This window comes from Malania oleifera, chromosome 5 (genome assembly GCF_029873635.1).
Source record: "Malania oleifera isolate guangnan ecotype guangnan chromosome 5, ASM2987363v1, whole genome shotgun sequence".
Classification (NCBI taxonomy): domain Eukaryota; kingdom Viridiplantae; phylum Streptophyta; class Magnoliopsida; order Santalales; family Ximeniaceae; genus Malania; species Malania oleifera.
This window is the reverse complement of record NC_080421.1, coordinates 85,629,548-85,701,636: the sequence shown is the minus strand read 5'-3', so window position 1 is coordinate 85,701,636 and position 72,089 is coordinate 85,629,548. Positions and strand designations below refer to the sequence as shown.

Here is a 72,089-nt window from a genome sequence, read left to right as displayed (position 1 = left end):
AAGTTGGCAAAAGAGTTATGCCGACACCCGTCGGCGAGAGTTGGAGTTTGAAGTGGGGGATAATATATTTTTAAAAGTTTCTCCAATTAAAATAATCATGAGGTTTGGGAAGAAGGGTAAGCCCCCTGTATATTGGATCATTCGAGATGTTAAAGAAGATTGGTCCAATTGCGTAAAAAATAGCCCTACCTCCTGCACTGTAGAGAATTCATGGTGTATTTCACGTTTCAATTATGAAAAAGTAAGTTCCTGACCCTTCTTATGTGATAAGTTATGAGTCGTTGGAAGTTAATGATAATCTATCATATGAAGAAGTATCAATTCATATTTTAAATAGGAAGGATCAAGAATTACGTACAAAGAAGATTCCATTGGTGAAAGTGCTCTGGCGTAATCATGTCATTGAGGAAGCATCACAAGAACTAGAAGCAGAAATACATCAGAAATACCCGCATCTTTTCAACGGTGGGATGACAGACTAAGAGTGCAACATTATACAAGGTACTCACTTTAATTAAAAATTTTATTTTACAAATTTCGTTGACGAAATTTTTATAAGGGGAGGAAGATGTAATGACCCAAAAAAATATTATGAGTAGAAGCGTGAATGTACAAAATATGTAGACATATATGGAGGTGCTTCTCTGTTAGGATCTTTGATTTCATATTTAATACCTAAGAAAGACTTTGTTTTAGTGAGTGCTCGGAGACCATTGTGGTTCAGTTGCTCTCTGGATGTCGATTTGGTCAAAAAAAAATTTCATAGGATAAACAGAGTAGACACTGTTTGTACACATATATAAGTACATATATATATATATATATATATAATAATTTTTTTTATTAAAAGCATATTCCCATTTTTAGTTTTTCACACACCATTTTAAATAAATCATAAAATAACAATACTTTATAATAATAATAATAATAATAATAATAATAATAATAATAATAATGGAATGAAAGGGACAAAACTCCTTCTCATCAATTTTGTTTATGTTTCCCCGTGACTCTCCCCACTCCCCCATCATTTCTTCTTCTTTCCTCCCTGTTTCCATGCTAATCCTACTCCCCTCCAATCAACCCCCATCCCCATTAATTTGATTGTCTTCTTCCACTCAAATTTCCCGCAGCCCCTTAACAATTTTACAGTCGCCCCCTCATGAGGAAAATTCAATTTTAAATTGGTCCCTCCCCATTGCCTATAAATAGAGAAGTCATCTCTACTGAAATCTCACAACTTTTACATGAAAAATATTTTCAAAGGGAAAAGTGAATGAAAGGATTAGTGGTAGAAAGAGAATTTTTATACTTAAAATTTTCACTCCTCCACTTTTTCTAATCTCATTAGTTAAAAGTTCGTTGTAACCATTTCACAAGGTTTAATCAGTGTAAGTAAATTTGATTATGTTAGGTTTTTATTAAATTTTACTCAAGTTTATTTTTATATATATATATGAATATATCAATGTTATTTAATAAAGTAGCGTTTATTTTTGGGTTAAGAAATGTTCCAATTCCCTCTGGTAGTTTACAACATTATTATTTTCTATTTAAGAAAAATATTTTTACCACGAATATCATGTGGCATGAGCTTGTTAAATTACAATTAAGATATGGTACAATTTTTATGATGCTGTTCATTTTAATAAATTATATATACAATTTTTATGATGTTGTTTTAATTGCATGAAATATATATATACAAGGATGTTCGTTTTAGTAAATTTGTTGATATCAAAGTAAATGGGCAAATGAGTCGGGGACGGCCCCAATCCTCGGGACTTTAGTTCGGGGCCTTATAGGTTTGGCAAATGAGTTTAGGACGGTCACTTCAATGAGTGCTTTAATATGGGCAAATTATATAATAGTTTGTATGTTTTTTTTTAAAAAAAAATACAACCTTATGGCGAAGAAAATTTAAAGGGATCAGAGTGCACTCACACAGGTTACAGAATAGTTTACAAAATAGTAAATTTCTCTTGAGTGTACATCTCGTCTCGGGTCCGGACTTAATAAGAAAAATCACACTTACAATTTACAATTTGATTTAGTTTGGTCAGCCAGCCAGTTAAGTCCAAGCTTCGAACCGCACAACCTTGTCATGGGAGTAAACATGACTTACAGTTAACAAACCTAAGTGAGGTTTTTACAGTATATGTATATAAATAATTATGTGAACGGGACTATTTTGTGCCTATATGATGATTTGAAGGAAACGCATAAAGGAAAGTATATATATATATATATATATATATATATATATAACTAAGTATTATGGTTATAGTTTTAAAGTTAACAAGTTCAGTTTAACAGTTAGAATGTATGGTTATAAAATTTTATTGATATAGTTAATGGTAAAAGTTTTATGCAGTAATTTTTAAATTTACTGTTATTTTAAATGCAGTTTTGAAGTTTCAATATTATATGTTATTTTTCAAAATTATAATACTGTAAAAGCTCATTTTGACAACACACTAACAATAATCTTATTTACTTATTGGACGTCGTCTCACCCCAATTATTATTTTATATTTCAGATAATTCTGAAAAGTTTACCAGAAATCTGACACAACAAGTGTATTGACGGGAATAGAAAGAACATATTAGAATAAAAATTAGGAGAATATTAGTTAGATTATGTTTGTATATTTTGAAGTTTTTTTTTTATGTAAATTTTAATATTTACGATTGTAATGCAATTAATTTGCACTCTAGTATAATAATATTGGAGGTTTATTCACTTACAGTTAACAGGCCTAATGGAGGTTTTTACAGTAATGTATATAAATAATTATGTGAACGAAGCTATTTTGTGCCTATATGATGATTTGAAGGAAACGCATAAGGGAAAATATATTTATATATATAATCAAGTATTATAATTATAAGTTTAACAGTTACAATGTATGGTTATAAAATTTTATTGTTATAGTTGATGGTAAAAGTTTTATGCAGTAATTTTTAAATTTACTGTTATTTTTAATACAATTTTGAAGTTTTAATATTACATGTTATTTTCTAAAATTATAATACTATGAAAGCTCATTTTAGCAACACGCTAATAATTATCTTATTTACTTACTGAATATTGTTTCACCCCAATCATTATTTTACATTTCAGATGATTCTGAAAAGTGTACTAGAAATCTGGCATAACAAGTGCACGAGTGGGAATAGAAAAAACATATTAGAATAAAAATTAGTATAATATTAGTTAGATTACGTTTGTATATTTTGAAGGTTTTTTTTTTTGTGATGTAAATAATAATATTTATAATTGTAATGCAGCTAATTTGCATTTTGATATAATAATATTGGAGGTTTATTCACTTCCGCTGTAAATCACCTTAGTCCTTGCCAGGTTCGGGGCTTGACATAAGTCATTAGACGAAGTTCACCCATTATCAGGCGATAAGATGAATAAGCATTGGACAAACATGTCAACTATTATATATTGGACTTTTAATTTCATAAAATGAATCTAAATTTATGATTGAATTTTAAATATTTTATAAACATCCTCAATTTTTAGGATTAAATATTTTAATTTTTTTTATTCTCGTTGGAACTCCTGCCATAGACGAGCCCTACCAAACCCTCTAATGTGGTACCAAACCCACCAAACAACTGCCTTCCCCCTGAAAAAGGTATAAATATTTGTAATGGTTATTATAAGAGAATTTTCAACTCAATTCAACAAACATAATGCAATAACACTACTAATTAAATAGGTCCTAGCATCTTGTCCCTTTTATCTCAAACTTTATCTCTATTTGTCTTACTTTCTTCTCCTCTTAGTTTCTTCTCTCAAATATCTCTCCTCACTTCTTCTAATCTAAATCTTTTCATCCCTCTCTTTTCTCCCTTCTCCTACAATATCAATATTTCTTACTATCCTTATTCTTACACTTTTGATGGAGTTAACATAATGAGTTCATTCACAATTAATCTATCATTTGCTGATCTAAATTCACACTATCATTTTAAAGGTGCTTTATTTTTATTTTTATTTTTTTTATCAAATAACGAGCAACATCAAATTCCGAAGGCAGAGGAAACTATCAATGGTTTAACATCGCAATACAAAGGAGATCTATTTTCCATTTTGTATTTTCTAAAATATGCCTACATGGATATTCACTGAATAGTAAAATAGGTGTAGTATTTTTAAGAAAAAAGATATAATAAATTTTATAAATAATCATTACATTGTTTTAAACTAAAAAATGTATATTTCACAACTAATTCACAATTTACTTTTTAACATCCTAAAATATTTGTATACAAATTACAAACTTTAACCAAAAAAAATTGTTATTAGTTAATTACATCCAGCAACTTTTAATAATTCATATTAAATAGAAAATAAACATTATAAATACCAAAAAAATATTTAAATTATTAAACCAATAATAAAAATATAAAAAAATAATTACTTTTATTAAATTAAATAGAATATATTACAAATATTTTGCATGATCTTACGACATCTGATAGGGTTGAGCATAGTTTGGTTAATTGAATCATACCCCTCAAACCATTAAACGAATCAAAGTTTTGGTTTGACAAAAAATGTGAACTGAAATCGAACTATCCCAAACAATTAACTGAAATTCAGTTAATCAATTTTTATTTCAATATCTGATAACTAATCGGGTCAAACTATTGGGTCCTATTTAAAATTTTAAAGTTACCACATATTGATTTTTTTTTCTTCCAATATAAATAACATGTAAATTTAAAATTCAAACATTAAAATTTGAGTATGAATAAAAAAGTCATAAATTTATAAACTTCAAATTAGCATCCCCTGTAAAAAAAAATAAATAAAATACTAACCAATTCAAGTTGTAAATTGTCATAAAAAAATTATTTAAATTAGAGAAACATTGTATAATATATAATTACATAATATATACTTTTTATTTTAAATATGTTGGTTCAATTCGATTAACCACAGTTATTAAATAAGTTGAATGAAAAAAAAATAAACTACTTTGATTTGAAACTTAACTAAAAAATAATGAACTATTTTTTTTTATTTAGTTTGGTTTGATTCGATTTTTCAATTTTGTTCAATCCTTCTTACCCAACCCTTGCTACTACATGCTTATTAATGTGAGTCACATTTCCTTTCAGCATAATGATATATTTTAAGAAGTGTTGCTCCAAATTTACTGGGCCAAAAAATGGTTGATCATTGGGAGTGGTGACATCATAGATCCACGTAATAGAAGCAAAGGCTAAGCATAAGCTTGTGGGTTGATGTGGAAGGCTAAGCATAAGCTTGTGGGTTGATGTGGCTTGTTTGTAGCTATAATCTTCATGAATTTGTAATAAAACGCATTTAAAATGAGTCTAAATTTAAGATACATTAATCTGCCTATTTCAAACCCAACTTGTTTAGGGACTGTTTGGTATCACCATCAAAAATTAGAGAAATGAAAACTAAAAACTAGAAATAAAAATTAAAAACTAGAAATCAGTAACCTGCTTGATTAACATTTACAAAATTAATACAAATTTAAAACTTAATTAAAAAATGCACATTTTCATCTTTAAATCAAAATATTTATAAAAATATGATTAAAATAATAAAATTACAAATAATACGCATTAAAATTTACTATAGTAAAAATAAAATTTATTATTGTTATTTTACTTAATTTTTCTACTTTCAAAATTTACTTTACAATAAAAATTTTATTTGACGTGACAACTGAAAAATAGAATAGTATTTTGTAATTGACTTAATTATTATTTTTTAAAATTTATGTATATTTTCATTTTAATTATATTTGAATTCATATGATCATTTAATTTTAACTCCGCCTGTGATGCACTTAATGTCCTAATTTTTTCACACACAATCGGTCCCAAGCCCGGGTTAGGGAGGTGGGTTGCGTTAGGTAGTTGACAATCAGCGTAAAATTTATCAGATCACTATGATATGAATTCTTACCGAATATTTGTTGGGGCGTCCCCTACGAGCGACACGTTGCACTTGAACCACCCAAGTGTAGCGAAAAGTGGGCAAGGGTGGGCTAGGTTGTAACGCCCCGAACCCTTAAACTCGGGTCCGGTGCGTTATACCTGATAGAATCTCTGATAATCCATAGTCCATAATATATGCAGCGGAAAATATAACCATAATCTCCATAACATAATACCAGAATTTACTAATTCTAACTACCAACCATAATAAATTACTCATCCACCAGTATTCAAATATATGCATGTCTCCAAAACATTATCCACTAATATCAGTATGTTTTACAACTATCCTTTCATAACTGAATTAAAACATAAAGATATAAAACATAAAATATACATATCAGAATTAACATAAAAATATACCATTTTTCTTATATCTTCCAAAAATGTTATAAAATCTCGAGCTCTCAAAGCTCGATTCTGAGAAATCCTGAAAAAAATAAATTCATATTCGGGTGAGACACATCTCAGTAAGGGAAGAAACAATATATTAAACTCAGCGTGTGGCCATCATAAGATTATACATATCATTTTATAATATTTGCAAATCATTAACATAATACTGAAAGTCATTTTCTGGTCCTAAACAAACACATGCACATGTTTAACCCACGAGATTACTTGAGGATAGGGGTGATTACCCGCCCATACAAGTAGCACCCTTCTGCTCTGATACATTTAACAACCCGAAGGTCACAATTTAAGCATATTAGAGCACTCACCTTACTCAGTAAGCCCTCAAGTGTTAGATTGATCTCGTACTCACGCATTCAACAATTGTTTACCGGCAAAGGCCCTAAGGATTGGGAATTCTACCCGCCCATACAAGTAGGCTCCCTCTGCCCTAGTGCGTTATGTAGCTACTGCTACATCTGAAGCTACTAGTGCACTCGCCTTACTCAGCAAGCCCTCAAGCGAAAGGTACGCCTCGCCCAATCGTAACATGTTCTACGTACATACATACTTCTATTATCATAATACATCATTCTTTTCTGTCATTATAAATTCATGCACATTCATTCATGTTCATAACTTAACTTTGCATTTCGTTTCACTTTAGGTGGCTCTTTCCCATTTACATCATTTACATTTGCCATTTCATCGTCATTTCATTGCATAACATTTCATTTCATTACTTCGTACTACAGTTGGTCTTTAGCCATCATCAGTAGTCTACGTAGAAACATGCTAAATCTGCTAACGCAGCTTCTTTTAGCTGTCATCAGTTAGTCTACACAGAAGTGTGCTAGATCTACTAATATGGTTCTCTTTCAGCTGTCTTACATTTACATGATTGCATTTAACATACACAGGCAACATTATCCATATCATATTTTATTCTCATTGTTTTACTTACTTAACCTACATCTCATACATTTAACATATAATTTACACAGATTCTCATGCCACACAATTTAGTAATAAAATTCATACACTGCCTGTAAAATAAGCCAACCAACATTTAGTGTTTATATACTGAAAATACCTTTCATTTCTTACTTAATTATTCTGAAAATATTTTTCCACTTTCATCAATTCATTTTCGCATATACATATCTAATAAACAACCCTAAATTCAAACGAAATATAATTTAAACAGTTGACATTTTACCTATACCGAAACATATACACGTACATATAACACAATTTATTTTTCCATTAAATTCATAAAAATTCTGATTTAAAATATATTTTTCCCCTTACCTGATTTCTTGAACTACGCCAACAAGGACTCTGAAAAATACCTGCGGCGCTCACCCGGACCCTGAAATTAAATTCCTAGTTCCAATAAATTATTCATGAATAAAATATTATTTAAATATTTCCTAGGTTCATAATTCCTAAATAAATAAATATACCCTTAAATTTAGCCAAATTGCTAAATTTCTCAAATCTCACTCTCGCTTTGGAGTAGGGTCTAGAAAACCCCAATTGAAAAATTACCTACGTCAAAATGGCAACAATGACGATTAGGACCCCGTGGTGGTGCCTGATTGTCGATTCAACAACAGATTTAACCAAAAATTGAGAAATTAGGGAAAAATTACCTTTCCCCAGGAGCAGTGCCTAAGCCGTTCCCACGACAAATCTGCTCTAGTAGAAATGTCGGTGGCGGAGCTAGGAACCCAACGACACTTTCCATTTTTCGATCGGCGCTCGTTAAGCTGACGAAACTGAGGAGAGAGAGGAGGAGGACGGAGGAGTGAAAGGGAGACTGTGAGAGAAGCTGAGAGAAGAAGCAGAAAGCTTCTGCATTTGTAGGAAGCCTCTGCTTCCTTCTTTTGTTTTGTTTTTTTTTTTTTTTTTTTTAAAAAAAACTTACTTTTAACTTAACCAATATATATGTATTAAAAGTTTAACTTTACTTAACATATATATATATATATATATATATATATAAATATATATATATATCTTTATTACATTTTTTTTTACTATTTATTTATTTAATTTAATAACATTTAATTAATTCGTTAATTAATTAATAATTATTATTATTTTTTATACTATTTATTTTTATTTGTTTATTTAATAAATTAATTTAATAGTGTTTAACCAATTAATTAATTAATTATTTAAAAAAAAAATTTCTCGGGTTATTACATAGGTCGTCGCCCCGAAGCGACGAGCCGTGTCGGCGCCTAGGTACGGTGTCAAATATGCGAGGGTTCCTGCCTCATTCTGGACGTGGACAGGTAAAGACGTTAGTTCAGGAAACTAGGATTAGATTAGTAACTTGGAATATAGGGACACTTACGGGTTAAAGCATGGAAATTGTGGATACAATGATTAGAAGAAGAATTAATATAATTCGCCTTCAAGAAAATAAGTGGGTGGGGGAGAAAGTTAGAAAAATCGATAAATCGGGATTTAAACTTTGGTACACTAGAAAATAAAAACATAAGAATGGAGTAGGCATTATTATAGACAAAAACTTAAAAGATAGCGTTGTGGATGTAACTAGAGTAAGGGATAGAATTATAAAAATCAAGATGGTATTAAGACAAGAGATAATAAATATCATTAGTGCTTATGCTCCTCAAGTTGGCTTAGCAAAAAATCTTAAGAGACAATTTTGGGAAGATATGAATAATATTATACAAGGCATAGCAGGGACGGAGAAAATATTTATAGGAGGAGATCTGAACGGACACGTTGAAAGAGATAATAAAAATTATGAGGGGATACATAGAGGATATGGACATGGAGACAAAAATGAGTCTAGGGAGATGATCTTAGACTTTGTTATGTCATATAATTTTAGTATAATGAATACTTGCTTTAAGAAGAGAAAATAACACTTAATAATCTTTAAAAGTGGACAAAATAGAAGTTAAATAGATTTTTTTTTAACTAGGAGGGTAAATCGTTTATCATGCAAAGATTGTAAAGTTATTCAAAGTAAAAGCCTAACCACACAACATAGAGTCTTAGTGTTAGATATATGTATTAAAAAATGGAAGAAAAAGGATAAAATAAATCAGGGTAGGAGAACTAGATGGTGGAACCTAAAAGGAAAAAATATAATAAAATTTGAAGATAAAATGATCAAAGATGGGGATTGGATCTTAGAGGATGGGATGGATACAAATACTCTTTGGAATAGATTAGCTAGCTCTATTAAAAAGATAGCAAAAGAGATTTTAGATGAATCAAGGGGAAGATTCTTGAATAGCAAAGAAAGTTGGTGGTGGGATAAAGATGTACAAAAAATCATAAAGACAAAAAGAATTTGGTATAAAACGTGGCAAAAATGTAGAAATAGAGATAACTTTGAAAAATATCAAGAGGCAAGAAACAATGCAAAAAGGGCCGTTAGTGAAGCTAAATATAGATCATTTAATAGTTTGTATGATAGATTGGGTACAAAATAAGGGGAAAGAGATATATTTAAACTTACTAAAGCTAGCGAAAGGAAAAGCAAGGACTTAAGAAATGTAAAATGCATAAAAAGTGAGGATGATATTGTCTTGGTTAAGGATGAAGATATTAAAGAAAGATGGCGAAGTTACTTTAATAGTTGTTTAACGAAAACCAAATAGAAGGCTTAAACTTAAAATTATCGAATGAGGAAAAGACTAAATGTGACGACCTTCTTATTTTCCTCAAATTTTTTTTATATATAATAATAATATCGACATCATACATTCCAGCTCAGCAGATCACAATCCACCTAGACCTGTGGTACCAAGGATACATCAGAACACAAAATGGAAGCCTAAGCAGCAAAAAACATATATTCACAATGTTGTAAATACAAACATCCATCATATTATTACAAATACCAGAGTCACTATACCACTTGTATTTTAGTATATACATCCCAAAAGAACAAAATCTGGGAACACTTCCCATAAAAATCTAACTTACCCTACAAAACTTACCCTTCAAAAAGGTAACACTAGATCAACGGGGCTTTTCACGCTCTCCTATCTAGGCTCCTGAAAAGTTTACAGAATTTAGAGGTGAGACATCTCTCAGTAAGGGAAATAAACTAATACTAGTGTGTGGCAATATGAGTAAACTGTGTTTTACATATCCCATACAGAACATATTCAGTAACTGTTTTGTCAAATATGGGAAAACATATACATATCAAATCATGACAAAGCATATTGCATTTTCATAAACATATCTCATCTCATATAGTAATAATAACATAAAAAAATTCCTAGTAGGTTAGTTGGATGTTGTCATGTATTACCCCCACATGATTGGGTTGTGTGGCTCGAAGGCGGGACTTGACAATGGTTGGCCAACCACTGCCAAGTCAAACATACAGTCTGTAAATCCGATGGGTCTGCCTGACCTGGTTCGTACACCAGGGGCGATCACACACACTTCTTAATAACCACATCGACCATCCAATCTCACACCACTCCGTACAGCGGCGTTAACACAAATATCATGATCACGAAGACCATGGACACATAGCAACGGTACCGTACAAGTGCTAGCCTATACCAAGCCAACCAGGTTCTAATATCATATAACATACACTAAAACTGTGATACATAGGTATCTCATATCATTTATTTTCACATTAATCATATTATTTTGCGTACAAATGTGTATCTTGAAAATCATCAGCCCATAAGCCGATATCACACATTTTATCATAGCTCGACCCGTACGCCGGTATCACACATTTTATCATAACTCAGCCAGTATCCCGACAAATCATAGCACAGCCTGTACGCTGGCAAATCACATCATAGCACGGCCCATACACCAGCAAACATACCATAAAATCTCGGCCCATATGTCGGTTTTCCATCATAAAAATCAGCATCATAATCACATTTCCAGAAAACAGTATCTCATAGCCATTTCTACTCATGCCACACTGAACAAGTTTTCCATATTCAACATACGATCATATTCAACATTATTTCCTAAATAAAAATCATATATCATATATAAATATATTTATTTTCCAGGAACCAAATGTTATATATATATACACACATACATTTTCTCAAAAAGAACTAGCTTAGTTTATCCTCTTACCTGGCCACTGAGAAAGCTCCCAAAACAATCTAGTCTAACCCCCGTAGGATTTCCTGACCAATACCCTGAAAATGAAAACTCCCAGTATTAAAGTTCAATATTTCTACGCGTATAACAATTCCTTCAACTGTCAAAAGTCCAAATATTGAGTAGAAAGTCTTACCCTGGATTTGGGATGGTTTTTAACTTGCTTCCACCAACGACCCGCTCCAGCAGATTTGGAGAAAACTTCCCCAGGAGCGTCGTGGTGACTTCAGATTGTCGATTCGGCGTAAATTTGGCCCGAAATCGACAAAAGAAAGAGAGAGAACTGAAGGAGAGAGAGAGAGAGAGAGAGAGAGAGAGAGAGAGAGAGAGAGAGAGAGAGGAGAGAGTTGGCTTCGTTTGTAAGTTAAAAATTGGATTTTTACATATATATATATATATATATATATATATATATACTGGATTCGTCGACGAGCCACGTCTTTCGTCGACGAATCCTTCATTAATTTCGTTGACGAAATTCATTCCTCGTCGACGAAATTCAGGTGGTTCAGAAACCTCTCTCGGTATTTCTTCGCCGACGAATCCCCTGTGTTCGTCAACGAAGCCCTGATGACCTCCCCTCAGTTATCCTTTCCAAAGTTCAATGTCGTCGACGAACGCTGTCGACTGCTTCCTTCTGTTTCCAGTTTCCATTTCCCTTTCTTTTATCATTATTTAAATACTATTATTTTCTGGGTCGTTACACTAAAAATATAAGATTTATTCACAAAATTAGAGTTAACGAAGTTAAGTTTGCACTAAAAAAGATGAAAAATGGGAAAGCCATGGGACCAGATAACATCCCAATTGAAGTTTGAAAATGCTTGGGTGATAACGGAATTATATGGTTAACTAATTTATTTAATACAATTGTAAAAACTAAGAAAATGTCAGATGAATGGAGGAAAAGTACTTTAATACCCATGTACAAAAATAAAGGAGATATTCAAAATTGTAATAACTATCGTGGAATTAAACTTATGAGTCATACGATAAAACTATAGGAAAGAGTAGTTGAACAAAGATTAAGGTTAGAAAAGAAGATCTCAGAAAATCAATTTGGTTTTATAGCCTGGGAGATCTACCACAGAAGCTATTTATCTTTTAATAAGATTAATGGAAAAGTTTAGAGAAAAGAAGAGGGACTTGCATATGATATTTATTGACCTTGAGAAAGCATATGATAGGATACCTAGGGAAGTTCTATGGTGGGTTTTAGAAAAAAAGGTATATGTTGTAGGTATACCGATGTCATTAAGGATATGTACGATAGAGTAATGACTAGTGTAAAGATTATAGATGGAGAAACTAGAGAATTTCCATACCATAGGTGTACATCAAGGATCTGCTTTGAGTCCTTATCTTTTTGCTTTAGTGATGGACCAATTGACTAAGAGTATTCAAAAGAATGTTCCATGGTGTATGTTATTTGCAGATGATATTGTATTAATTAACGAAACTAGGAATGGAATAGAGGCTGAGTTAGAATTATGGAGAGAAGATTTTGAATCTATAGGCTTTAGGATAAGTAGAAATAAAACAAAATATATGAAATGTAATTTTAGTAATGATATGAGGAATATTAGAGACAAAGTTAAACTTGATAATGAAGAAATAAATAGCACTTGTAGATTCCGATACCTTGGTTCTATTATGCAAGCTGAAGGAGAAATTGAAGATGATGTAATGCATAGAGTTAAAGCAGGTTGGGTAAAATGGAGAAGTGCTTCAAGTGTGCTATGTGATCGTAGAATACCATTAAAATTGAAAGGGAAGTTTTATAAGACAACTATAAGACCAGCTATACTATATGGATCGGAATGTTGGGCGACGAAGAAACATAATATCCAAAAAGTAAAAATTGTCGAGATGAGGATGCTTAGATGGATGAGTGGTATAACATTGAAAGATAAATTAAGAAATGAACATATTCGTGGTAAGTTAGGTGTAGCTCCTATAGAAGATAAGATGAAGGAGGGACGACTTAGATGGTATGGACACTTGCAACGTAGGCTTTATAGTGCACTTGTGAGGAATAATGACTTAGTTATTGTGAGAGGTAGTAGAAGGGGTAGGGGTAGACCTAAAATAACTTGGGAGGAGATAGTGAGTAAGGATTTTATATCCTTGAATCTACCAAAAGAAATGGTCAATGATCGCATAATTTGGAGCAAAATGATTCATATAGCCGACCCACTTAGTGGGACTAAGGCTTGGTTTTGTTTGTTAAGGAAATAATTTAATCTAAAACAACTATTTCTTGATATTAAAATTTTTGACAATAGGTTGCTAAAACAACTAAAAATCGTAAAATCTAGTTTTCACTTTTTTTGTAAACAACTGAAAATCGACAACAAAAATAGAAAACTAATAATATAAATAAATGCGTTTTTATAATCTATTTTTTCATTATGGAGAAACAAAAACAAAAAAGAAAAAAGAAAAACAGTAACAATACCAAACTAACCCTTATTCATTTACCTATTTAACCCACATTTGACTCGGTGCCCATGGCTCAAGTCCCCAAAATTCTTTCCCATTATTATGATTCGAGAAAACGATACTAGACGCCCTAACTGAGACCCTGCAATATCTTGCTTTAAAATTTTAATTCATATTTATTGAAATATTAAAAAAATTAGTAAATAATTTTTTTGTTTTTAAATAACTCATATATATTAAAATACTAAAGAAAATTTTACATCATATATTTATTAACAGGCATCCTTTTGTCACTCATTATTTACAGATCAATTAATTCATATTTTATTATCAATTTAAACATAATCCATTTATAAAAGCAGCCTATTAACTTATTTGACTATATCAGCCAATCATTGTCATTAAAAAAAAAAAACACCCAAAAGAAACCCACTGTCGGTGCAACAACCTTGCCAAGATCAAGTTTTAAAAAAGGAAACAAAATTATTATTATTATTATTATTATAGATATATGGTCAACCACTCACCTGCTCAGATCTTTGTCTGGCTTTTATTCAGATTATTAGTGCTTTCCCCTCCTATTTCTTCATTAATTTAAATTAGATAATTAATTAATGTAGCTACAAATTTGGAAACTTAATGATTGCATCTTTTATATATATATATATATATATTGGATAACTAGAACTCTAGACGTCGTCATGCCACTTTGGATAGTATGGTATGTTGCACGAACCTTCGCGCATAAGGGGGTGCTCATCAGCCATTAACGCACTCATAATAATTCATCGATGTAATGCGTCAAGAAGGAATCGAATCCATAATCTTCGGGTCATCAAAATTACAAATCGACCTCATCATTTGATCTGACGAGCCTTATATTCTTATTTTTACACTTTAAGGAATCAATCCAATTAGTAACGACAAGACCCCTATATATATAATTTATATATGGATAAGAACAAAAGAAAAAAAAAAACCTATATTGGCATGTATTTAATAATAAATATTTTATGAGTATATTAATTAAAATATTTTAATTATTTCAAGTGTTTTCTTCAATAGGTATATTTATATGTAAAACAACTAACTAGTTTCCTTATTCATTTGATATTTTAAATAAATATTAAATAATACTCATGGGCATAACATTACATTTTTACATGTTCTACTACCATTACTAAGATTTTCAATAGATACAGAAATTATTAACTATATAGACAACATAATAAATATTAATGCTTTAAATACTTCCATGCGTATCATTTTTTATGTAAATAAAATCAAAAAATAAAGCTAACGACCTCATAAATATTCTTTTCTTTTTTTTTTGGGGTAAAAGATATACGAATGCTCCATTACTCTCATCAAAATATATATAATTTTTAGAGTATTAAATTTTGTAATTTATATGTACACCGGCGAGTAACCACTAATTCTTACTCTTAATAAATGACTCACTAATGTATTAACATTTCAAAAATTATGCACAAATTTCGAAAGCATCAAATGTTACTTATAAATTAATGTTACTGATAAATTAATTCATAAACATGTTACCACTCAAAAAATAAAATAAAAGTAAAAAAATGAATGTTATGAAACTTATATGTTAATCGTGCTAAATAGTAAATTCTTAGGCATTTATTGTTTGTATTAAAAAAAGATAAAATTATTTTGATTTAAAGAGTAAGAATTTAATGCATATTTTATGACAATTAATATAATTTTAAAATAATTAATATAATTTTACAGCAAGGGTGAATCTAAATTTAAGTTTAGATTTTCTAAATATAAAACTAATATATTTATGCATAAATATATTATACAAAAATATATTTTTATTTTTATTTTTTAAACTATGGCCGCATACAAACGGGCCGCCGACAGAGGCTTGGCTCGGTGTGAAGATTAAGAGGGAAAGAGAGGCAATAAATAAAGCAATCCCTAGCTGGCAATAACTGTGCAGCGAAGCTACATGGCAGTGACAGTAGAGAGCGGCGAGGGAAGAGAGAATGGCAGCTTCCCATGGGGCATGATTTGTTCTCTGCATCCGCAGGAGTTATCTGCTTCGGAGCCAGCGCTGATGTAGGAACAAGTACGGACACTGCAGAAACAGATCTCTCAAGAACCGGTGAGCCTTTTCCTTCTTTCAACAGCGTTCTTGATGTGAATTTGGATTCTATTTTCTCCCACGGGTTCGTTTGAAATTGTGTGTTTGCGCTTCCGCCGGTGATTTTTGCATTTTTCCTGGATTTGGGTTTGATATTGTGGTTGTTTTAGCTGACATTTGCTGTGTATTTAATTATAGTGTATTTTGAGTTTGTTGATTCGATTTGAGGGGACGGCTTGCTTAATTTCATCTGAGTGTTGGATCAAATCGATCTGGGTATTTGCTTCCTGCTGTGGATCCCGAGTGGTTTGTGTTGATCTGAAAGGTCTCGCAATGTTTTGGAAAATGGCGAAGTGGAAAACTGTGACAATTAATGGTACGTGTTGTGGATCAAATCCACTGGGTATTTTTACGTGTTATGGGTCCCAAAGTAGTTTGTTTTGGAGAATGGCGAAGTGGGTGAGTGTGAGATTAATTCTTGGAGGGAAATTGAAAATTTGGAATGTTACTTGTGCGAAATGAGCATTATGAGAAAATGGAATCTTTAAGCCTCTTTTTAAAGTATGGTACTCAGCCATGTGATTTGCCGCCAAATGTATTAGATGCATAGGCAGATGACACTGTAAATTGGATTGATGTAAATTCAAAGGGTTCATTCTCAAATAACTGTCAATTGGTTGAACTCAGAGGCTTGATTTGTAGTCTCTAGGACAGAATCCAATCTTGATTGGAGCTGGAAAACGCCAGAGATGAATTTTAGATTCATAACTGAAGATCCTGATGAAATTTCCTTGACCCAATATGGTTTGTAGCTGCCGTAAAGTCCACCATGATTTATGATTTCACTTCCATAGTGTTTGATGAGGCCTTGAAAGAGAGAGAGGCGCTCAGCTATGAGAAATTTTATGCTTGATTGGTATATCTTCATATGACTTGTTTTTCCATAAACCCGTACATTGTATAAACATGCACGGCAATCATTGCCAGTGTACTGTATTTTGTATTATATACAACTTTGTATCACTCATTCTTTTCTAGTGTTAGTTGGAGAAAAACTGGATGAAAACAAAAAGACATGCTTGTAATAAGGATGAGAATTCAACATGGCACTTAAACATGTATCATCTGATAGCATGACGAGGTCATAGCACAGGGGTAAATTTTGGATCTTGGGCATTAATTTGGGTATTACTTGGATTTTTGCATGACAACTAGTTGGTGGTCTGAATTACGTCACGGAAGGATTTGAGGAGCAATAGGAATAAAAATTCAGAATGAATGTGGAAAATGCAATGCATGTTACAGCAGGCAGATGCATAAATATTCTTTAGGAATTGATCCAAAAATTTGTGGATAATTTGGGAATCACTTGTAATGTTACAATATTAATGAACGAGTTCCAATTTTGTTCATTTTTGTTTTTTGTAAATTTGACATTCAACTGGGACAAAGGACCATGTGCTCATATAATTGCTCTTGAGAGCCAGCTTGTAAATTTCTTACCTTGTAGTTAAAGCATGGATCAGGCTGGGCAATTTTTCAATTGTGGAGTAGCTCATTTTCTGCTAAAGTGACAGCCATTGAAACCAATAATTTTACTTACCATTAATTATCATATGTCTAATTTTTTCCATTCAAAGTGTTGAATTTGACTAACTTCATTTTATATCCAATGTTGACTGAATTCTTGTTTCTATTGATATAAGCTTATTTTTATTTTGTTCTGTTGTAGCCCAGTTTAGATATGGAGAAATTGGCACTTGAAATGAAGATTTTAGGCTCAGATGTGTATCATGCTTTGGGACTGAAAGAAAGCAAAAGAGTTCTAGGAGCACCACGGGTTCTATCACTTCTTTCTTCAATTCTTGAGAGATCTGTTCAGAAAAATGAGAAGTTGTTGGAGACGAAGCAAATCAAAGATGTTGTTACATTATTTCAGGGTTCAAGAGCACCCACACTGAGCATTAGACATTATATAGATCGTATCTTCAAGTATTCTGGTTGCAGCCCATCCTGCTTTGTTGTTGCACACATTTATGTGGATAGATACCTCCACCGTACAGATGTTCATCTAACTTCCCTCAATGTTCATCGTCTTCTAATCACCAGTGTAATGATTGCAGCAAAATTTGTTGATGATGCGTAAGTACTAATCTAGAAAATCAGATGCATTCCATCTAATTGTGTAGAGTAAAATATCTCGAAGCACAGTGGCCCTTTAGAGGGCAAGCACCTTGAAGCTCATACCATAAAATCAATAAAATTTACTTTTTAACTGTGCATACTACCTGGGGCTTGGATGCATGAGCAAATCACGATATTGTTAATATTACACAAATTATTATAACAATATTACCCTCTCTCCCTCCTGAAAATCGATCCAGTGATATTGTGGCTGCTAACAATATTTCTCTCTCCCTCTCATGAAAATCGATCCAGTGATATTGTGGCTGCTTTTCTACATCCTTAGTTGGCTTTTTTACCATCCTTGCTTCTATGTAGACAGTATTTATTAAATCTATATGATTTTTGCAGATTTTTCAACAATGCATACTATGCGAAAGTTGGAGGCTTAAGCACGGTTGAGTTGAACAGGTTGGAGATGAAATTCTTGTTTAGTCTGGATTTCAGACTTCAAGTAAGCGTTGAGACATTTGGGAAGTACTGCTCACAGATAGAAAAGGAAGCCACCAGCGGGCTGCAGATTGAATGGCCAATTCAAACATGCAGAAGGAAAGAAAGCTGGTCAAGCAAAGATGATTCTGCCTGTGCTCCCACAATTGCAAGATAAAAATATGGAATCGGCAGACTGCAGTCTCAATGCACTCTTGACAATTTATAAAAAATACGGTGAAGTTGGAAATTTAGATATTGATTGGTTATGGAATGAGCGTGTCAAATGAGTGATGATTAGATGAACAGTAAGAGCATGGGTATGTTTACAAGTCACGGGTTGCTCCAGGCTTTCGGCTTTCCTTTCATTTTTTCCCCTGTTGAAGTCCCAAATGTTGCAGTGATTCGGCCTCTGTGGTTTGGGTTTAGTGGAAATGTATGTTAAAAATGCTGTATGGGCATATCTTCATGGTTATGAAGTGATGATGTGATTCCTGTTTCAAGTGGTGGCAATCGCATTAGTTAGCACTGTACTGATTTTAATTAATAAAGTTAATTATTTGTTGTTGGAAAACGTTGCCTGCAAAAGGTGGAGGCGCTGCCAGCTGTTAATAGTTATGCTAGATAGGAGAGTTAATCCCTTGAGATTTGCCTAATTGTAACTGTAAATTCCATTTGTGCTTGAGATATAATTGCCTGCTATGATTCCTTTACACCCCATGTTTTGAAGCTTTTCGAGCTCATTTTTATACCATTAATATATCTTCTTCAAAAGTTCTTGAGCCATGCCATCACATATAAAAAGCAGGAAGACAGATCATAAGCATAGTTATTAGGAGAACAAGGCAGAAAAGAAAGACGAATAGAAGGAAAAGAAAGCACTATAAGTCAAAGCACCAAGCAAAGGATGCATAGAAAGTCAAATCTTCTCTCTTGGACACACAAAGCACAGCCCTGGTGCTCAACTTGGACACACAAAGCACAATCCTGGTGCTCAACAAAGATTTGAAATTTTTTACAGCTGGAAGTTTGGATAGTGTTCTTACAATTTGGAATCTATATACATCAAATAAAGATGTATTTTTCAATACACACCTGTTTCAATCATGGAAGTACATAATCTACAAGTCATGACTTGAAATCAATAAAATAAATACAAACCAAGTAAAATGTGATTCCTAACCTATGCAGCCTTTTGCAGAGGCCGTCCATTGTCCTCAGGCCAATGCTCTTCCCCATATAGACCCTTGTCCTCGTAGGCCACATACCAATCCAAATTATATGGTGCACCCCATCCATACTTGTGAGTCTGCCCGAAGACCTCCATCTTTTAGGCATCTAAAGGGCTTAACAGAGCTAAACAAGCCCAGTCCTTCAAAGCAAGCATTCCATAAATCAGTCACCTTGGAGGCCTCTCTAGTGCAACCCAACCAAACTTACCTTTCCGGAAGTCTGTCAAGACACGAAATGCGGCTTGGTGCTTATCCCCATTGAACAGTTGAAGTGCAAGCTTCTCAACAAATCTGAAAACCAGGAAGGTTATTGGGGGAACTATCAGACATTAGCATGAGATGAAAATACTAGGGTGACCATGTCCTTGATATTCCCAAGTTCTTCATGTAGGGTAAGTCTTGTGAATTTTTTGCCATTAAGGCTGACCCTTCTGTCATCCAGGGAACGTGTCAATGGCTAGAGACTTTCATGTTGTACGTCTTATTTTTGAACTTAGGAGGGAATGAAAAAGGCTATGGGATGAAAGATGGGCTATATCCTGCTGTGTAGCCCAGGTCCAATGGGCCTCCAATAGGGCTTCGAACCAAAAACAACAAAAGCTGACCTCTCTTGCAACCTTGACTTTCCCTGATGATGGGGCTTCCAGAATTTTATTTTAAGTGTGAAAAATAGAATTTTTCCAAACAATCCAGCCAGTTCACTTATAATAAAATTTTAAAAATAATAATAATTAAAAACAAAAAAAAGACAAATGGAACACCAGAGTGGGACATACACTTTACCACAGTGAGCATCTGCGTCAATCTTGTAGCGGTTGTAAAGAGCTTGCGTGCCTGGTAATGGGCAAAAACTGCAGTTAATAGAGGCTGTGCATAACAGAAGTTTGTGCTATCAGTCCCATGCAATGATCATAATTGATCAGTTTAACATAAGGCCTATGGTCAAGATGATAAGAAACTATAGATAATGTAACACCATGCACAAAACTCCCATACTATCGGGCATGGTCTGGGGAGGGCATGATGCATGCAGTCTTACTGCCAACCTTGGGGAGACTGTTTCAGTGATTTGAACATCTGACCTTTGGGTTTGGATGTAAAAAGATTTTAACAAAATAAAGATCATTCCAGAAGAAGATTCAGGCTTCTGTACAGATGCAGGAGGATCCTCCCCATTTCTACTTCTATAAACAAAATTGCAGTGAGAAATTAGGGGTTCTCATAGGAGCAGAATATCATTTTCATTTTACCCAGGAGAGGATTCTCTCACATGCAAATAGATTAAAGAAAGAAAACAGAACACCCACTGCACAAGGCTCATATGCTACATCAATGTTTTTGGGAGCACATATGTAGAGCATTATCCACCCAATGCACAGGAAGCCCTGCTCATCATATAGAAAACTTATGATATTTTAACTTTCAATATTTTTCTTTCCTTTTCGATTATTCACTTTTGTGAAAGTGTAATTGTTTTAATTTTTGGAAAGAGATTTTAGGGTTCCTGTTTTTTTTTTTTATGGGGTTGTAACTAGTTTTGGGTTCATTTTTTGGAATTGAAAATTTTAGGGCTTTATATGCATTAGATGTGTGTCCACAATCAATATTGCAGCACCATCAGCTGCATCACCATCACTATTAAAAACCCGAGGATCCAAGAAAAAGTGGACTATTTAATGATCGGGACTACCACCATCGCCTAAACCCCAAACTAAATCCTATTCATTGTCAGAAATCTCCAATTGTTCAAAGCCCGATCGACTTTGCCAAACACCAACCTAAATCACCTCTAATCAGAAGCTTGGATTCTATCATCCAGTGCAGCCATCAATTTGAAACCAAAACTGAGCAACACACCTCAAACTCTGCCAAAGCCTCAAGTCAAATTTGTATGGTCCACAGCCCGATTCCTTCGTTGACGACATCATCATGGTTGTCATTACGGTTGCCTTCCAAGCACAAATGGTCATCAGCATCATTGCAATTAAAGTGCCATGTTTTCCCCTGTCAAGCTACACAATGATCATAGGACCACAATCATGTGCAGAAAGAAAGACCGTTGTATGCTAATCCATAACCCAACCCAACTACCATACTTGTCCATGTTGGATCTCCGTCTTCATATCTCTTTTTGAGCTTTTGCTGGGTGTAAAGAATATGCCACAGCATATTCCCATACTCCCCTCTATATAAGGAGTTATCAACAATTTGTTTTAGCATTCTATTCTGTGCAAGGGCATTTTCTGATTGCCAGATCCACATGGGGTGTGGCAACCACAAAGCATGAGTTAGAACAATTGTTTATTGTCCGATTAGACGGAACTCAAATTTCTCGATTCCTATTTTTACCACCAAAATCTCCTTGAACATGGAGTCGTAATGTAATTCAGATGGTTTGGCCATCCCCGTCAGTAGTTTGGAGATTGAGCTTTACCTGTTGAGAGGCCGTAGAGGGCTGGCAGAGCTGGCTTCTCTGGTGATAAATAGGGAACAAGAATACTTAGATTGATTCAGTGCTTTTTAAATCCATAAGTTACCATCTTCTAACTTTTCTCCCCAACAAATCTCCATTTTTTTTTCATGCCAACCCAAATCAGAAACAAAAGAAACTGGTAGACAAGGATAACTAAGCCTGGCCAGACTCCAACAAAGAGATGGCCACAGACTTCAAAGATTGGAAGGACCACATGCTAAAGTCAATAGAGACATTGACTAGGGTTGAAGATGCAGAAATTGCATATCTGAACAATAAATTAAACACTGTTGTGGCTCACTTGCATACAATGGTGAAGCAAAAGGGGATCATCTGAACAATAAATTAAACACTGATGCAAATGCTACATCTACTTCAAAGCTTACAGTTGAACGCACCTCAAAGAGCATTCCGGTGTTGTTTATCATGCTTCTAGGCCTGACTATGGTATCAAAATTAATCTGCCTGAAGGAGAACCAAATGAATTGCCTTAAAGGACATGCTAAAACCTAGTGTGGCAACATTAAGCCCCTACACAAGGATCATTAAGAGGGACTGACAACAACTTCAACGATGATAATGGAGGTTATTACTCAAAAAATTGTGCCTATCTATTAATAATGGCAGGGAAGTATATTCTAGATTGTGTACACTCTCTCAGTATGGAAACATTGGAAAGGATTCATATGTGCAAGTTCCATTAACTTGTAACGAGAAGCTAATTTGAGATGAATGAGCAATAACAGGTTGTCCAATATATTGGTAGCTTGTGCTATGGGATCCAGATAAAATTGTACCCCCAATACCTTGACTCTATTGATCATCTTGCATTCGATACAAAGGATGTTGAGCAGGACATCTCATCCAAGAAGAAAAGATGAGTAGACCGTCTTAATTCTAAACCGATGACCACTCCTTTTTAGATGAAGCTAGTTGAACCAAAGAAGACTAATAAGAACCGGTTAGAATGCTATGATCGTGCAAGAATGAACATTCATATTGACAATGTCCAAAACAGCACCCAAACAAAAACAGAATAACACAAAAAGAAAGAGAGTTTAGTGTATATATACAAGCCATTGGAGCCCATATGTAGTGATGAGGAAGCAGAAGACAATTAGAAAGAGAATACAGTCCAGGTCCGCATAATTTTTCATCAAAGCTTGAAGAAGCCTAACCTACGACCATCTCTTAAATTGAAAGGGCTTTCCCAACCATGTCAGCATTAAATATGAGAAAGTTCAGCAGCTTTATTGATACTAGTGCTAAAAGAAATTCTGATTTCTCATTGGGTTGTTTGCCAACTTGGGATAAGATCATTTTAGACTCATTGGATGTAAATATTTTCTTATAGGACTAAATTTGGAGAAACATTACTTCTTAAGTCAATGCCTGATGGGATTCCATTCCAGATTCGCTACTATATTTATAGCTTCTCATGTCCTGCATAAAATACCATGTCAATTCAAATATCATATGATTTATGAGTCATGAGAACTCAACAAGCATCAATGATGCTCCAGTTCAATACGAGTGATGTTCCCAACATTTGTCTCAGATGTCAGAGCCTGCTTTAAGTAATTTTGAGTATCAATGTTCATTCAGTTGCTATGAGAGACATTTCCAATTTTTGTCTCAGATGTCAGAGCCACCTTTAAGTACTGAATCGAGCTGTTCCCATTCTCTGAGGCCTTGTTTTGTTAATCAAAGTTCGAGTTCATATTTTTTCATGGCAGGAGAGAATGATGCTGGTGGTAGATCAATGTGGAGAGACAGCCACACAGGAAGCCCTATTCATCATTTAGTAAATTTACGAATTCTAATTATTATTTATCTTTTTTTCGTCATTATTTTTTGGAAAGTGCAATTGCTTTACCTTTTTATGGAAAGAAATAAAATTTATTCAGATAAAAAATCATTCAAAAAAATGGAGATTAAGAAGGCATCTCCCTAGTCTAGCCCAGGAAATAACCCCCTCCACATTACAATGCAACCTTGGCAATTGAATGAGCTAACCATATATGCACTTCTTCATATTTTAGTTACTAAAACAGAAAATGTCCAAACTAAGCTGAAAGATTTTCACTTCTTTTGTAATGTGGCTGAGGTAGATAAATCCATGAGATGGCTGATCAAAGCAGTCATGTGTCGCAGGAATCACACTCAGGTGAGATATTCCTGAGTCTCATATCCAAAACCATGAGCATGCCTTCCTACAGCCAAAGCATGTGCAGCTTCCAGATTTCCCAATATTCTGGGGAACAAAGCACCAAACATTTGGTGCTCTACCTTACCACCCCTAGCATTATCTTTCCCAAGGATAGAGCAGTTGGAGTCAAAATAGAGTACATAGAAAGTGTCTTCTCCTACTGGGAGATAATATGCCCTTACAAGCTCTCCACATGAAGATTTGATCTTAGGAATCTTAAGGGAGCAGTTGGAGTCGAGAAAAGAGTATATTGGAAGTGTCTTTACAGAGCTGTAGGGGGGATAAAATGCCCTTACAAGCTCTACGCGTGAAGATTCTGATCTAGGAACCTTAAGGGATCAAATCAAATTCCAAAATCCAGAAACTGAATCTACAGAGCCACCTCTGGTCCGAGCAAAATTTGGTTGACAATCACTGCTACCCAAAAGATTTTAGATTTTCTATGATTAGCTTATATGTGTTTCTAACTATTAATCTACCATTTCTGTTATAGTGCCAGCCAGATAATTTTATCAGGCTGATCAGCAGGATAGGCATCTCACAATAGCTTCAGCTTCAATATCAAATAAAACATAGAACATCAAATTACGTTGCAGCCATGTCAATGTCTAAAATTTGGAAAGTAGATTTTAGGAGGTTATCTTTATAGGGTTGTGAGCAATTTTGGATTCAGTTTTCAGAATTAAAATTTTAGGGTTTTGTCTTTTGTGTTTCAAGTGTGCATCTGCCATCACTTGCCTACACAAATTCAATAGACAATCAAATTGTAACAACAACTCAATATGTATACAAGAATAATTAAAGGGGCATCATGATCAACTGTAGAAGAAAGCAAAAGGAACAAACCCACTGCTGGGAGCTTTCTGAGCATCTGTACGAGAATAGCACCAACATCGTCAACATCATATGATTTCTCCCCAATGTCATCACATATTGCAAGCTTTATTGCAGCTGACTGATCACTAATTCGCATTGGAATTATACCAGGAGAGTCCAGCAATTCTAAATCTTTACCAAAATGAACCCACCTTTTCCCAGAGGTAAATAAAATAAATGAATCAGTGAAATTATAATATATTAAAACAAGCCTTAGCTGTTCACATTAAATTCAGACACCACATAGAGATTTGATCTTTTTCTCTTCTTCTATATAGAAAACGTAATGATGCCAGAACTCCTAACTGGAAAGAGGGCACAGGAAATTTAGGTTCTAAAACTTAAAAGCCACTTCAAGACTTTCCACCAGCTTCACAAAAGACATAATGAACTAGTGTAGAACGAAAATAGGGTGGTCAATAATGTACCAACCAAAAGATATTAATAGAAATCATAACAAACGGTGACCTTTATTATGCAGAAGTTATACTAAATCAACAATTTTCCAGATAACTTCAATTTTTGGTGAATTTTGACTTCTTGTAGGGCCATAATAATGCAAAGACCAGAATTCAAAACCTCATAAGATAAAATAGTACTTATGTTCCTCCTGATCTCATTCAATTTTAAGCATTCAAGTGACAAATATGACCATGCTTACTTTAATTCTCTTGTTACACCTGGTCTGGGAGCCGCTGGACACATTCGTCTCTTCAGCAACCGATTAATTAAAGATGATTTACCAACATTTGGGTAGCCAACAATTCCTGCTCGAACCTGGATAAAAATGAAAACGTTTTCATGCAATGTAAAATTAATATTTTTCAGACATTCAACTGAATTTTAAAATATTACACAAAAAAGATTAATATTTTATTTTTCTTTTTTTTTTTTTTTTTTTTCTTTTTTTTATGTGCTCCTAGGCAACAAGTTCACTTATCACTCTCCTCTTGTGTAACATTAAGCTAATGCACATTTGCTTTATAGACTATTGTTTGCCTTGAAAAGTTAAACTTAATAATTCTGGAATGCGCATATATGGGATCACTAGAACAATGGCATATTCATATTTTATATGCTGTGTCAACTCTGACTTGTAACAAGATATTTATGCAAGAATGTCTAAAAATCACTCATGACATTAACAAAAGTATTGGCAAATAAAAAAGTAAAAATGCATCAAAACTCTAGCTTCAAGTCATCTGGAAAACGCACTGGACGAGGAAGGAGCCCTTTGGATCTGCGTTTGACATTCACATCACCTGCTAATGACTTCACTAACCTGCCAAGCTTCATTGTACCCTGCACATACAACAAGAAGGTTACCATTTCTAGTATGAGTCCAAAATACCAAAATCTGAAAGAGAGTGGTTATCTAGATACCATTCCTAATCGTCCATTGGAAAAGACAACCTTCATTCCCTGCATCGCATAATAAGTTGCCCAAGCATTTCGATCTGCAGTGGATATCATGTCTTCTCGATTCAAAACTAAAATTCGTCTCCTATTACCAAGCCATGAATCCATCTGTTTAGATAAAAAGGCGGGGGAAGAAAGAAGAAATAGAATAATTAAGATTAAATATTTTTGTTAGCCTTTGTGGCTAAGGTATCCCAATCCAGTTAGTTTTGATGATAACAACCCATTCGTGACCCTCAGGACTAACCAACCTATGCACTCTAGTTCAGTACAGGAAAACAGGTCAATACTAAAGCAAGCATGAGGATCAGACGAACCTTGATGAAGCAATGAGCAAAAGCCTACACAAGGAATACCCAAAGCACAACCAACCGAAGCCTATGTGAAGTCTTATATGTATATATATTGGGTTGTGTGTGAGGTAGAACTTCTTGTAACTCTTGTGCTTATGATGTTAGTAAGAATATCTTACAAAAGATGAGCAAATACATGTGCATATAGTTCATACTATTACTGAACATCAAAATAAGTTTTCACATGCATACCGATTCATACTAGTGCATAAGATGTCAAAATGAGCTTTCAAATGTGTTTTCTTAAACAAGACATCTTATATTCAGTTGAAACCACATTAGGACAAGTTTAAATCATCATTAGACTCAATATATTTCATATACACTTGTCCTAGCATGGGCTAATTCATTAAGAGGCTTATTAGTATGAAAACAGGGTATTAGTCGACTAATAGGGTCTTTTCGTTGACTAATCAGACCAGCAGCCTAAGTGTGATTCTGCCCAGACCAATCGTCGACGAATAGGGGTGAATCTTCGACGAATGGGGCTGACTCGTCGACGAATGATATTTGAGTCGTCAACGAATTTTTCCAATAGCTAAATATGTTTTCAGCCCAAGTGACTCGTCAACGAAAAGAGGTGATTCATCGACAACTAAGTACAATTCGTCAACGAATCGATGCCACTCATCAACGATTGACCTCGAGCACCTGAACTCAACGGGCATTTAACGGCTAGTTCTCGAGCCCAACAAAGGACTTTCGCACCCAACAGACAGAGAACAGCAACCTGGGGTTCTTGGCCATAAATATGAGCTATTAGAATGAATTTAACAAACCTTTGGATCATTATTAGTGAATATTTGATTTGTGCATTCATTCTAGGTTTTCATATTTGCTCAAAGCTCTCTTGCACCCTATTCTTGTTATATATCATTTTCTCAAGAGAGTAGTGTGAGAATTTACCTTGTATCATCAGCTCAAGAAGGAGCATTTTCTGTATTCTCTATTTTTATTGTTGTTGATTGATTGTGGGATTGAAGGTACTTGGTGAACCACATTGAAGGAAGTTCTTGGTGAACACCTTGTATTAGCTCTTGGTGAGCAGCTGGGATTGGTTCCCGTTCGTAAAGGCTTCTACGTCTTGAAAGAAGATTGGATAGTGGATTTGGCAATCCTTGAGTTGATCTCAAGGCGTGGACATAGACTAGGTGCCAAACCACGTTAAATCACGGTGTTAAGCTCTTCTCTCTCTCATTTACTTCATTTACTTGTGTTGTTTACTTTGCAATTAATTGTGATATAAATCACACAAGATTTATTGTTTTGTATAAAAATACTCTAGTCTATTCACCACCCCTCTAGACACACTCTTGGGCCGACAATTTTCAGTCTCAATAATGCAAGCATGTTTTTGGCTCATGAATTACTCCCTTTTGGCTTTGAAAATAAGCACAATGAGAAGGTTTAGCCGCCACATTTCGAATGTATTTTGTTCAACCAAAAAACATTCAGAATAACAACACATTTTGGAAGACATTTCAAAGGCACATGTCCTCTAATTAAGTAATTTATACACAAACATATTGAAATACCCCTCAGTCAGTTAATGTTAAATGAATCAATATCAACACAATACAAAACTAAACCTGTGGGTGGCCTGTGGACACTGGAATTCTTGCATCCCGCACCTCTATAACAACATCCATCAACTTTAGTTGCTCTTTGAGATCTTTTTCTGTTTTTGCAATATGGCCAGGATACCACTGTCAAATTTCCAGCACCAAGTAAGCATATCGAAGGATATCACTGTCAAATTATTCATGATCTGTGCCTGAGTTTGAAAGCTCTAGTGAAGCAACCAACTTGAAAATCAATTATGCAACCCCATTAACTTATTTTTACCTGAACAGGACGAAGTGCCTTCGTCCAGTAATAAAGATCAGCATCCAGATCAATCCAATCAGTCTCTCCTTGGCTACCCTCAAATCTTTTATTAGCACTGTCATTCCCATTTCTGTATAAAGTTGGATATTTTTCACCAACAATCTGCAACGATATGCTCTACTATTATGCTATATATAATAAACTGATGAATATTCTTTAAATTTTAAATAACTATTGCACAATAATTTGAACCAAGATAGTTCTTATAATCATAGTTGTCAAAATCGTACATTCTCAATTCGTATCCTATGAGATTCAATTCAATTCACCAGCCTATCAATTTGAATATAGTAGGCAAATAGAAATAAGCAAGGTTTTACCATGAATCTTACTATTCAAGATTCAAATCTACAATTCATTATTTGAATCTTAGGCTTCAGAATTCAGTAAGCATTCACATCCAACCCAGGTCCAAACAAACCCAACTAATCCAAAATTCATTTTTTTGTAATGCAAAAGGGCTTAAATTCTTTTCCAAGGGTCTCTAGAACCAACATTAAGAAAATTCTTCCACTTATGACTCTCTTTTGACTTGTTTTAAAAATCTTGTTTCCTGAACTTCACCAAAATAGTTTGACAATTCCATAAAATCTCCGTTTGTTCTAGACTACTTTATTTTGAAGCCAGGAGTGTTTAGATATGAAGACATTTTAACATTTCGACGCAAGGTGAGTTTTACTTTTTCAACTTTCAAATAAATGGTTTGAATTTAGGCCACATTATCATTCAATTTTCATCAATATATTTCATTTTTAATGTATTTTGCTTCTTTTAGATATCTACATGTAAAATAGAATTTTTTCTTTTTAAAATTTCTGTCAAGTTTTGCTGCTCAATTAAATAATTGATTCTTGATTTACAAATTAAGATTTCAATTCACGATTCACACCCAACTAAACAACCGTGCTTATAATATCAAAGTTCACCAAAAAACAAAAGTGATTCCAATGTAAAAAGGATCATTATTATTTACTTTGATTCTCAATTATTAATTTACAAAATTAGGATTTTGATTCACAACAACTCAAATTTGACAACTATGCTTATAATACAGAAGTTAACACCACCCCTTCCTATCCCACCAAAAAGGAGCACAAAGAAAGACACAAACAGAGAGAGAGATTGCTGCATGCTATCCCTATATCCCAAGACATGCAACCTTTTTTAGGCAATGCAAGTGTAAGATTAAACATCATCAATATCAAAATTCAAACGCAAGATTTGCTTTGAAAATCATCATTTTGCACTGATGGCCCCTTGTTTCAGATAAAAGAACACTGCAGGCCCTTATTTCTTTGTAAAACACCTCCATTTGCTAACGAAAATTATGAGAACAAAGTATCAATGAGAAGTTACTAAAATATAATCCATCATAACAGCAGCACTTAAAGACAACCACTGAATAATTAGATCATAGTTTTCCTATTATCTATAATGGAATCAACCAGAAATGTAAGATATAGCAACAACAGAATAATTTTTTTCCAAAATAAAATATACATGTAAGATTATGTTGGAGAAAGGCAAAAAGAATCTGTTATGATCCAATCTAGCGGATCAGATCACAACGAGAAAAGAACGTAATCTTTAAGATAAATTAGGAAAGATGAGGAGAAGAGCAGAGAAAAGAGGAAGTAGAAGCAGAAGCAGAAGAAGAAGAAGAGAAGAAGAAGAAGAAGAAGAAGAAGAAGAAGTTCTTAAGATATAGCAGTTCTTGGGGGGTAGGCTTAGTCAGTACACCATTTTAGGTCATGTTATGCATGAACCACTTAGCTATGCTATTGTTAATAATCATTTTTCTCAGTAAAATGGAGACCAATCTAAACATGAAAAGTTTGGTCAAAAACACAAGGAAACAAGAGGCAGCATAAGGTGGTCGATCAGCCACTTTTGGGTCGTTGACCGGCCCCTCTCCCTCCTTTTGTTTGGCGCCACCAATAGGAAACCGACTGGCTCATGCAAGCGATCAACCAGTCCAAGAAAAATTTGAATTTTTTGTGTTGTTTTCTCATAATTGGCTGGGAGACATGGACATGCCATGTGTCCGAAAGTTGCCACATGTCAAGCAACGACATTGGCAGTTGGTGGTTCGTAGTTAGTAGTTATTAGTTTAAATTTGAATTTTCAAAATTCAAATTCAAAAGGCATTTTACCTCCATCACATTGAAGGTCTATAAACAGAGCTCTTGGGAGAGAGACGAGGACACATCCAAGTGTGGGCAAGGAGAGAGAGTTTTAAGTCTTTTTCCTGCACTTTTTTGGGGACAATAAGGGGTTATCTTGAAAGGTTTGAAGAAGGAAATTCATACCTCTCATTCATCACTATTTGGGTGTTTGGGTTGTGAGCACAAGTGAGAGAGTCCTCCACTTGATCTACAAAAATGATTTCTTCAATAAAGTCAGTGTCTACCCCTTTATTTCATTCATTTTCAATTGTTTAAGTAAATCTTGAATGGAAAAGCATGTTGGTATGATTTGGAATGTAAAATTTTGATTCTTCATGATTTCTCCATTTACTTACGTCAATCATACATGCTAGAGATGCTAGAAGATGTTTTTACTTTGAATGATTAGGAAAAAGCATGTTTACAAGTCAAAAAATGCATGTTTTATCAATTTTTGCATACAGGCATTCAACCGGCCTGCGAGGGCGGTCAACCACCCCCTCGATCGTCTGAAAAAATAGTCATCGACTGCCAAGCGGTCTGCCACCCCTATGCAGACGATCAACCACCAAACCCATGAGTGCATATTTTTGCACTTTTTCATGGTTTTCTCTGTGATTTCAATTTCCTTTGAGTCTAAACAATCATTAGTGTATTCGGTCAAGTTAGTGAGGGTTTTCATGGTTTTTCCATTAAAAAAACCAAGTTTTCATTTCGAAAATGAATCCACATGAGTTTTCAAAAGGTTTTCAAGTTTTGCAAAGTTTCAAATCAATTTTTGGAGTTATACATCCATGATGTGGCTTTTGGATGCTCCCCAAAACTTTTCAACCCAAATTTCAAGGTGGGTTTGTGGTTCTCCCACCAAAAATCCACACTTCTTTCAAGTTTAAACAAGAAAAACAACATTTTTCAAAATAATCACCCTTGAAGTGGCTTAAGGATGGAAAAATGAGTTTTCTCAAGTTTAACTTGACTTTAATCTCTATTTTGCAGACTTTCTATTGAAAAATCAGTATTCTAATAAAATAAAAAATGAATTTTTTCAACATGGACTTCAAGTGGTTTCAAAAGGATTCAAGTGTTTTTTCTAAATCATTAAATTGATTTCTGAAAATTAGTTTTGAAAATGCTTTGGTGAACTACAAGTGGCTTGATTCTTTCAATGGATGATATGTCGGCAATCTACCTTTGTAGATTCAGCTACAACTCAGCTTTTCCCTATTCTTTCTTCTTTTTTTTCTTTGTTAGGTGCATTGTTTGAGGTTTTTTGAAAAGGTACCGAAAGTAGTAGAGTTTTCATGAAGCATATGTCTCAGCATGAACTCTATGAAAGCCTTTCCAAAAGGGATCGAGGGCAAGAAGTTTGATTTTCAAAAAAAAAACAAAAAGTAAATATGCAGGAAATGGTCGACTGCCCTCTGCAGGCAATCGACAAGCAGATCCTGAAAGGTTATTTTTCACTAATATTTCCCTTTTCTTCCTCAAAATTTGAACTTCAAACGAAAGACACACACACTCATATAGGGTAAGTGCAATAACCATTCTCGGAATGGGTGCTTTAGAGCGCTAGATCTTTTAAATCTCATTTTAAGAAGATTTAAAAGTTTACCTTCCCTATTCACAACAGTACTCCCAAACCGGATCTCTTTTAAAAAAGTTTTGCCTTATTTTACTTTTTCAAAAACCAAAATAAAGTGGTGACTATGTTTATAAACAAAAAGAGTAAGTAAAGGAACCAATGGTTTGGTTCATTTTTATTTTATTTTATTGCGTCGTCAAAACATTGGCAATCAAAATGGTCCATTTAAACCCAGTTTCAACAGCTATGTTAGATTGCAGTATGTGTTGAATTGTTTACTTAGGATAATGGTCTTTAATTTCCATGAAATTATCAAAATTCCCATCAAAATTTCCAATTTCCATAACTCTCGAAATCAAAATGGTAGTCAATTTTGTTTTACATAATTCTCATTGAAATTTCAACAAATCATCCAAAATTTATCGAAACCTCAAAAATTTAGCGAAACTAATCGAAATTTTAACTATAGAATGAATTTTCCACAAAATTCAAATGAGAGACTTGGGAGCAAAGATAAATTTCTCTCTTAATTTATTTTATTTTTTTATTGAAACAAAAAGACCATTACGACAGCTTTTGAAATTATATGAAAAAATAAACTTACAACAACATTTTTTATCTAATCATTCATGTCTAAATTATCATTGAAATTTCACTTGTATTAACAACATATGTTTAATGCACATTATCTTGCAAATATGTTTGATACACAAATTATATTACAACTTTTCCACCTCATACACAACATAGATGTATTTAACTTGTAATATATTAGTCCTAAAACTTATATTATTGTAGCTATTAATCATTTCTAAAGTTTCATAAAAAAATTTCATGCTTTACTAACGATTTCCATCATTTTCTCAAATTGAAATAAAAAATTCAAAATTGATGTCAAAATTGAAATTTCAATACTTTTGGAGCTTCGAAATTTGAGTTGAAGTCAAAATTTAAGACCTTGCTTAGGATGCAATAATTACAGACTGTACTCCAATAAAATTCTCAGTCACTCAAACAACTCTCTCTCTCCTCAGTCACTCAAACATCTCTCTCTCTGTCTGAATCCACCCAACACAGCAGCAAAAAGCCCTCTTTTCTCTCTCCATCACTAGCTTTGCAGCAGCAGAAAGCCCTCTTCTTTCTGTAGTTGCAGGCTTCGCAGCAGCAGGAAGCCCATTTCTCTCTTGTCATTCACATGATTATTGAAATTTGTGAATATATTATTTATGATTTTTTATTTGAAAATGGTTAAGAAATCTAGGCCGCCACTTTTGGGGATTGGATCCTAACCCCATCGATCCGGATCGGGATTCCTGGGAGCAGCACCCAGGTAACCATGGTTGAAGCACAAAATGCAAACATCTGGGGACATTGCCCTTGAAGGCCTCCCAATCCAAAGCAGATTGATGGTGTTAACTCTAATAAGGGCCACCAACCAAACAAATGCTTTAATCTTCGAAGGTACTTTTGCCTCCCAAATAGAATGATGAAGTGGAAAATATGTTAGATATAATAAAGTTACAAGAAGGATTTACAAGAATAATCACCAAAGAATTCAAAATAGGCATCTTAGCATAACTCCTATTAGACATATGACAATTCTCCAACACATAAAGCATAGATGAAAGTTTCTCTAGGTCCCTATCATTGAAATCCCTTTTAAAATGAAAATCTCAAGAAAAATTATGACCATCAGGACAAAGAGAAGAAATTACAGTATAATGGACCAAAGAAGATAATAAAGAGAAGGAAAAGTAATCCATATTTATGAATACCCCAACCAAACATTCTCTCAAGAGCAAATATGAGAACCATTGCCAACTTCAACTTAGTCAAAGGAGTAAAGAAAGGGTGAACTTGTGAAATGAACATCCAAGGACTCTTGAAAGGACATCTAAGTCATATTAGCATCCAACCATTCACCTGCAAGCCATATTTACTTCTTATAGCACTGTGTCACAAGTTCACCTATATGGGAAACCACCATAACCAGTTGCCCAATAGTGCTGTGTTTTTAGATATCAAGTTGCCAAGACCCAAATGCCCTCCTCCTTAGACCTACACATGACCGACCATCAAACCAAATGATCACTCTCCTCTCCTGCCTCTGACCGAAGAAAATTCCTCACATTCTCCCCAATCTCATTGACTAATCTACCAGGAATTCTAAACAAACACAAATAATGCAGAAGGATAGTGTAAGATAAGCATAAAGGAGGGTGATGTGACCACCTAAAGAGAATAAACCACCGTTCAACCCATCCAAAAGCTTAGCCACCTTAGCCAGCCGCCATGGGATGTTAAAGGAAAACTCTTTATGGTCATCTAAAGATATAATAGCTTCATCAGCAAGCAAATTGTAAATGATATCAGCCCCTTCCTCCCCACCTCAATACCTCCAATGAACCCACACAATGCTATGTATTATTCTACTCTATGCGACCACCACAAGGACAACAAAAAAAAGCGATAGCAGATTCCCTTGACTAATCCCCATCAACGACCTAAACCAAAACTTCGTCCCTGTTACTAATCATGAAGCATTAGATAGCACCATCTTATCTAAGACCGCCATCTCTCACCAAAATCTTACCTGATGAAAACTTTATCTAAAACCTCCACACTAACATGATCATAAGCCTTCTTAAACTCACCTCATTTGCTATTATGATATCCACAATTCGTCTAACCCACCACAAAAGCACTTTGACATTTAAAGTAGTAGGGGAAAATACATTAACAACCACTAAACTATATCATTCATTACAAATGCTCCCTCAAATTTTTAAAAGTAGCACTTACACCTCCTAAACTATTAAAGGGGATAATGGAGTTAAACATCCATTAACTAAAATATCAAAAATACTTTAATACCCTTTCGTTTTAATTACACTCCATCTAGTTTGGTAACAACTTCTCGATGGCAAGAATCAAACAACATTCTTCTCCACATGCTTACCAATCTCCTCTCCAATGCCACTTCACTACACACTCTAGAAAAGAGTCTCAATTTATATATATATATATATATATATATATATATATATATACATATATAAATCTTTTATGGCTTTCGAAACCTTAACACTAAGGATGATCCTTTTTTTCCTAAGTAAAAGTTCCGAAAAAGCACTAGGTATAAAATGCATCAAAATTTTATAAATACTAAAAAAAAATTATTTTTATTAAGTTCAATAATTTATTTTATTTATTAAGTATTTTGGGTAGTAAAATGTAATTTCATAAGATATATGTTATGTGAATAGATATAGATTGCAGTACATAGTATATGCTATTTTATTAATATATATTAAACTATCCATGCAATGCAAATCTGGTACATTTTTATTTTATAGGATTAATTATTTAATTCCTTACAAATTAATCTCTTTTTTTGTTCCTACAATTCAATTAAATTTTTCCTATGTTTTAACATGCTATTTCTTTTTTCTTTTGGTCATTTGAGCAAAAAATAATTTTTTACCTTTTTTTTCCTTAAGGGCATTCTTTTTTTTTTTTTTTTTTTTGATAAGTAAAGGAACTATATTGAAGATGCATCAATATATAGTATATGCTATTTTATTAATGGCTATTATACTATCCATGCAATGCAAATCTAGTACACTTTTATTTTATAGAATTGATTATTTAATTCCTTAAAATTTTATCTCTTTTTTTGTTCCAACAATTCAATTATTCTTTTTTCTACGTTTTAGCATGCTATTTCTTTTTTCTTTGTCATATGTATATATATACATATATCTTTTTTACCTTACGTGCATTCGTTTTTTTTTTCTTTTTCTTGATAAGTAAAAGAAACTATATTGCACAGGCATCTATATTGAAGAAGCATCAAGGAGATGCCAGCCCATGGCACACTGAACCAAGCACCCTGAAGGGTGTCACACAAATCAAAGGTTACATCAAAATTGTTAATAACAATCCTACTACAGCAGCTATTAACAGTAGTAAACCAGTGTGCTTTGTTGATTTGTGTTGAGGATGAATTTTTTAACACGCATATTCCTCTCCTTCCAAACACACCAATAAATTGCAAGGGGAATGAGGGGCAAAGCCTTTCTCTTCACCTTTGTGGTTTGAATCCCTTTCCACGCCCAGAGTTCCCTACCCACATAGTTAGAGATAACCCACCTTTGTCTGATTAGAAACAGCACCATATTCCAGAGATTCCTTGTGCAAGCACAGTGGAAGAGGATGCATTCAACGATTCTGAGGGGATACCCATTTACAGCTAACAGATCCTTTCTCTGCTAGTTATCCATGGTCAAATTCTTACCACGGCTTGCCTCCCAACAAGCAAGGAAAATTTCTAAAATCTTCCAAATTTGAGTCCAAGGGAAAATAAAGTTGTTTGACACCAAAGGGAAGAGCTTCCTGTAGAAGGATCTAACAGCGAAGGCTCCCTTCACTTCTTAGGTCCAAAAAGCGAGATCAGTGCTATAATAGTGTTGGTAGCTGTAGAGAAAGCTGTAGAGATCCCTGAACCAGTTGAGTTCCCAATCATCCACATTTCTAAGGAAGGTGATGTTCCAAAAGAGCCCCCGATCTGAGGTTTGAAGGTGTTGACTGACCCAGGCATCTTTATCACTTGCCAAGTTATAGATGGATGGGATTAGGACGCTAAAGAGCTTCTTAATCGCGCCACGGGTTGTGCCAAAAAATAAATGTTGTCCCCCCTCCCCACCTGAAATCTGATACATGAAGTAAAAACATTCCAGCCTTTCATGATGAAATTCCACACTCCTACACCATGTGGTCCTCTATTAGGCTAGAAAATCCAGCCGCTATGTTCGAGCCCGTATTTCACAGCAATGATTCCCCACCAGAGGTGATCATTCTCAATCATGAATCTCCATAACCATTTCCCTAACATGGCTTTGTTGAAAGTGTGGAGGGACTTCCAACCCAAGCCACATAAATGAAAGGGTTGTTTCACCATGCCCCATTTGACAAGGTGAAATTTGAATTCCATCCTGAAGCTTCCCCAAAGAAACCTCCTTTGAGTTCCTTCATGTATATTGGCAACTGAAGTCGGAAGAGGGAGGAGAGACATGAAGTAAACAGGGAGATTTGTTAAGGTGCTTTTGATGAGAGTGAGTCTACAACCTTTTGATAAGAAATTTCTCTTCCATCCAGCCAGCCTTTTTTCAAATTTCTCAAAATGGGATCCCACACTCTTTTGTCTTTGAATTTGGCACAAAAAGGTAACCCAAGGTAGTTAATAGGGAAAGTACCCATTTTCCAGCCCAGAAGAACAGCAACGAGAGGCCCATGTACATTTACTCCAACCCGAATGATTTCACTTTTTCCAAGATTAACTTTCAGACCTGAAACCGCCTCAAACCCTGCCAAGATACATCTCAAATTCAGAATGTGGAGAGGGTCATCCTCACAAAAAATTATAATGTCATTGGCGAACAGGAGATGCATGACCTCCACAGTCCTATCGTCTCCACCAACACTAAGACCTTTGAGCAGCCCTTCACTTGTAGTTTTTACTAACATGAGGCTCAACACCTCCACAACCACGATGAACAAGGGGAATAGAGGGTCCCTTGTCTTAGAACTCTGGAAGAACGGAAGAAACCAGTGGGTCGCCCATTGATTAACATAGAGAAGCTAGGTATGTTGATGCAATGAACGATTCAACTACTCCAACACTCCCCAAACCCATTTTTCCTGAGTAAAGAGAAGGAAGTTCCAGTTGACATGATTGAAGGCTTTCTCCATATTGAGTCTGCGCACCACTCCGCTTTTCTTTTCCCTCTGGTAAGTATCCACTGCGTCATTAGCTATTAGGGCTACATCCATGATTTCTCTTCCAGCCACAAAGGTGTGTTGAAATTTCTCAATGACTTCCGAAATGGCTTTTTTTCTCCTCGTATCAAGGACTTTAGCAAGGATTTTATAGATACTTCCCATCAAGCTAATTGGATGGAAGTCCTTAAAGTTGGTTGCCCCAGGTTTCTTCCTGATTTGGGTAAGGAAAGTGGTATTGGCACTGCAAACAAATATTCTCGATCTAAAGAAATTCTCAAAAGTGTTAGCAAAATCCTACTTAAGTGTGCCCCGGTTTGACTGAAAGAATGAAATGTTAACCCCAAGGTTTCATTAACCTGCTTTTGATGATAGCAAACTATTATGTACTAATGGTTTGGTGCTTCAGTTTTTTTCAATAGGATTAAGCCATTGAAGTTGAAGATTTGAGAGAAGTCATGATGAGTTAAAGCTCCACTTATTCTTGCTTTTATTCTCTATTTGTATTGTGCTTTAACTTATAAAACTCTGGGAATATATAAGGCATGGGTTAAATAAATTTAAAATGGAAAATTCGAAACAAAGGAAGACTGAACCCAGCTTTAGAGCCAAGGACAATCGACTGGCCTAGGCAGAAGCTGGAGGCAATCGACCGGCCCCAGAAGGCGGTTGACCAGTCTAGTAAGTTTTGCCTACAATGGTCATTTCTTTCTTTAACAACTAGTAAGTGGTCGACCAGCTTGACCAATAGATTGTTTTCAACGAGCAAAAAACGACTATTTTTTCTCCAATCTGTATATATATGCCCTCCAAATCCTTGAGAACATAAGAGAACATACATATATTGAATATCCAAGTGCTCCAGCTTTCATTTCTCTTTCAATCTATCTTATTCTATTAGTGCTCTAAATTGCTCATCCTTGAAAGGAAGTCTAGAAAAGTTTTAAGCCGTCTTTTGATTATTCTTTGAGAGTTTCTTCTGTAATCTTCAATTCGCAAATCATTCCTTATGAGGAATTTGTCTTGTAAAGCTTTGTTGTGTTGGTTTCCTTGTCTCCGTAGAGAATAAAAGTTGTAATTTGGTTGCCTTGTCTCCGAAAAACAAGGGTTTTATTTGGTTGCCTTGGTCCCATTAAAACAAGGTGAATAAGTGGAACCTTGTGGCAATTGGCCTTGAGAGAGTGGATGTAGACGGGACAGTCGAACTACTATAAAATAAGTTTGCAAATTTCTCTTCCTTTTCTTTAAATTGTTGTAATTTTGTGTGATTTGCTCGGCTTGTTTAATTTGTTTTAAATTTTGTATTAAGCACATTAATTTTTATTAAACCCAATTCGCCCCTCCCCCTCTTGGATTGCCACTTGGATCAACAATTGATATCAGAGCAAGGGCTCTTCTTTTAAACTTTGATTTCACCGTCATTCAGTGATCCATGGCAATTGCAACATTGACATTGAGGGTTTCTCCACTGTTTGACCTTCATTCATTAACGGAGAAGATTTTGCTTATTGAAAAAAATAGGATGACCATTTTTCTAAACTCCCTTGACTTTGAAATTTGGGATGTTATCCAAGATAGATACACTCCCCCAACCATTGGGGAGAATCGTGAGATCAAACCAAAACCTAAAAATATGTGGAATGATAATGAAAAGCGCATGCACCAAATAAATTCTAAAGCTATGAACATTTTGCATTGTGCATTAGACCGCGGAGAATTTAATCACATCATTGGATATACCTTCACTAATCAAAATTGACACTCTTCCTGTGACCCATAAGGGAACATCAAAGCTAAAACTATCTAGGATAAATATGTTTGTCACAGAATATGAAATGTTTGAAAAGCATCAAAATGAAAAAATTAATGATATGTTTACAAGGTTCACTAATATTAATAATGCTTTGAAATCTTTTGGCAAGATTTACACTTACTTTGAACTTATGCAAAGAATATTTGAGTGCTTGTCAAAAGAGTGGGAGTCCAAGAAGACTACAATTGTGGAGTCAAAGGGCCTACACTATCTTTTACATGAGGAGTTGCTTGGATCTATGCTTGCTCATAAAATGGAAACGAAGAGGACATGGACACAAAAGACAAGAAGAAAGACATTAGTACTTGCCTCAACAAAAGAAAAGGAGGACGAAGAAGATAGTGATGAAGAAACAGTACTCGTCACCAAAAATTTCAAAAGATTCCTCAAAATGAAAAAGGATGAAAATGATGAATAAACAAGCAAGCAAGAGAAAGCCATGTGCCATAAGTGCAAGAAACCGGAGCACCTTCGACCCAAATGCACATATCTCAAGAAGGAAAAGAGGAAGGTCAAAAGAAAGGCTTTCAATGCCATATGAGAAGATAGTGCATTCGATTCATACTCTGAAAAAGAAACGGCAAATCTTTGCCTCTTGACTATTGCGGACAAAGATAAGGTAAGCTCCTTGAATGAAAATTTTCAAAATGATTTGTTCAACACCTTAAAATTTGGAACTCAATTGAATATGGTTTACTTTGAAAAATGAAACCATGTGGACTTTTTCCAAATTGTTGCATTTTCAAACTAACTGTTTTTGCCAAAGGTTTCATCTTTAATAAGGGATCAAAATCATTTTTAAACTTGTTTTTTGTGTTTCCCTTCAAAATGTTTAATATAATTGTATTTTGTGCAAATCTTTTGCTACTTTTTGAACTATGATGAAACTTTTGTGAAATGTTGATTTGTTGTGATGAAATGATGATAAATGGAAATTTTGTTGAATGTTAAGCATATTGATGAAAAACTGAAAATCTCTAATGTTGAAATCACTTTTGCGAAACCTTTCTAGAATTCTTGAATGCATTGCTCTAGGGGGAGCATGCTTAAATTGAATATTATGTCTATGAACATTTTGATTTTGTAGGTGATGATCATTTTAAAATATGAATATCTTATTGATCATTTTGAAAATTTGAGTATAATAAGTTGTCAATATTTATTATTTTGAAGATGTGAAAGATAAGCTAAAATGAATATCATAACTTGATTGAGCATATTGAATATATAATGATGAGTTAAAATGTTTTATTGTGTACACTGACCTAATTGGAATATCTTGTTAAGAAAATTAAAATATTATTGTTGAATTTGAGCTTGATTGAATATCCTATTGTAAAAGTCGATCCTATTAAATATCTTGATATTTTTGGGTGGATTTCATCTTTAAGAACTCCCTCCCAAAAACCTTTTACTATTGACAAAGGAGGAGCAAGCATGAGTAAAAATAATTTTGATTTTGTGAGCTTTCTTTTTTAAAACATGAGCAATGATTGTGAACAATTTTGAAAAATGATTGCAAATCTTGATTGATATGACCATTGTGAAAATTAGACTTTGAAATTTTTTATTGAAGTTTAAATTGTGAATCATTTTTCTTGCAAAATGCATACCTTCCCATCTTTTGGGGGAGAAATTTTTCAAACATGGAAATTTTTTAAGCTATTGGTATCAATTCCTTTTTAATGACTTATGACTGGCAACAATTGGTATCAAATTGTTTTTACATATGACCATGCATTAATTTGATATCATCAATTATCATAATTTTTCATCATGCTAAAATTTATCTTGTGGACCATATTGGTATTTTTTTTTATGAACATGTTGTGAATAAAATTGAAACTTCGTGCTTAAATGTAAAAAATCTTTAGCATCGCCCCTCATATTTTGGTTTTTATGATGTCAAAGGGGGAGAGAGATGAAAAATAAGAACTTGTGTGTGAATTGATTGTTTTATTTTTTATTCCTATTTCTTGTGAATAGTTTGTCATCATCAAAAAGAGGGATAATATTAGCCCCAATGTTGCATTAACTAGGTTTTGATAATAACAAACTATTATATACTAATGGCTTTGTGCTTACGCTGTTTTCAACAGGATTAAGCAATTGAAGTTGAAGATTTGAGAGAAGTCATGAAGAGTTAAAGCTCCATTTATTTGTACTTCTATTCTCTATATTGTATTGTGCTTTAACTTGTAAAACTCTAAGAATATTTGGAAACTAAGGAAGACTGAACCCGCCTTTGGAGCTAGGGATAGTCGATCGGTCTAGGTAGAAGCTGGAGGCAATTAACCATCCTAAAAGTACTCAACCGTCTGGCAAGTTTTGCCTACAATGGTCATTTCTTTCTCTCTTAACAACTAGTAAGCGGTCGATTAGCCTAACCAGTAAATTGTTTCCAACGGGCAAAAATGGCTATTTTTCTCCAATCTCTATATATATGCCCTTCAAAGCCTTAAGAACATAAGAGAACATACATATACTAAATATCCAAGTGCACTAGCCTTTAATTCTCTCTTAATCTTTGTTATTCTCTTAATGCTCTAAATTGCTCATCCTTGAGAGGAAGTCTAGAAAACTTTTAAGCCATCGTTTGATTATTCTTTGAGAGTTCCTTTTGTAATCTTCAATTTGTAAATCATTCCTTGTGAGGAATTTGTCTTGTAAAGCTTTGTTTATCGGTCTCCTTGTCTCCGTAGAAAAGAAGGGTTGTAATTTGGTTGCCTTGTCTCCAAAAAACAAGGGTTGTATTTGGTTTCCTTGGTCTCCGTTAAAACAAGGGGAATTTGAAGAGTTTGCAAATTCCCTCTTCTTTCTCTCTATAAATGGATTTAATTTTGTATGATTTGCTTGGTTTGTTTAATTTGCTTTGTATCAAGCACCATTAATTTTTATTAAACCCAACTTACCCAACCCCCTCTTGGGTTGCCACTTGGGCCAACATGAAAGGAAGAACCCGTCTGCCCAAGCGCTGTTTTCTCCATTGCAATCTCCAACGGCTTGAAGGATTTCAGCTTCCTCAAAGGGCCTCTCAAGCCACTCTACGATGGAGGGGCTAAGAGATTTGAAATCAATGACGTCCACTACAGGTCTCCAGCTTTTGGATTTAGAGTAAAGAGCTTTATAGAAGCCGCAAATTCCCCTATTAATGTCCTCCTCCTCAATAAAGGTGTTCTCTCCAATTTCAATGTTGGAAATGGTGTTCAGTCTATGATGAGCATTTGGAGTTCAATGGTAAAATCTGGTATTCCGGTCTCTCTCCTTGATCTATAAGGCTCTAGATTTCTACCTCCAAGAGATCTCGTCAAGGCTAATAGCCTCAGTCAACTCCTTCTTTTACAAAACTCTTGCCCTTTCATCAAAACCAATGTTTTAAAAGGCTTAATCAAGGCTCGCCTCAAGGCAATGCATGCCTAAAACGCCTTGAGGTTTACGCATTTGGACAAAAGGCACGCCTTTTGCACCTTTTTACTTGAGGCTACGCATTTTGGGTGTGTGATTCTCAAGTAAGATTTGTCTAGAAAATATTAACTCCATGTTTATATAAAAGGAAAGTCAAAATATGAGTTGATTTCTAAAACTCTTGAACCTCAACCTTCCCAAAACAATTTAGTTGCATCTCAGATCTTGGAAAATAATTTGAACTTTGTAATGTCATAGCTATCTCTTTTCATAATTTACATAATGAATTTAAGTTAGCAATTTTTTTGAATGGCCAACAAGTAGTTTGCAAATTATATTTGATTTTTTTTTACATTATAATTGTGATTTTCTTAAATTTTTCTTTATTTTTAAAATATGTAATTTATTTACATGTTTTTATCTAAAAATAAAATCTCAAAAGGCTTACGCCCCAACGCCTTAAGGCTTACGCCTCGCCTCTTAAGGGTTAGAGCGCCTCACCCTTTGCCTTCGCCTTTTAAAACGTTGATCAAAACTAAGCCCTTATCTTAGCTTATGCTCATCAAGGATCTTGATGTCATTCAAAATAATGGTCTTCTTCGTGTGGATGTTCCCAAAAGTGCTTTTATTCCACACTTCAAGATTTTCTTTCAAACTCTTTAGTTTTGAAGCTAGCACGAAGTTGGCTTTCCCCTCAACATGTAGTGTGAACCACCAGAACCTAATGAGGTTCCAAAGCTACTAAGCTTTACCACATTTTTTAAAAGCATAATGAGGTTGATCCCCATTTGATTCCACCCGTGTCAACAATGATATGGAAATGATATGACATGGGCCTAGGTAGGAGCTCCTAAGTGGTTTTGGGAAAGTGGGTACCCCAATGCACTGAGATAAGGAATCTATCAATTCTTGAGAACGAAGGTGAGTCCCTAGAACTAGACCAAGTGAAAGTATCACCAATGAGAGAGAGATTGATGAAGGCATTCACATTGGTGAAGTCTAGGAACTCTCTCATACATCAATCTTCTACTCCACCCCCAATTCTTTCTTGGGGGTACAACTCCATGTTGAAGTCTCCTCCAATAACTCAAGGTGCATCCCAACGGCCTTTAATCTCCAAAAGTTCAGTCTAGAACAAGAGTCTGAGATGTCCTTTGCTTAGGCCATAGACCCTAGTGAGAACCCACAGAAAGTTGTCATCAAGATTTTTAAACAAGCAAAAGGTAGCGAAGGGTTTGGTGGAATGATTGATCTTCTCCACCACATTAAGATTCCACAAAATAAGGATGCCTCCTGCGTTGCCCACAGCACCAACAGAGATCCGTCCACAATTCTCTCGTCCACAAAGATCTTTGACTAAGAATTGATCCATATTTTCCCCTTTAGTGCAGTGTTTTGAAAGGCGAGGCATTTTACCCTCCGTAAGGCAACGCATAAGCCTCAAGGTGTAAGCATTTAGGGACAATATTTTTTAAAATAATTAATAAATAAAAAAATTTATATATAGTATACAAATGAGAAAAATGTTAGAATAATGGAGAAACAAATAAAAACATAATTCTTAAGAGAGAGCACAGGCTTCGTCGGAGACAGCAGAGGCTTTGAGAGAGAGTAGAGGCTTTGTCAAGCTTCATCGAAGAGAGCAGCGGCTTCGTCGAGCTTCGTCGGAAAGAGCAGAGGCTTCATCAAGCTTCATCGAGCTTCGTCGGAGATAGCTGAGGCTTCATTGAGGCTTCAAGAGAGAGCAGAGGCTTCATCGAGCTTCGCCGAGGCTTCAAAAGAGAGAGCAAAGGCTTCGTCAAGCTTCGTCAGAGAGAGCAGAGGCTTCGTTGAGGCTTCGAGAGAGAGCAAAGGCTGCGTTCTAGGTTCTGGCCAAGGATACCGAAAGGCATACGCCTGGATGCTGAGGCGTAAAAAGCGAGGTTTTTTGCCTGATGGGTACGCCTTCTCGCCTGAGGCGCACGCTTTTGTGGACTTGCGCCTTTTAACTTACGCCTTGGCGTGTTTTTGCCCTAAAACGCCTCAAGGCGTGCCTCATTTACGCCTTTAAAAACACTGGTTTCTTCCAAGCAAACAATGTCACCTTTCCATTCTTTAAGAAAGTATTTGATTAGGCTCCTTTTATCTTTTAATCCCCTCACATTCTAGGAAACGAGTTTCCTTAACATGATTTAGTAATGCATGCCCAACCATTGGTTGCCTCCACCAAATTTGTGCAACCTCCAAGTTTATCATAATTAATTGTACATTCTAGGCATTTCAGCTCCCTATTTGTGTCCAATTTCTTATTGCTGCCATAGGTTTTTTGGAGCTAAGCTTCGCCTCCTCTCTTCTCTTCTTCTCAATCTCTTCAAACGATTTCAAAGCCCTGTCTTCAAAGAGCCATCAAAAGACACACCAACGGCTTTACTAATCATTTTCATTTTCCTTAACACCCACACAAAGACCTTCTCCTTAAAAAGTGTCCTTTCCGAGTATAAACCATTCAACATTTCAAAGTTGGGCTTCTCCTAGGTATTAGCCAAATTCCTGGGCATTAGCCGAATTGGGGCTAGGTAGAAGGGCCTCCAAAAGGGTAGAAGGGCCTCCAAAAGGTTACAAGGAGCTGGAATTAAGGTTAAAACAGGGGGATCGGCCTGTAATAATGAAGGCTGATCTGCTTCCTTCTCAGCTTCGCTCGAAGCAAAGTCCTAGGAGTGGGGCTCAGCTGCAGGGTTTAAACCGAAGAAATAGAATATCACAGCTGCCATGGAGGGACCTTCGTGGGAGATAGAGGAGTTGTAAGCAAAAGGTTTGGTTTCAAGGGGAGTTAAGGGAGTAGGGAGGCTAAAGAGGACATCCCCCTCAAACAAGTTGCCTTTGCTTACCTTCAGATCCGTCCTAGGCTCAACGAAGGAGGAGAAACATTTAGGTTTGCTCAAACCAATGTGGTTCTTCTCAACAATGCTTGTAAAGAAGTGTGAAGATACAACTAACTTCCCCACCCCAAGAAATTCTTGCAGTGGGTCAGATTTCGATACCAGAAGAAGAAGTTCTCTGCAGCAAGGACAAACGCAACGAGTGCAAGTTCGGGCTGTAAATGACTTCAACAAGGTCCCAGGGGCTGCAACAGAGGGTGAGGTCTTCAAAGCCTCCTAGCTTGAGGCAAGGGGAAAGGCTCTATGTTGCTTCTTGTAGAGGGGCTTCTAGAAAGGGGGTGGAAGCAGACACCAACTCAGTTCAGTGACAACATTCAAGATCTTGAGCCACCCTTTGGAATCAAACCCTATGGGAATACCAAAACTCCAGCCTCCGCTATTGGTTTTCAAGAGGGAGATGAACTTGCCATGTTTGTATGACTTCAGTTGGAGCAACAGTGTTCTCTCCTTGTTTTGCATTTTACAAAACCATGAGGGTGAGAGAGGGCCTCTTCTCAAGCTCTACAAGTCTTCCTAGGCTCGTACAAACCAATATTTTAAAAGGCTTTATTATCCATGCCTAAAATGCCTTGAGGCTCAATCTTAAGTACCAAATCCCAAAAAGGCTAACACATTACACGCTGAGGCTTAGGCATTTGTACAAAAGGCATGCTTTTTGCACCTTTTTAGCTGAGGCTTACACATTTTGGGTGTGTGATTCTCAAGTTTTTGGATACAAAATTTTAAGTACGTGTTTATATAAAAGGAATGGCATAATATTAGTTGATTTCTAAGACTCTTGAACAATTGAACCTCAACCTTCCTAAAATAACCTAGAGTTGTATTGTAAATCATGAAAATAGTTTGAACTTTATAATAATATAGTTGTCTCTTGTCATGATTTGTATCATGAATTCAAATTAGCAATTTTTCGATTGGTCAATAGGTAGTTTGCAAAGTATATATTTTTTTTACAATTATATTTGTGTTTCTTAATTTTTTCTTTAATTTAAAAACATATGTAATTTATTTACATATTTTTATCTAAAAATAGAAGTCTGAAAAGGCCTATGCTTCAACACCATAAGGCTTATGCCTCACTTCTTAAGAACTAAAATGCCTCACCTTACACCTTCGCCTTTTAAAACATTGGTAGGAACCAAGCAAGCTCCTCCAAGTCCAAAAAGATAGACGTGCAACAACCATTCCAAAGTTCCGTGAGTCTCAGGAGGTCAATTTCCTCTCCTTCAATGGCTAAATCAAAAGTCTTGCTCTCAATCCACACCAAGAGCTTTGTGCCTGCCATGGACGAAGGTAGGAATGGGAGTCACCAGGAACAAAAGTCAAAGCTACGTAGGCGAAAGGCAACGTGAAGGGTATAGTGTTCGCGGAGGGTTTAGGGCTTCTGGCATCAAGAGAAGGAAAAGGTAGGGGAATGAAAGAGGAGGGAGAAGAAGAGCAAAAGGCTTCAAGTTTAAGCGCGCCTCCCATCGTTGCTAGAGGAAGGAGCCCATCATCGCAAACCAAGAAGGAGGGGGTCACGACAGAGGGAAGCACTGCAGCAGCCATCTCTACATCCATATTCGATTTAAGGTTTAGGCTACAAGGAGTTCGAAAAGGATTAGGGTTGTAGTGAGGAGAGAAAGTAAGGTTGACGAGGAGAAGATTCAAGTTCAATTTAGGCTACAAGGGGAAGTTCAACATGGTCGAGGGCAAGAAGGCTGAGGACGAGGGAGGCAATTGGCGTACGAAGAGGTGTCGGCGAGGGGAGTCATTTTTTCTAAAAAACTATTAACCATTCATGTAACATATAATTACAATAATCCATTAGATTTAACATTGTTCGTTAACGAAAGGCGTCTTTTGCAACTATGAAAATAGTTTTTTTGGGGTGTAAATGTCACTTTTAAAAGTTAAAGTGAGCATCTGTAGTAGATCGTATAGTTTAGAGGGTGTAAGCATATTTTTCCCAACTTAATATCACTAAGCACCAAACTCAATCTATGCACAACCTTAGCAATAATCTTCTACAATTAGTGGATCAACTCTTCTTAGGCACCATGTGATAAAGGTAGAATGGACACTTTCCCCAAGACCTCATTCCCATAAAACTAAGCTGATTGGCTTAAAATCTGACACCTTAACTTGGCTTAGAATCTAACACCTTAATGGATCAACTCTTGTTAGGCACTAAGTGATAAATGTTGAATTGACACTCTTCCCCAAGACCCCACTCCCATAAAACTCAAGAAAAAACAACTTCTCACTGCATACTCATACACTCCTCCCTCACCAAATTCGTACACTTATTGAACACATACATACATACATACATACATACATACAATATTAAACATATTGAGACCCGGAGCTTTATCCTTCTCTTCTAAATCAAACACCATTGCCCTCCCTTCCTCTTCCTCAACCAAGACATTTGGGCACAACAAATGGGAATCCAATTCAATCCCTCAATCATAGGTCTACAACAATCCTCCTCTTTATAAAGATCATCTCATCAGCAATCAGCCAAGCATCCCTCATCACCTCCCTTCCCTCAAAACCAATTCTCTAAGAAAATCATGTCTCATTTTCCTTAGCCAATTTATTAAAGAACTTTGAGTTACAATCCCCTCCCTGACCCTTTCTCCTTTTCCCCTTTTCTTTGGAGCTCTTCCTACATACAATTGGAGCACACCCTTGATTACACTGCTCAAGAAGTCCTTTTTCTTCTTTAGATTACTTCCTACCAACAATTTCTCTATTCCAATTTGTGCATTTCCCAAGGCCTGAATGCTAATAGTAGCATTTTTTTTCATTTGATTGGAATGCTAAAAAACCCCAAAACTACTGAGTTTATCCTTGTAATTGTTTGTAAGAGCAACATCGAATGTTGCCTCACATTTTGAAAACTTCGAGCAGAGGAGATTTTCAGTAATTTCATTTCTGAAATTTGTCGCAAGCATTCCATAGAAATGCAATTCTTCGTTTCTTCTAGGCTGAGCTTAAATTTTTTGTTGCATTGCAAAAATGCAAGGTAAGGCTGTGTACTATAGACCCATTGCGGTCCAGCCCTTCCCTGGACCCCACATATGCAGGAGCTTTGTGCACCGGGCTGCCCTTTTTTTTTTTTTTTTTTGGCTGAGCTAGAATAATGGGTAAATTAGAAAATCAGTGGACCCATCTTCTTGGACTTCAATGTTTTCATCTAATGGATTATTTCCAAGTTGACCTGGAAGAATTTTAGATTTCACTTCTTCAAGTCCACTTTCTCAAACTTGGTTGCTGGATCTGATTTCAGCACAGTAGCCTTAGCTGCATGCCCTCATCTGTCTCCCAAACAATGTTACCCACCATTACAGCTTTGTCTCTGCTTTGAGTTTCAACACTTCTCATAATTAATTATTGGCTCGTAACAAGAACTAATTCTTTGGCCTTCCTGTCTTGTAATTCGTTAATCATTTCTAGAAACCTAGAGAGACAAAGGATATGCATTGGTGTTGGGCATACCACAGTCTTGGATATTGATTTGTATTTTGCTCTCGAGCCCTCTGAGAAATTGAACAAGGAAGAAATCTTCCACCAAAGCTTTGTTACTAGCCAATGCAGTAGGCTGCCATTTTTCAAATCCAGTCACTGGCAAGGGTTGCTGTGATTGCTTTTGCTCCATCTTTATCAATTGAGGCTCTGCAGCAAAAACCGATGCAGATTTATTCAATCTTGCCATCAACCTTTGGAGCTGTCATCCATAACTTTTCTCCCTTTAAATGTTCTAGCGGCAATATTTCACACCAGAATGTAACCTCTCAGGCACCATTTGTTATGATTCAATCTAGTTGATCAGATGACAACTAGAAAAAGAATGTAATTCTTTAAGAAAAAATAAGGAAGATAAAAAGAATAGAGGGAAGAATGGAGAGAAGCACGTAAGTAGAGGAATGAAAGTACAAGAGAACTAGAAGAACAGACAAGCAAAAGGAGAAATGAGAGATGGGGAGAACATTCAATTCAATTCTTAACTTCTGAAGCATTATTTATTTCCTTCATCCTATTTATAATGCCCTAGTAATCAAACAAACTAAATAAACAGAATTAGCTACTAAAGTAATCAATTCAACTTACCAAATTAAACTAACTAAATTGGTCACAATGCACAAGCAATTAAAACGATATCAACTAACTAAATGTTGTCACTGAGTCACAACAAAACCCACTGTCATACTAATCATTTTATCTTTCACTCAGCCAATCCGAAAACCAGGAGAAATAATGAGAATTCTGGTAAGGCGGCGAACATTACGAGAAAGGCATAATTTTAACTCAAGATTTTGAGAAACTTATGGCAGTGAATGACAGATTAGATTAGATGCATTCTCAAAAAACTCAGAAAGCATCTAGAAAATACATAAACAAAGCCCTTCATCATCACATACTTCTCTAGAAAGAATTGAAAAATACATAGCAGCAAAAAAATGGAGCCTTCAAAGAACTAATTCTGAAATTATCAATGGTAACAGAAACAAAAGAACATAAATTAGCAACGAGTGATTATCTTGCCTGAATAATGGGGGCGGAAGGAGGAGTGGCCGCTGCCAGAGCCGTCACCGAGGGTCCGCTTCGGACTCGAAGCAAGTTGCTTGGCAAAATAGAGTTAGGCAGACATAGCCCAGAGAGCTGAGCCGCCATGGGTGGCACCGTAGGGCTCTCTCTCAGTTCAGAGAACGCTTGAGCCTGCACTGGACCGCATGGCCTTCTTGGATAAAAGGGATAATACTAAATAAGGCTCCAGCTTTGTCTGTTATTCTATGTATAAATATGTAAAAATTAATAAATTAATTTTTATATTGTCCTAATTTAGTTTATAAATATTAAAACGTGAATATTCAAAATTATTTATAAAAGGTAATTAAAATTATTAAATACAGACATCAACATTATACAGACATAAAAAATCTTTAAAATTATATGATATGATATGACATGAATACTCGACTTAGAATTATGAGAACTATCAAATTTTTAATATTTACATACAATTTAATAATTATATTTCCATTATTTTTATATTATAAAAATCTACTCTATTTAAAATTATGAGAAATATTAAATTTTTAATATTTACATGACGTATGGATACAATTTAATAATTATATTTCCATTATTTTTATTTATAAAAATCTCAATCTATGAATTCTTCCCATTATAATATGAACAACTTTTGTACAATTTGTAAATTGTGATTTTCTACCTAAAATCTTACTCATTGTTATTTTTCAATTACTTAACGATGAGTGCTTAAAATTTTAAATAATGAAATTTATTATTTAGAGGTACTTCTAGGTTTGCAATTTCATTTCTAAAACTTAACTTTTAGAGATTATATTATTATTTATCTAAATGATGTTGGACACTTTTCAGTAATTTTAGAAATTATTAAAGGAATTTACCTATTTTATTTTGGGATGTACATTTTATTAATATTTATGATAAGACTACATCTATATTTTTAATCAATTCAAATCGATTTGTAAATGTTGATTTATCTAATTTCATTGAATTTTTTTTAGAAGTATTTGGCTTCTAAAGAGAATAATATTTTTAAGAATATTTGGTCTGTTTAAAAGGTACAACTATTTTTAGAAATGTTGATGTTTGAAATTTTTTCTTTTAAAGATAAGGATAATTTTGTTCATAAATTTATTTACATATATTTTTATTAAGATTTTTTAGTCTCTTTCTAAAAGATAAGAATTTGTCCACGAAATGATTTACAATATTCGTACTTTTATATGTATTTTTTCATGTATTTGTTTCAACTATATTGATTAAATAGATACTATAACTCTTATAGTTCGAATTTAGTTTATAAATATTAAAACGTGAATATTCAAAATTATTTATAAAAAGTAATTAAAATTATAAAATACAGACATTAACTCTTATAGTTCGAACAAATCAGAGTCTATACAAGTAGTCCTTGATACTATGCACACAATAATTATTTGCACCAAGAATTGTTTTCCATAAGCACAAAATTGATTTTAAAGTTCCTTCTATGCATTGATTAGTGCCCAACTCCAGTGAAGTATTGTTCGTTTTGGCATATTATATTAGCCTCGCGAATTTGTCATAGAAAAGGCATCTCACATAGTTTGAGTCCTACCATCCTTATAAACCCAATATCTCCTTAGTACACAACCGATGTGGGATCGTGACATGCTCTCCCATCCATCTCTGAGACCCTCGTTTTAGTAGCTTACACCTCTGTGTAGAATCTATCTATATGATAGTATGCTTAGGGTGGCTCTAATATGAAATGTAATGGTCTTGGGTCCAAATCCGGTGAGATATTGTCCGCTTTGGCTCACCAGCCTCGTTGATTTGGCTTATAAAAGGTGTCTCACATAATTAAAGTCTAAACTATTTTTATAAACCCAAGATCTTCCCAGTACACATCCGATGTGGGACTATGACAATTAGTTATGCTACAGTGATTTTATTTTTGCTAGTAATTCAATTGTTATCCTATTGCAATTTATTTTCTACTTCTCAAAATTGGTTACTTTCAATCTTATATTAGATATACTATTAGTTGACCCCACCTGTGTAAAATTTTTTTTATAGTCCCAATTATAAACGTTTGAAATTCAAAGGTTTACTTTGCTTTAAAAACATTGTCATTGGTACAAGTTTTAAAAACTCCCCAACCAAGATAGAAGGAAATAATAGTAATGTCATAGTCAAGTGGAAGGAATACAACGTGAAGTGCAAAAATTTTACATTCTTAATATTTTTTTAAACGAGTTATTTGATGTCTATAGTAACTTTGACATTACCAAGGAAATTCGGGACATTTTTCAATTCAGCAAATTCCTATGTTATGGATGATTGATGAAAAAATAGTAGATTTCCAAATTCTTGAATTTCAAAATTTGTTGTACAACATGTTAGTAGAGGGAGTAGAAGTGAATAAAGTTTTTTACATAGCCTCCTTGATTAATAAGTTGTTACTATCCTAAAATAAGACTAGAGGAAAGTTGTGCACAAAAAGGACATAAACCTGGAATAATTTATTGTCTGGCTAATGATAGAAGAAGCTAACAAAAATATGACGGTTCAAAATAATGAAGATGACGAGACTAAATCAAAGAAAAAATTTTAAAATATGAAACAAGCTGGCCAAAGCTACAACAACATAGCTAGGAAACAATCTAACTAACAACCGACCATACAATTGAACCAACAAATGAGGTGACAAGTGAAGTAACAACCATTCAAACAATCGAAACTCATCAGCATAAAGAAGACGAGAGGTAATTATTGTGTTTGTAGTAAACTTGAAGATCATGCACCTTATTATAGGTTTCGTTGGTACTAGTAATAATAACAATAAGCCCCAAGCCAATTTAGTGAAAGATGAGGTTATTTCTATTGTGGTATTTGAGGTAGTGATAAACCCAAAAACTTTTTTCAATGGGGGCAAAAAATATATAAATAATTCTAAAATAAATTTTTTATATGTATATTTCCAATACATCTAATTTAAAGCACTTAAATTTGCATGTAACCCAATTAAAAATTGTTTCAAATAACATTTTTAAACAAAAAAGTAAAAATAAATTCTTCCTAATAGCTCATTATAATTAATTTGTCCTTTTTTGTCTAATTTACAAAAAAAAAAAAAAAAAAAAAAACCTTTAGGTTTTTTAACTTTATGCCTTTAAGAGTAAGGGTAAAATAGTATTTTGTTAGGGTTAAACCTTTAACTTGTTTAGAATTTATTTCCATTTTTAAAATTTTAACTAAATTACATGTGGATCACGCCAAATGACTAGATAGTGACACCAAAGCCACCAAACATATGGAATGATTGTAACCTTTTCAATACATGAAAAGGTAGACGACGAACCACTATTTATGTGTAGTGCTCAATTTTCACTTGTGCTAGGAAAAAGCATTGTGATCCTTGAACTTACCTTGAAGAGACAAAGACTAACTAATCTACATAATATACTACATATTATGAGAAAATTGATTTCTAGATCCATCCTTAATATGATTGAAATCAAGTCATTTTTGAGCTTGACTCATAGTGGTGTCTTGGGAAGGGTTATTTTAATGGTAGACTATTTGTGTTGATTGTTATTAATGATATTAATAATAATGCTAGTTATTATACTTATATAATCAATTTCTTAAATCTTTAAGATGATATATCAGAACATATAAACTTTGTCTTTATTAAAAAAATGAGAAATTTAGGCAAAATAGCAAACTTGGCTAACTCTAATAAAGAAAAAAATTTATAGGAAGTTAAATTCACTAAAAAAAATATTTTAAATTTATAACAACAAAAAGTATACAAATATTAGGACTCATATACAGTGATTAAGAAGAATTTAAGTCAAATGAGTACATGTGGTCTGAAATAGCATGATGAAGCTAAACATGTCTGTACTGACCCGAAGAATAATAATATTTGAATAATAAAAAGAAAGGAAAATGGAAACATGAACAAAAGGAGCCAACCGACTTCGTCGCGAACGTTGCATTTTGAATGTGATAATCCCAAGAAATTTTTCAGGCCTCGTCAATGAATACAAGGGTTTCATTGACAATAAGATACCGAGAGAGGATTTTTGGAAGTCTGAAATTCGTCGACAAGGGTTCAGGTTCATTGACGAACCTTCTACATGACTCATCGACGAGGTGACGTGGCTCGTCGATGAATCCCACACTATAAATAGTAGTTAAATGCGATTTTCAGCTTAATTTGGCCGCGGAATTCCTCTCTCGGGCCCTTCGATTCTCCTTCCTTTTCTCTCAATTTTTGGGTTTGTTTACCGTCAGATTGACGATCCAAAACCCCCACGACACTCCTGGAAAAGTTCTCTGTATATCTGCTGGAGTGGATCATCAGTGGATCGAGTTCGAAATTCATCCCAGATTCAGGATAAGACTTTCTACTCAATATTTGGTTTTTTGATAGTTGTAGAAAGCATAGTACGAGTAGAAATATTGAACTTTAGTTATGGAGAATGTTGTTTTCAAGGTGTTGAACGGGAAACCCTGCAGGTGCGGGGCTGTTTATTTTAGGGGCTTTTCAGGACTCAGGTAAGGGGATAAACTAGACTAGTAATTTTATGAAAATATATGTATGTTATTACAACATTAGATTTCAGGAAAAATAAATATATTTATATATGATTTATATTTGGAAAATACTGCTGAAAATGATGGTATGTTAAATATACGAAAAACCTAGTTCGTGTGGCATGAGTAGAAATTATAAAGAAATACCGTTTTCTGGGAATGTGATAAGATATGGATTTTTATAATGAAAAACGGGCGTACGAGCCGAGATTTTATATGTTTGCCGGCGTACGATCCGTGCTATGGATATGTTTTGCCAGCGTTTGGGTCGTGCACCCTCGTCGATGAATTTCAGACTCCCCAAAAATCCTCTCTCGGTATCTTCTCGTCGATGAGACGAGACCTCTTCGACGAGATCCTAAAGAATCCTCGTCGAAGAGGTGATGTGACTCGTAGGTATCAAAGTATTATAAAAAAAAAATTCAGAACTGAAAAATAAATAGCCGGTCGTTAAACTATGTATATGATTTACCGGTGTACGGGCCGAGCTATGTATATGATTTGCCAGCATACGGGCTGAGCTATGGATATGTTTGCCAACGTACGGGCCGAACTATGGATATGATTTGCTAGCATATGGGCTGAGTTATGGATATGATTTGCCGACATATGGGTCGAGCTATGGTAAAATGTGAAATACCGGCGTACGGGTCGATGATTTTCATGATATACGCATACATGCAAAATGATATGATTGATTTGATAATTAATGGTATGAAATATCCATGTATCACACTTTCAGTATATGTTATATGTTAACAGAACTTGGTTGACTTGGTTTAGGCTAGCACTTGCACGATACCGATGCTATGTGTTCATGATTTATCACGATATTTGTGTTAACGCCGCTATACGGAGTGGTGTGAGATTGGATGGTCGATGTGGTTTTAGGAAGTGTGTGAGCGCTCCTGGTGTACGGACCAGGTTTGGTAGACCCATCGGACTTATAGACTGTACTCTTGACTTGGTAGTGGTCAGCCAACCATTATCAGGTCCCGCCTTCGGGTCACACAACCCAGTCATGTGGGAGTAATACATGACAACAGCCAGCTAACCTACTAGGATTTTTTTTGTATTGTTATTTATATGAGATGAATTATGCTATGGAAACCATTATGTTCCGTCATGTTTTGGTTATACATGTTTTTCCTAGAAATTATATATATACAGTTTTCATTCTTGAATGGAAGTGGGACCACGTATCCATGGATTTTGTTACGGGGCTACCACCAGCGCCGCATGGTCAAAATGTCATCTGCGTAATTGTTGATAGGTTGATGAAGACAGCTCACTTTCTACCCATCAAGCTTGGCTACCCTATGAACAAGTTAGTAGAGATTTACATACAGGAGATTGTTCGACCCCATGGAGTGCCGGTATCCATAGTCTCGGACCGTGATCCACGTTTTACATCACAGTTTTGGAAGAGTTTACAGGAGGCACTGGGGACTCAGTTAGCATTCAACACCGCTTTCCATCCTCAAACAGATGGTTAGACAAAGAGAACTATCCAAGTACTTGAGGATATGTTGCGGGTGTGTATATTGGATTTTGGGGGTAGCTGGACTCAGTATATGCCATTGGTGGAATTTGCCTACAACAACAGCTATTATACTAGCATAGGCATGGCTCCTTATGAAGCACTTTATGGTAGGAAGTGTCGTTCCCCTTTATACTGGAGTGAGTTAGGTGAGAGGCGAGTTGTGGGGCCATAGATAGTTCAGCAGGCATACGATAAATTCCGACTCATTCGAGAATGAATCAGTGCAGCATAGAGTCGGGAGAAAAGCTACGCAGATACTCACCGCCGAGAACTGGAATTTGAAGTGGGTGATCATGTGTTTCTGAAAATAGCACCGCTAAGGAGAATCATGAGGTTTGGGAAGAAGGGTAAGTTGTGCCCTAGGTTCATTGGCCAATTTGAGATACTCGAGAAGATTGGGTCAGTTGCCTATCAACTGGCTTTACCGCCATCTCTATTCAAGATTCACGACGTGTTTCATGTTTCCATATTAAGGAAATACGTCCCAAATCCTTCCCATATCATCAGCTATGCAGATTTGGAACTCAGTGGGGATTTAGCATACGAAGAAGCTCCAGTACAAATCTTGGATAGAAAAGAACAGGAATTGCGCAATAAGAAAATACCACTAGTAAAAGTCTTGTGGAGGAATCACGCAGTAAAAGAAGCCTCGTGAGAGCTTGAAGATGAAATTAGACAGAAATACCCCCATTTGTTTAGTGGGTAATAGCAGTGATGTGTAATTAAAGTAGTGATAATTTTGTTTTGTACAATGTAATTGTAATGTAGAGTATAGGATAGGTAGTATTTTGGTTTTGGGGGAATTTTCTGTTATAATTGTAATCTCCCAGAACTACCCATGTAACCACGGTATTCCTCCGCCATAAGTGAGGGCAGGTAATAAAATAAGTAGACCGTTTTGCCTTTAAGGGATGATGAGCTATACGAATAGAAAATTTCGAGGACGAAATTTTATAAGGAGGGGAGAATGTAAGGACCCAAAGAATAATGGTATTTAAATAATAAAGATGGAAGAAAATGGAAACAGTAACAGAAGGAGGTAGCCGACTTCGTCAACAAGGGTTCTTCAGGATTTCGTCGATGAGAAGATACTGAGAGAGGATTTTTGTGAAGTCTAAAATTCGTCGATGAGGGTGCAGGTTCATCGACAAACTTTCTACAGGACTCGTCGACGAGGTGACGTGACTCGTCGATGAATCCCACAGTATAAATAGCCTAAATCCTGGTTATATGCATAATTTTTACAAAAATTCTCTCATTTTCTCTCTCCAACGGTTTCTCCTCCTCTCTCTTCAATTTTGGATTCGTCAGTCGCCGGATCGATGATCTGAGGCCACCACGACGCTCCTGGGGAAGTTCACTTCAAGTCTGCCGGAGCGGATCGTCGGTGGGACGAAGTTGGATTTCATCCCAAATTCAGGGTAATGTATTTTTGTTGAAATTTGACTTTTCAGCAGTTGTAGGAAATATTGTAGACGTAGAAATAATGATGTTTTATTTTGGGATATATGGTTTTCAAGGTGTTGAGTGGAGAACCCAACGGGTGTAAGACCCGTCACCGTGAGGGGTTTTTAACAGGAATCAGGTAAGGGAAATATGCTATGCTAGGCTATACGAGTATGATTTCAGCATAAAATTATATATATATTCTACCAGAGTATTATTCATAGTAGGAATTTGTGTAGTTTTTCTATTATGTTTAATATGTTTAAAATTACTGTGTGGCTTGAGAATATAGATATAGTACAGAAATATGTTTTACAGTATTTTCTGGAGTTATGTTTTACAGAATATACAAACAGTGGATATGTTTTATAGTAATTACATAATACCATGATTATATAGTTGATACAGATACAGTTTACAGTACCATGACATACAATTTTACAATTCATTTCAGAAATACTGTTGATACATATACAGTTTATCACAGCGTCATAGTTTATACAGTTATTACAAAATCATGGTAAAACAGATAGTTGTATATAGAGATGTATTATATAGTATCAGACTCTGATGGACCATTATAGATTACAGAGCACGGTGCAGTAGCTATATACAGTATAGATTGCAACCACCTATTCAGATAATACGTGGTATATAAGTCGATCGTATGGAGCCCACGAGTGGACAGGCTCCCTATCATATATAGGTTGAGGAGGGCTAATCAGACTGACGGAGTATAGTGGTTTATCCTGGTCGGCCAGCCAGAATAGATCCAGCCTACGGGCCGCACAACCTTGTCATGAGGGGTTAAATCATGACATACAGTTATCCATAGGGAAGTTTTCAACTATTATATGTATATACAGTTTTATAGTAACAGTGGGTGCACTTGTGTATAGTAGAAGTATTATGAATGGAAAACCTATAAAAACAGATTTGTTAAGAAACATGGGTATAGGTGGTGGTTTTATATGTTATTTGTACTTGTATTCTCATATTCAGTTATACATGATTATATAGAAACAGGTTTTTATAAAATTGTAACTCATTTGCCACACACTAGCAATAGCATATTTCGTCTTACTGAGTGTCGTCTCATCCCATTACCTTAACATTTTTCAAGTGATCCAGGTAGGCAAGCAAATCAAACTTGCAGATAGAGGGGCTTCAGTACTGCTCTGTTAGTAGAGTGAGTATTTTTGGGAGTATTTATGTATAGACCTAGCCAGTTGAGGGTATTTTGGGAAATAATCATATATGTATACTTTGGGGACACATTTTAGCACTCTGGTATTGTATATTTTCTTGATTGTGTTTATATGAATTCCGCTTCGCGCTGCTTAGGTTGATGGTTTTGTTTAGTCTAGTAGGTATCAGAGTATTATAAAAAGAAAAAAAAATTTAGAACTGGAAAATAAATAGTCGGTCGTTACACTATGTATGTGGTTTGCCGGTGTACGGGCCTAGCTATGTATATGACTTGCTAGTGTACAGGCTGAGCTATGGATATATTTTCCGGTGTACTAGCCGAGCTATGGATATGATTTGCCAGCATATGGGCTGAGTTATGGATATAATTTGCCGGCGTACAGGTTGAGCTATGGTAAAATGTGAAATACCAGCGTACAGGCCGATGATTTTCATGATATATGTATACATGCAAAATGATATGATTGATTTGATAATTAATGGTATGAAATATCCATTTATCACAGTTTCAGTATATGTTATATGTTATCAGAACCTGGTTGACTTGGTTTAGGCTAGCACTTGCACAGTACCGATGCTATGTGTTCATAATTTATCATGATATTTGTGTTAATGCCGCTGTACGGAGTGGTGTGAGATTGGATGGTCGATGTGGTTTTAAGAAGTGTGTGAGTGCTCCTGGTGTACGGACCAGGTCTGGTAGACCCATCAGACTTATAGACTATACTCTTGACTTGGTAGTGGTCAGCCAACCATTGTCAGGTCCCGCCTTCGGGCCACACAACCCAGTCATGTGGGAGTAATACATTACAACAGCCAGCTAACCTACTAGGATTTTTTTTGTATTATTATTTATATGAGATGAATTATGCTATGGAAACCATTATGTTCTATTATGTTTTGGTTATACATGTTTTTCCCAAAAATGATATATATATATATATATATATATATATATATATACAGTTTTACTGGTTATGTTTATAATTATATGTATACTATAGAAATTCTCATGTTGCCACACACTAGTGTTAGTTGATTTCCCTTACTGAGAGGTGTCTCACCCCAAACTTTTATAAACATTTCAAGAGCCCCTGATAAGAGAGCTGGTAAAGTTCCGCTGATTTAGTACTGTAGATCTGCCCTCTTTGAAGGGTAAGTTTTGGTAGGGATGGTTGGATTTTGTGGGAATGACCCTAGATCTTTTTTTTTGGATGTGTATACTTAAATACAATAGATGTAGTGACTTTGGTATTGTGATGGATGGTTTTGTATTTATGATATTATGATTGTATGTTTCCTGCTGCTTAGGCTTCCGTTAGGTGTTCTGATGTATCCCTAGTACCCACGGGTCCAGGTGGATTATGGTCTACTAAGTTTTGTGATATTGGTTTTATTATAAATAAATAAATAAATAATATGTGAAAATTAAGCAGGTCGTCACAATGTCCTTATGAAATTTAAATAAAGGTAGAAAATAAAAAAAGATAGGAAAATCTAAAGTGTTGGTCCAATTAAAGGAACTTAAGTAAGAGGATGAATAGGGTGATTAAAATTTTGTTGTTCCTGACTACCTGGCTCTGATACCAATTGTTGTGCCAACAATTGGTGCTCCATATACCAATTGTCGGTGCCGAGTGTGCACAGCAGAAGACCTCACACGAACTCACTAAATAATCAATGGAACAAGTAAGCACTCAATGATAAACTATACTAAAAAAGCAACCACTCAACAATAAGAATCAATGAAAGTAATAACTAAAGACACAATAATTTACGTGGTTCAGCAATTTGCCTATGTCAATGGGAGTAGCGGCTATTTTCACTATCTTAATGAAGCTTACAAAGCTCAATCAATCTAGGGTTACATTTTTTTCTAAAAAAAAAAGAGGGCGGAGCCTCCTATTATTTATTAATATGCCCTCACTTTTAACAGAGGAATACCGTGGTTACAAGATAAGCAAAAGGGAGAATACAGATAAATAAAATAAAACCCTCCCAAAAAACAACACCAACAACTAATGCGTACAAAAGACTTCTACTTAATCTAAAACACATTTGTAGCAATCCCCTTGAGGAAATTCCTCTGAAAACTCCCAATCTACTGATCTTCAATTCAAAATTCTACGATGTCTACGAGCAAAATTTTCGATGGTTTAAGCCAAACCATTGATGGGTTGAAGCTGAGAAGAACACCTTATAGCACTGCCTGAAATTGTCGATAGTTACACCCCAAACCATCGATGGTTTGCCCTCAATCCTGCTTCCTACAAACCTCTCTTTGTTCCTCACTTCACGATACTTTCCCCGGTGCATGCATTCCATTCAAAATATGAGCTACAACCCCAACAATCTCCACCTTGGCGAACATTCACCACTTAGAAAATCTAAAAGCATAATCTAGCTACTCCACCTGGGCCAGTATATTGGGACCCACTTCCCGTCTAACATCTGGAGACGTAAACCAAGTCCAAGAGACACTTGAACTTGACCGTAGTAACAAGAATTCCACCTAACTGAACACCCAACTCCTTGAACGATCTTCTAAACCACAATGCTACTTTGGCAACCTCATCCACTACCAAGTACTCCAATCAAGCTGTAACTAGTGCAACCTAAGATTGCACCCTAAACTTCCAACAATTAGGCGTTCCCACAACATAACATGTTCTAGGCCTCCTATCATCCATGTCCCTTGTGTAGTTTGCATCTGCAAACCTCACAACTGATGGATCACTCTATTGCCCGCCAAGGTACCCCACTGCACTGGCGTAGGAAACCTTTGACATGACCCGAACATCACCGTCTATCCTTGAGTACTGAGCGGTAGACTGTTTACTTAAATTCGCCAATGGTGTACTTGTCACCAATTCATTATTAACCATGCTAAAACTCTCCAACACCTGATCCACAAATCCACCATGAGATAACCACAATCTCTTGGTAGTTTTGTCCACATAGCTTCCTTGAGATAATCTCAATCTCCCTACATCTTTATCCTTGCGAATATCCAACCCAAAAATACTCTTGGCAGCACCCAAAACCTTCATGTCAACTTTTTTTCTCAACGGAGTTCCTGACTGATTTACCTCAGTTGAAACCTTCCTAGTAATATGCGTGTCACTCACATAAAATAACAGAATAATTGCCTACTTGCATCCTATCTCCCCGTGAGAACCTGATCCGTGAGATCTAGAATAAATAAATAAGGGAAAGGATAAGGCAGTAATTTAAGCAGGCTTAGTCGACGAAGCCAGAGTTTGTCAACGAAGGCCCTTATGTTGTTTGGTAACGAATTTTAGGTGCTTGACGACGAGAAAAAATCGAGAGGTTCGGGAAAATTGGAAATTTCAAGCTCATCGATGAGGCCATCGCTTCATTGACAAACTATCTGCATTGAATCGTCGACAAAGATGCCGCCTCATCGACGAGGTTGGCCGAGTCAAAGGTGCTATAAATATCTTTTTCCATTGCTTCTAAGCTAAGAAATGAAAATCCTCTCTCTCTCTCTCTCTAAGAACTCAAACCTCACTCTCTCTAAGAACTCAAATCTCACTCTCTCTCTCTCTAGATTTCCTCGCCGTTCGTTGTTACTACAAGGATCAGGGAAGGATTCTCTTCGAGATTTGTGGAACGGATCTTCATTTCAAGCGCTTTCGGGTTTTAACTCAAAATCGAGGTAAGGCCCAGTTTTCATTTCCATTCCGGTAGTTCTGTAGGGAATGGAATTATGAGTATGTTTTGTATTGTGATTTATAGGTTTTCATAACTCGGTTCGCTGTTTAGGAGTTGAAGAGTTTGGGTTTGGATATTCAGGGAAAGGTAAGGGGAATTTTGTTTATATCGGTTATTTTCGAAATCAGACTCAGTAGAAATGTGGTTCACGATCCTATGTATGTTTTGACTACTCATTTGGGGGGATCTAATGGGTAAAATTATGGGTTTTTCATGTTATAGTTTTGGGAAGAGGGGGCATTGGGTTGCATCTCTAGTTTTGTTGGAAAACCGTGGATATATTGTGATATATATTGTGTTATGGATATGGGCGTGCCTTGACTTGTTTTAAACTTTATTTTGAAAATCATGATTGTTGAGATTACCAAATGAGTGTGGATTGATTTGTTATATAAGCATGCATATGTCGTGATTTTCTAAAATGAGATATAGGAACTGGGTTCCAAATTGTTCCAGGTTGTGAAAGAGTGTCCGACTTTATATCTGAGGGTGTGAAATATCATTTGCCAATTATTGGCAAGAGTGTCCGACTCTATATCCGAGGGTGTGGGCCTTACTGGCTGGTCACCGAAGGGTGTGGATCCACGAGTTGTATCGGTACGATGCCATGGGAGCCTGGGGCTATGCCATGTGTCGGGGACGCTGTGTAATGCGGGCTGGCTTTGGGCCGAAGGGTGTGACGACACCAAGTTACTCGATCATGTGTGTGTGCGTGTGATGCACTATACTGGAACTGTTTTGTAAAAATACTGGTATTGTATTGAAATGTGTATGTTTTATGTCGTGAAAACACTCATATGCCACACACCAATATAACCTGATTCTTCCTTACTAAGAGGTGTCTCACCCCTATCGTACATACTTGTTTTTTAGGTCCTTTGAGTAACCGGAACTAGCATCCTTGTGTTGGGAACGTAGTGGTCAGTGTACTGTGGATAGTGCTTAAGTAAGTACTAGAATTCTATCGGGTTGTCATTTTGGGGTTTTGGCTAACACCCGGGTTATGTTTTGTATTATGAAGGCTAGACTTTTTTTATAGACTCTGGTATGGTACAAGTTATGTATAGAAAGAACATTTTTCGTTGTGTATGTGTTATGTATGTGAATGTGTATAGGGTGTACGGGAACCCCACAGGGTCAGACCCTCATTCTTTATGGTACCATTGGTATTTTGTATGATACAGGGACAGGTTAGGTGTAAAGACCCAAACCTGTATAAGCAAGGTTCGTCGACTAAGGGTCACGTTCGTTGACAAAGTCCTTCAGATCCTCATAGATGAAATTCAGAGCCTCGTCAATGAGCAAATACCGAGCGGATCATAGAAATATTTAGAACTTGGACTAAGCGACGAAGGGATGGCCTTGTAGCTAAAGGGCCTAGGGAGACTATTTTTGGTTTAGCTTACGTAAGCATTTTAATCTTGTATTTAACTTAGATGAAGTTCTTTTCTAGAGGATTGTAATAACACGATTTATTATATGTTTTGATTTATGTAATTGTGGATGTATTAGTAAGCTCTGGTATAAGACTGATAAAAATGCTAGTGGATGTTTATGTTTTTTTGCGAAATTTACATCAAAATTATATATGATTTATACCTGTATGTCCCTAGTTAGGGCGGGTTGTTTACGTATCTTAAATAGGTATATGTATTTAGCATAAGTGGGTGACACCTGGGTCCGTATAAAGGGCAGGGTCATTACAGTTGGTATCAGAGCCCCATAGCCAGTTGGAAGTATGATTTTTTTCATGCTACCTGGTTAGGGATATGTGCAAAACTTAGGATTTGCTAGTTTTGATAGTCTAGAATGTACCAGAGTATAGGACAAGGATAAGACCATGGATTTTGCTTTGTAGATATGGAGACGAAAATTCATCAATAGACTTCTGTATTTTTCTGGATCAGTCGAAAGGTTCAGGAAATCATGGCAATCCATTGACGGTTTTGTTTCCTAGTAGAAGGGTGAAATTCGAGTTCGAAATGATATTGTCAAATTAATGGAGTACGTCAATATTAGGAATATGAATTTAAGGGATTGAGTTTATAACATGATAGTATCAATCGATTCTTAGGTTGTTACTGTTCTAATAGATTCTCGTAATTGTTTTCAGGATGGAATCTAGGGATATCACTGCCAACGTGGGTGGCAGTAGTAGTGAGGGTGCCGACCCTGAGGCTAGTGATGATTCTACTAGTGTGTTGCGTGACTTCGCACAGCAGCTTATGGCTGAGGTAGTATGAACGAATAGGGGGCAGGATCGTCCTACGATTGAGTTGGGTTGCTCCATTGAGCAGTTCACCAGGTTGAAGCCCTCGGCTTTTGTGGGCAGTACAGATCCAGTTCATGCTGAGAATTGGATCCAGGAGATCGAGAAGATCCTAGACATTTTGAATTGCACTGAGAGGCAGAAAGTCACCTTCACTATATTTAAGTTGGCAGGGGAGGCTGAGAGATGGTGGGTGTCTATAAAGTAGATGGAAGAGCACCGACTGATACCAATAGCATTGACTTGGGCCTGGTTCAAGGAGCTCTTCTTTGAACGTTATTTTTCAGCCATGGTTAGAAATGCAAAGATGGAGGAATTCGTGAATCTGACGCAGCAATCGTTGACAGTGCAGCAGTATGCTGCCAAATTATAGGAGCAGTCCTGATTTGCTCCATTCATGATACCGGATGAAGCGAAGAAGGCTTGGAAGTTTTAGAGGGGTCTGAGGAGCGAGATTCGTAAGCAGACAGTGTTCTTGCAGTTCTAGGACTTTGCTACGTTGGTTGATAAATTCACAAAAGCAGAAAAGTGTTTGCTGGAGGACACAGAGGTCCAAGTCACAAAGAAGAGGCCAGTGCCTCCTAATTCTTCGTTTGGGGCAGGACAGGGTACGTGGAAGAAGAATAGTGGTGGCATGTCTCAGAACACCGCACGTTTTCAACGTTGCCTTTTGTGTGGAAAGAGACACTCGAGGTAGTGTTGGTTGTCTACGGGCACGTGTATGCGGTGTGGTAGGCAAGGGCACCAGATGAGAGACTGTCCGATGCAGGGAAATAGTGGAGCCTCGTAGCAGCCATACAGAGGGAATGCTCTGACACAGCGTGGTAGTCAGCAGGGGGGTACGGCCTAGGCGAGGGTGTATTCTTTGACTCCTAGTGACGTTGAGAACGCTGGTGACATAGTCACAGGTATCATTTACATGCTTTCTTATGAAGCTATTGTATTATTTGATTCCGGGGCAACGCATTCTTTTATTTCTCGAGATTTTTTTAATTTGTGTGGATTAGAGGTGCAATTGTTAGATTATGAACTGATGGTGGCTACACCATCTGGATCTGTGGTCGGGTGTAGCAAGGTAAATCATGACTTCCTGGTTAGAATTCGGGGAAGGGTGCTACCAGTTGACCTTGTGGTGTACGACATGTATAGCTTTGATATCATCTTAGGGATGGACTGGTTGTCTGCCAGTTATGCCAGTATCGATTGCCACAGGAGAGAGGCATTGTTCAGACCACTAGGGGAGTAGGAATTTCAATTCCTTGAGTCATGTGTGTGTTCTACACCACGAATCCTTTATGCTATGCAAGTTAGAAGGTTACTCCTTAAAGGGTGCCATGGGTATCTGGCGTTTGTGAAAGACACGCCAAAAGAGGAACGGGAATTGGAGATGATTGCTGCGATGCGCGAGTTCCCTGACGTGTTTCCAGAGGACTTGCCAGGGTTACCTCCAGACTGTGAAGTGGAATTTTCTATTGAGTTAGCTCTAGGTACGACACCTATATCGAAAGTTCCGTATCGTATGGCTCTAGCTGAGCTAAGAAAGTTGAAAGAACAGCTTCAGGAGTTGCTTGACAAGGGGTATATTCGACCTAGTGTTTCTCCTTAGGGAGCACCGGTGTTATTTGTGAAGAAGAAGGATGGGTCGATGAGAATGTGCATCGACTATAGAGAGCTTAAAAAAGTGACGATAAAGAATAAATATCCACTGCCCAGCCCAAGATTGATGATTTTTTTGACCAACTTCAAGGCACGCAGGTCTTCTCCAAGATTGACCTACGATTTAGGTATCATCAACTGAAGGTGAAAGCGAAGGACGTCACGAAAACTGCATTTCGAACTCGGTATGACCATTTTGAATTTATAGTTATGCCTTTTGGTTTGACTACTAATGCACCTGCAGCATTTATGGATTTTATGAACAGGGTATTCCACGAGTATCTGGACCAATTCATCGTGGTATTTATTGATGATATCCAAGTGTATTCTAGGAGTGTTGTAGAGCATGAAGTTCATTTGAGGCTAGTTTTGCAAGTGCTTAGGATAAGAGGTTGTATGCTAAACTGAAGAAGTGCGAGTTCTAGTTCGAACAAATTGCATTTCTAGGGCATGTAGTGTCTAAAGAAGGTATATCCATGGACCCGTGTAAGATTGAAGCAGTAGTGGATTTGGCGAGACCGAAGAATGTTCAGAAGGTCAGAAGTTTTTTAGGTCTTGCAGGTTACTACCGTCAGTTTGTGGAAGGGTTCTCCAGTTTAGCATGTCCTTTGACAAAACTCACGCGGAAAAACGTGAGGTATGATTGGACGGATGAATGCGAGTTGAGTTTCCAGGAGCTAAAACGGCGACTGGTCACTACTCCAGTTTTGACTCTTCCATCCAGTGATGGTGGCTTTGCTATTTATAGTGATACTTTGAAAACGGACCTTGGTTGTGTTTTAATGCAGCAGGGCAAGGTAGTTGCATACGCCTCCCGTCAACTCAAAAAATATGAGAAGAACTATCCGACGCATGATTTGGAGTTAGCAGTGGTACTGTTTGCATTGAAAATTTGGAGGCACTACCTGTACGGGGAAAGGTGTGAGATTTTTACTAACCATAAAAGTCTCAAATACTTTTTCACCTAGAAAGAGCTCAACATGAGACCATGCAGATGGCTTGAGTTGATTAAAGATTACGATTGTACTATTAGCAATCACCCAGGAAAGGCTAATGTGGTAGCCAATGCTCTGAGCCGGAAGTCTGTGGATGCTTCTGTTTCGGTAGTGGAGGTTCAGCATCAAATATGTATAACCTTGAAAGGTTGAGTTTGGAGGTAGTGGAAGGAAATCATCAGGTTGTTTTTGCTAGCTTGGTGGTACAATCAACTTTATAGGAGAGGATCCATGTGGCGCAAAAGGAGGATCTTGAGTTGGTTGAGGTTATGAAAGGAGTTCAGAAGGGGTTAAAGCCGGATTTCAGTATCGCTAGTGATGGGGTACTGAGATTTTGTGGCAGGGTTTGTGTACCGAATGATGTCGTGATTAAACGGGTCATTCTAGAGGAGGCAGATCGTTCAATTTACACTATACATCCTGGTAATACGAAAATGTACTGGGATTTTAGGGAATTTTTCTGGTGGTCCAATATGAAAAAAGAGATCACCCATTTTGTAAAGCAGTGCCTGACATGTCAGTAGATCAAAGCAGAACATCAGAAGCCGATAGGACCACTACAACCACTCGACGTCCCTGAGTGGAAGTGGGAACACATCTCGATGGATTTTGTGACGGGTTTACCTGTGGCGGTGCGTGGGCAGAATGTCATATGGGTTATAGTGGATCGGTTGATGAAGATTACACATTTTATTCCAATTGGAGTCAACTACTCTCTGAATAGGCTAGCAGAACTTTATGTGCAGGAGGTGATACGACTCCATGGTGTCCCTATTTCTATTGTTTCAGATCGGGATCCACGTTTTACATCTCGTTTCTGGAAGAGTTTACATGATGCCTTGGGTTTGCGACTGACGTTTAGTACGTCTTTTCACTCGTAGATAGGGCTATACACAGTTTGGTGCAGTTCGATTTTGGCAAAAACCAAAAACTGAACCGATTTTTTTGGTTTTGGGATTTTCGAACCGAAACCGAAACCAAACCGAAAATATGCTCCAATTGAAAACCGAAAATGTGGCAGTTCGGTTGCAGTTTTTTGGTTTTAAACCAATTTTTTTTACAAAAAGAAAAATAACCTTTATTTTTTATAAAGTTGTTGAAAATTTATTGAGCATTTTAATTTTTTATAGGGACTCATAATTTTAACTAAATAAAATTTGTTAGCCACTTTTAATACTAAAATTTATTGGTCACTTCTAAAATGAGAATTACATATCAATTCCACAATGTCCCAATCTTTCGGCACTTTTAATAATTAATTCTCTCTATCCCTAATTTCACAAAACAAGCAATGAAGCAAGCAAACATTCACAATAAACAAGAAATATATATATATATATATATATATATATAAATATCCCAAATTACAAATACAAAATAGACATTCTAATTGTTCATCAAAATTATATATATATATATATATATATATATATATATATAAATATCCCAAATTACAAATACAAAATAGAATTGTTCATCAATGGTTTAAAATTTTAATGAATTGAAGTAATCCACATTCTTCCATCCACACTGTTCCATCTTCAAGATTGTAGTTTCAATTCTCCAATATATTGGTGAGCATCATTCCTAATAAAATGAAACAATATGAAAGTTACAATAAGATGAAATTAAATTGACGATCAATGTTCAATTGTTCATATTACATAATCTTACCAATAAATCATCCATGTTTATTTGATCACACATTCTTCCATCTTCAAAATTATAACTTCAATTCTCCAATCTCGATGTAAACATCATTCCTAATAAAATGAAATAATATGAAAGTTATAACAACATAAAATTAAATTGACTATCATTGTTCAATTGTTCATAACACATAATCTTACCGATAAATCATCCATGCCAATTTGATCAAATTCTGAAATGAATGAACAAGAAAAAGTCAATGAATTAGAGAAAACAAATACAAAACAATAATTAGAATAAAACAACTAGAAAATGTGAAAAAGATGTCTTAAGAAATTATGTTTTACCTTTCTCAAGTTTATCAAGTTCTTCAAGGCTTTCTTCATAGTTCACTGGTAATGGTGAATTTTGCAACCAATCTTGAGAACATGTAAGAGCCTCCACAATCTTAGGAGTCAATGATGTCCTAAAAGAATCAAGAACACGACCTCCTGTACTAAATGCAGACTCAGAAGCAACAGTAGCTATAGGGATAGCCAAAACATCACGTGCCAACTGTGAAACGATAGGAAACCTTGGATTATTTATCTTCCACCATCCTAAAATATCAAATTCTTCACTACCCTCTTCAGCCCACACTATCAAGAAAGTGTAAGTGGACGACAATTGATTGACCCTTGAAGCGATGAATTGTAGGAGCAGATTACCCACTGGGTTCGGACCAGGTTGGGTGGGCAATCATATTTCAGATATAACAATTTTTACTTAGCCTGGTAGACCAGCCAAGGCTAAGTCTAGCCTTCGGGTCGTACAACCTGACCATGGGGGATTGTACATGATGTTATATGATAAGTCCATGAGGGAAATTATTTTATGTATATATATATATATATATATATATGTAGATTCATGAAAACATGATTATTCATTAAGTAAAGTATGTTTGAGTAAAAAATATGTATTTAAAATTGTATAGGTGTGAGTTATGGTATATAAATGTCTTTTTCAGTTAAAGTTAAATAAATGGTTATGTTTTGCTTATGTAAAAACTCATCTGCCACACACTAATGGTAATCTATTCTGTCTTACTGAAAAGTGTCTCACGCCAATAATTTCGGATTTAAAGTTTATGGTTTAGGGTTTAGGGCTTAGGGTTTTTGGTTTTGAGTTTAGGGTTTATGGTTTAAGGCTTAGGGTTTAGGGTCTAGAGTTTAGGGTTTTAGAGTTTAGGGTTTCGGCTTTAGGGATTCGGGTTTAGGGTTTAGGTTTTACGGTTTAGGGTTTGAGATTAGGGTTTAGGGTTTTACGTTTTAGGGGTTAGGGTTTAGGGTTTAAGGCTTAGGGTTTAGGATTTAGGGTTTTAGGGTTTAGGGTTTAGGGTTTTGTGTTTATTATTTAGTGCTTAGGGCCTATGGATTTGGATTTAGGGTTTATGGTTTAGGGTTTAGGGTTTTGGATTAGGGTTTAGGATTTAGGTTTTGTTGTTTTGTGTTTAGGGTCTAGGGTTTAGGGTTTAGTGTTTACGGTTTAGGGTATACGGTTTAGGGTTTAGGGTTTTTGGTCTAGGGTTTTAGGTTTTAGGGTTTAGGGTTTAGGGTTTAAGGCTTAGTGTTCAAGGTTTATACCTCTCAAGATCACTCTTGC

At 35.6% G+C, this 72,089-nt stretch overlaps 2 protein-coding genes across 5 annotated transcripts; one reads left to right on the top strand and one right to left on the bottom strand.

Annotated features, from left to right (window-relative positions):
* The first annotated feature begins 15,878 nt into the window (after nucleotides 1-15,878).
* LOC131154902 (cyclin-U3-1) lies at nucleotides 15,879-19,277 on the top strand. 3 transcript variants are annotated; one of them, XM_058107719.1, is made up of 4 exons: nucleotides 15,939-16,189; nucleotides 16,289-16,466; nucleotides 17,823-18,232; nucleotides 18,626-19,277. In XM_058107719.1, exons 2-4 carry the CDS (start codon nucleotides 16,464-16,466, stop codon nucleotides 18,879-18,881), a joined length of 669 nt encoding a protein of 222 aa, XP_057963702.1. In that variant the 5' UTR covers nucleotides 15,939-16,189; nucleotides 16,289-16,463; the 3' UTR covers nucleotides 18,882-19,277. The 3 variants fall into 3 exon arrangements, with proteins under 3 accessions (XP_057963701.1, XP_057963702.1, XP_057963703.1); XM_058107720.1 differs by having other exon boundaries at nucleotides 15,941-16,189; nucleotides 17,828-18,232; XM_058107718.1 differs by lacking the exon at nucleotides 16,289-16,466 and having other exon boundaries at nucleotides 15,879-16,111; nucleotides 17,833-18,232.
* A 414-nt stretch (nucleotides 19,278-19,691) lies between these two features.
* LOC131154901 (DAR GTPase 3, chloroplastic) lies at nucleotides 19,692-51,579 on the bottom strand. 2 transcript variants are annotated; one of them, XM_058107716.1, is made up of 9 exons: nucleotides 51,347-51,579; nucleotides 29,111-29,254; nucleotides 28,855-28,971; nucleotides 26,877-27,020; nucleotides 26,709-26,795; nucleotides 26,155-26,270; nucleotides 25,464-25,645; nucleotides 20,712-20,769; nucleotides 19,692-20,226 (listed from the first exon to the last, which is right to left on the bottom strand). In XM_058107716.1, exons 1-9 carry the CDS (start codon nucleotides 51,473-51,475, stop codon nucleotides 20,103-20,105), a joined length of 1,101 nt encoding a protein of 366 aa, XP_057963699.1. In that variant the 5' UTR covers nucleotides 51,476-51,579; the 3' UTR covers nucleotides 19,692-20,102. The 2 variants fall into 2 exon arrangements, with proteins under 2 accessions (XP_057963699.1, XP_057963700.1); XM_058107717.1 differs by having other exon boundaries at nucleotides 20,719-20,769.
* Between the last annotated feature and the right edge of the window lie 20,510 nt (nucleotides 51,580-72,089).

Bases quoted from the DNA above. Each gene is read 5' to 3' on its own strand.
- LOC131154901 (XM_058107716.1), bottom strand. From the start codon at position 51,475: ATGGCGGCTCAGCTCTCTGGGCTATGTCTGCCTAACTCTATTTTGCCA. The intron at 26,271-26,708 runs GTGCGTTTTCCA...ATTTTTATCCAG, and splicing joins AAGGGCTCCTTCCTCGTCCA to GTTCGAGCAGGAATTGTTGG. The intron at 20,227-20,711 runs GTATGTCCCACT...CCTGGTTTTCAG, and splicing joins GATGCTCACTGTGGTAAAGT to ATTTGTTGAGAAGCTTGCAC.
- LOC131154902 (XM_058107718.1), top strand. From the start codon at position 16,006: ATGGGGCATGATTTGTTCTCTGCATCCGCAGGAGTTATCTGCTTCGGA. The intron at 16,112-17,832 runs GTGAGCCTTTTC...AGCCCAGTTTAG, and splicing joins AACAGATCTCTCAAGAACCG to ATATGGAGAAATTGGCACTT. The intron at 18,233-18,625 runs GTAAGTACTAAT...TGATTTTTGCAG, and splicing joins GCAAAATTTGTTGATGATGC to ATTTTTCAACAATGCATACT.